Source organism: Adiantum capillus-veneris, chromosome 30 (genome assembly GCF_014529385.1).
Source record: "Adiantum capillus-veneris isolate H3 chromosome 30, ASM1452938v2, whole genome shotgun sequence".
NCBI classification, from domain to species: domain Eukaryota; kingdom Viridiplantae; phylum Streptophyta; class Polypodiopsida; order Polypodiales; family Pteridaceae; genus Adiantum; species Adiantum capillus-veneris.
This window is the reverse complement of record NC_140960.1, coordinates 2,019,504-2,091,592: the sequence shown is the minus strand read 5'-3', so window position 1 is coordinate 2,091,592 and position 72,089 is coordinate 2,019,504. Positions and strand designations below refer to the sequence as shown.

Here is a 72,089-nt window from a genome sequence, read left to right as displayed (position 1 = left end):
CCCAGACCGGGTCTTGTTGGACTCAGCACTCAGAGAGAGGGTCGAGGCTCTATGGACTGAGGGCATGGATAGCCAGGCTTCACCTGGAGATAGAGTGGCCTCAGGCCTAGCTCAGCTTAGCCACTTCTTTCTCCAGGAGTCTCTGGGTCGACGGGATGCAACGAGAGAGGAGGAGCAGCGTCTCAGACGAGGCATTGCTTCACTACGGAGGATGCAGGAGCAGCATCCAGACAGTCCATGGTTGGAGGAGCAGTTACAGCAGGCTCGACAGGAGCTTGCTTGCACAGAGGAGAGGCGCCATGAGTTTGCCTTTCACCGACAGGCATCTCAGTGGACTCAGGTGGGTGACAGAGTGACAGGTGCTTTTTTTGAGACAGTGGGACCTCGACACTCGCATGCCAAGGTCAAACAGTTGAGGAGACCCGATGGGTCAGTTGTTTGTGAGCCAGAGGATATGCGTGCAGTTGCTACTGACTTTTATCGTGAGTTACTGTCGCCTGAGCCTGAGTCAGAGAGACAGGATGCATGCAGGGAGCAGGTTTGGGCACAGACGCCTTGTCTTGTGACTGAGGAGATGCGCCAGAGGCTAGAGATACCTCTTCAACTTGAGGAGCTGCACACGGCTCTTAGGGCCCTCCCTCGTGGTAGCTGTCCAGGTGAGGATGGGCTGACTCCCAGCTTCTTCTTAGAGTACTGGGACCTGCTTGGCCCAGATCTTTGTAGTGCCTTTCAGTACATTTTGCACACAGGAGTGATGCCGGATAGCATGAGTGAGGGCCTGATTTACCTCATTCCAAAGGAGGGTGGCTCCTTGGATGAGATTCGACAATGGCGCCCCATCACCATTCTCAACTCAGCCTACAAAATTCTTGCCAAGGCTTTGAGTTTGAGGATTCAGCCACTTTTGGAGAGCCTTATACATCGAACTCAGACAGGTTTTGTCAAGGAACGCAGTATCCTTGACAACATCTTCACTTTTTGGGAGGCTTCTGCCCTTGCACGGCTCCGTGGGGAAGATCCCCGTGAAGAAATGCTGCGTTCACATCCATTTGGACAAGTTCCATGTCCTGGATAGCAACCAAGCCAAGCACGGTGCAAAGTGTAGTCATCTTGACTACTGGAGAGAAAATCTCATCAAAATCCACACCGTTTTGCTGCTTGAAACCCTTGGCAACTAGACGAGCCTTGTATCTAGGCTCGGGATCTTCCGTTGTATACTTCTTCTTGTATACCCACTTGCAAGGTAAAGCATTTTTGCCTTTTGGTAATTCAACCAAATCCCATGTCTCATTAGCCACAATCAAATTGTATTCTGATTGCATAGCCTGCTCCCACTTAACACTATCCTCCATTTGTATAGCTTCTTTATAGCAGGTTGGCTCTCCATTGTCAGTGACCAAAATGTGTTGTATACCCGGCTCAAACCGCTCGAGCGCACGTGATACTCTCTCAGAGTGTCTGAGTGCCTGACTGCTGGATTCTGCTCTCTCCGGAGCAATAGTAGTATCTTGCACTTGAGGAGTAGGTGCGACACTACTGAACTGAGTTGGTTCGGAGGCTACATCCTCAAAACGAACACGTCTGTACTCAACATCTTTGATGGGCTTCTTGTGCATTTTTGATTCATTGAAAATCACATGTGAGCTACGAATGACTTTGTTTGATTTTGGGTGCCAGAGACGATATCCCATCTCTCCGTTTGCACCATAGCCAATAAAGATGCATTTGTGTGATCTGGGATCTAACTTCCGACGAAGTTCTTTGGGCACATGTGCATATGCTTCACATCCAAATACACGTAAATGCTCATAGCTTGGCCTTTTGCCAATCCATAATTCCTCTGGAATTTTGAAATTCAAAGGAGAACTAGGTGACCTGTTGATGATGTGCACTGCTATCAGAACAGCTTCCCCCCAAAATTCGGGAGTAAGCTTTGCCATAGACATCATAGAGACAACTCGCTCTTGAATCGTACGATTCATTCTTTCAGCTATCCCATTTTGTGCAGGTGTGTATGGAGCAGTAAACTGCCGCCGAATGCCTCTTCTATTGCAAAAATCCTTGAACTCTGTGGAGACGTATTCTCCACCATTGTCCGTGCGAAAAGCTTTGAGCTTTGTTCCTGATTGGTTCTCAACCATGGCGAGGAATTTTGGGAATGTCGAAAAGACTTCTTCCTTACGCTTAAGGAGATACACCCACACCTTTCTGGTAGAATCATCTATGAATGTGAGAAAGTAGTTTTCCCCCCCTAGAGTTTTATGTGGCATTGGACCACACAAATCACTGTGCACCAAGTCTAGAGGTTCGCCTAGTTTCTTATTCAATGGCGAAGATGTCAATCTAGTCTGTTTGCCATACAAACAATGCTCACACAATGGAAAGTCCGTGTAATCTAACACAGGTAAGTAGCCAAAACGCTGAAGTGTTTTCATTCCCTTTTGGCTAATATGCCCTAGCCGGCTATGCCACAACTCAGGAGACGGCAACTCGGCAACATAGATAGAGTGTTCGTTGACACTCGAAACAAACAAAGAGTACAGGGATCCGTTTTTATTGCCTTTCATCATGATAAGGTTGTTCTTGCGGATCATCCAAGAACGATTACCAAAAACTGTAGTGTAGCCAAGATCATCCAATTGCCCTATAGAAAGCAAGCTTTTCGTAAGCTTGGGCACATGTCTGACATTCTGCAGCACAAAAGTAGTGCCATTATGCATCTGAAGTTTCACGTCACCAATGCCAATAATGTCAAGCTCATAGGAATCACCAAGCTTGACTATTCCATGCATGGATGCATAAGAGGAAAACCACTCTCTATGCGGTGTGACATGAAAACTTGCACCAGAATCAAGGATCCAATTCTGTGCATAACCCTCATCCTGTGCAACCAAAGCATCTGGGGTGAGATCTGAAGTGAAAATGAGAACATCTGAGGCATCTATTGTCACCTCGGCATGAATCTCTGTGGGCATAGTGAGCGTCACTGGAGGAGGAGCATCCTCTACTCCAGTGGTAGGCATGGGAGACTCAACAATGTTGAGCTCCTCAATCTTTACTGTACTTTTTCCTTTGCCAAAATTATCCTTTTGCATGTTTTTCTGATCTCTTAGGAAGCTGCGACAATCCTTTTTGTAATGACCCTTCTTGTGGCAATAGTAACACTCGACATTTTTGGCATTGCGATCTCTACTTTGGTTCCTGTGTCTGCTAGGACTACGAGGATTCCGATCTCTACTTTTGCTTTTGTATTTGTTCCTGTCACGGCCTCTTGGCTTTGTTGAACTGTCAGCCATATATGCATCTCCATGACTAGCATTATCGAGAGATTTACGACGAATCTCTTCAGTGAGCAATGCATCTGTGACAGCATTGAATTCTAACTTGCCATTCGGAGCCGAATTGCTAATGGCTGTGCAAAAGATATCCCATGAACTGGGTAGAGAGCATAATAAGAAGATAGACTTGAGTTCATTGTCAAACTCCTTAAAGCCCTGAGATGTCAGCTGACTGAACAAGGAGTTGAACTCATTTAAATGACTGGAAACTGTGCTACCTTCTTTCATGTTGAGCTTCATAAGCTTTTTCATGAGAAAAACTTTGTTGGATGCACTTTTGCTCTCCCATGCGGAACATAAGCTATCCCAAAGTTCCTTGGTTGTTTTCTTCCCTATGATAGTGAAGAAGACTAACTCGGCTAGATGTAGATGTATCGTAGCCATGGCTTTTGCATCCAAAATCTCCCATTGAGCTTGTGTATAATCATCATCCTCTGTGCGCTCTTTCAACAGTTCTGAGAGGCCTTTGTTTATCAAAACATCTTTCATGCGCTCTTTCCACATGGTGAAGTTGCTACCATCGAACTTCCGAATGAAATACTCCTCCTTTTTTGAAGAAGAAGCCATCGCTGATAAGAGGGTTTGAGAGGTGCTAAACTATGGCGAGACGCTGTAGAAATTTGGGCAGAGTAACCTTTGTATCGGGAGTAAAATCTCAACCGAAATAGACTCAAAAGTGCCAACTATGGAAGGCACGACTCGCGGGAAGTAAATCCGGTAGAGTCTCCTTTGTATGAGGAGTCAAAACTCAACTCAAAATGTATATAAATGTGCCAACTGCACTAACTGGGCATCTGCTGCACAAAACCACTGCTATGTGAGTGCCAACTCTGCGTCAAAAGCATAAATAACCGTCCAGATACATATCCTATGGCGAGGGTACCGTAAAGGGGAACTCCAGCTACCTGTATCACCGAAGGTGTCTCAACATTCGAGCACACCCCAGCTCAAAGAAAACCTCACGCTATCGACCCTCCAAAGGCTAATGCAGACACAAATGGACTAGCCACAGTTTCAGAAAGGGCTCTTCCGGTCCGAGTCTCAGAAACGTCCGGGAAAAACTGCCAAAATAGCCAAAACTGGCTCCACACGTAGTACAGTGGGCAGTGTCCGCAACTCAACGTACATGAGTAAAATCGCGCTCAAACATGCTCCAAGAACTGCTGCATGCAGTGAAAGTGATCCCTGCGGGGATATCTGCTCTCAAAAGAGCTCAGTGGCACTATGTGTGCTCACAACAAAATGCATCTGTCAACGCATGTGTCCGCAGAGAATCTATTGTCGAAATGACTGCCAAAGCGCTGTGTCTGGTAACCTGGAGAATCTGTGAGTGAATGGGCTGAAAAACCCCCTTGTAGCCTATAACCTGTGTGTCGGTGTCGCTATGTGCCAATTTCTGTCGCCGGGCAGAAATATGCTAGTCGAATAGCCGCCAAAGGTGTCGTATCCGTAAACTGTGTCGTACAAGGCGATCGGTGCGCTCGATGCCGATGCCGGGTGTCCCTCCTCTATGATAGAGGTACCTCACCCGCGCATGTCGCAAGCACGATCGTTGATCGCGGGAACGCTCTCGTGTGGGGAAACGCCCGGTGTCTGGGTCGGATGTCGGAGATCCGTCGCAATGAATAAGTAATGCCGAGCCGGTGCACTAGAAATGGTGTCATAAAATGATGCCAATAGCCGGTGCTCGAAGCCGTGGAGGAGAAACGCTAGGAAATCGTCGAATTAGTGTCGAAAACTGATGCCGATGTCGTCTTCTGCCGCCGGGCGGAAGTGGCTAGCCGAGTAGCCGTAAAACGCCAATGCTCGAGCGGCCAATACCGAGTCGTATCGGTATCGATCGCAGATTTGCTCGGTCTGTAAAGATTGCTCTCAAATTGTCGGACTCGGGAGTGTGGACGTCGAAGTCAAGTGACGATGTGGAAGAAGTCGATGTTGAAATCGGAGAATCGCTCATGTCGACGATGAGACTCTGGTCCCTCTTTCTCACTCGCTCACTCGCTCTGTGTGTTGCTTGGGCTCGCTCGCAAGCATGGTGTCAAGTTCGCTTTGTTAGGAACTCGGGGTTCAAAAGTGGGAACGAGATCTTGCACACATGTGGGCTTAAAGTTTAAAGAAAAACTTTTAATTACTTGCTGCACTGCCGAATGCTGCAGGAATTGACGAGATGAGGACGGGTGTGTGGGCCTACTCGGTACTACCCGGACTCGCGCTGCAAGGCTCAGTTGCACACTGTGTGTGTGTGTGTGTGTGTGTGTGTGTGTGTGTGTGACAATAAGATCTCCTGCCTTGCTTCTCAACCTGCTTCAAGCCTCGCTGCAGCCCGAATTTGCTTGGCTTAGCTCAGCTTCAATTTCCCCTTTGCTCGCAATTCCTTGCTCAGAAATCTGTGAACTGGCAGCGCTGCCTATTGCACTCAGGTCCTTGAAGCTCCAATGTTGCAGCCAATTCCTTCTTTTCATCCGATTCACTACCGCCCTTGATGCTGAGTGTGTGTGTGTGTGTGTGTGTGTGTGTGTGTGTGTGTGTGTGTGTGTGTGTGTGTGTGTGTGTGTGTGTGTGTGTGTGTGTGTGTGTGTGTGTGTGTGTGTGTGTGTGTGTGTGTGTGTGAGATCACACACATAAGCAAAAGAAAATTATTTGCGGTATTGACCTACCCGGGCTCCAAGCTCATTTGTCTGCCTGCTACCCGATGTTGCCAATTTCTCTGCACTCAACTGAGGGTACTCACTGTCGATTCCTTGCTCCTTTGCCCGATTCTGCAGAGGTTGCCGAAAGCTCTCAGGCTTCTCAAAGATTCTGTTTGATTCTCTTGAGCCTGCTCTTGATTGCTCACTTGCAAAGCCTTTGGGCTTGTGCTTTTTCTCGACCCTGGCTGCCCCGGCTTGCTCACATTCTCTCTCTTATGAGCTTCCAACTGCTTGAATCTTCAAACCTCCAAGGCTTTTCTTCATACTCTGTTTTCCACAGAGATGTCGAGTCTCACTCAAAGATTCCCCCTTCTCCAAAGGAGGGCTGCGCGCGTTGGGTAGCCGAGAATCGTTGAGATCTCCCTCCGATCTTCTCCATTCAATCCCCCAATCCGTGTCCGATCTGCTACCACCACGAAGCTCAAGCTTGAGCTCCGAGCTCCGCCATAGAAGGTGAGCTCCGTCGCTTCCGAGTCGGCGGTCGTCGAAAAGCAGTCGTGCACGCGGTTCACCACCGTAGCTCTGATACCAATTGTTGATGTGCGCGTGTGCGTGAGTAGTGTGTGCAAGAGAGGGGAAGAAGAGATATGGGGAAGGGGGAGATTCACAGGCAGCCACTGTGTGGGTTAGTGGAGAAGAAAGAGAAGAGAGGTCAACTCTTCCTCTTTCTCTCCCTATATTGAATAGGGGAAATTAAAGTGTACAAGGGTGGTTTCCCACGGCCACCTGGCCTACACTCCAACACAAGGTTCATACTATCCTTAAGCTGTACTCCTTGCATCCATCTAGCATCTTCAAAAGGATAATTTTTTAATTTAATAAGATACCGTTGGATAATCTTACCATGTCGTAGTACCTTGTCTTCATGCCGAAGGACAGCTTCGGGTTGTAGCACCTCTTCTTGGTCTTCAACTTTGGGAGGGTCTTCAATGATTGGTTCAGTTGGTGGCTCTCCTTTGTAGGGCTTAAGTAGGCTTACATGAAAGGCATTGTGTATGAGCCAATGGTTGGGCAACTTGAGTTGATAAGCCGTCTCATTGATGGGCTTCAAGATTTGGAAAGGACCATAGTATCTTTTTGCTAGTTTAGCATAATACTTTTGATGGCCCGTAGGATTTTTGCCCGTCGTTTGCCTTAATCGAGCCTTAGGAAACTTGAGTAAGACCCAATCATTTTCTTTGAACATTAAGGCTCTTCTGTGCTTATCAGTAGCAGCTTTTTGCCTTTGTTGAGAGATAGATATAGCCTCCCTAATCTTTTGAAAAGATTCTTGTAAGTCACAGCTATACTCATCGGAGGCAAAGATCTTCCCATGTACTTTGAGTAGCAAGGGACTTTTAGGTCTTCCCTCAATGATCTCGAAAGGTGCTTTTCCCGTAGAAGTATGTACAGTATTATTGTAGGCATACTCTACAAGAGGTAAATACTTTTCCCATTGTGAGCGTTGATCTACTTCGGTAACATAAGTCTTGAGTAGATCGAGTATCATAAGATTCGCTATCTCACTTTGGCCATCCGTTTGTGGGTGATAGGCCGAAGAGAAATTCAATCTTGTTCCTAGATTTTCAAAGAGACCTTTCCAGAAATTACTGGTCATTCTAGGATCTCTATCTGACACGATGGATGTGGGTAATCCATGGTGCTTGAAAATCTGAGATATGAAGAGAGTTGCCATTTGATGTGCCTTAATAGTCTTTTTTACAGGAATCAAATGTGCTTGCTTGCTAAACCTGTCGACTATTGTCCATATTCCTGTATTCCCATGGATAGACTTGGGTAATCCAAAGATGAAATCCATGGATATACTCTCCCATGGTGAATTTGGAATAGGCAATGGCTGGAGTAATCCAGGTTGCTTCCCTCTATCATACTTGGTCTTTTGGCATACTACACATTTTGAAACATACTCTTGTATGTCCACTTTCATGGTAGGCCAATAGAAGTACGTCTCTACTCCTCGGAGAGTAGGTTGAACACCTCTATGCCCCGCATATGGAGGAGCATGGGATTCATACATAACTTTCTCACGAAGGGAATGGGTAACACATAGCCTATTGCAGTGGAGAAGATAACCATCCTGCAAGGTGAATGGTTCCTCTTTCTTCCCCAAAGCAAGGGCTGACATTATGTCTCTAAAGTCGGGGTCAGTAGCATACTCATATATCATAGAGGATAGATCATTGTGAGTAGCTATAGACACCGCATTGACTTTTGGTCGTCGTGAAAGTGCATCGGCAACTTGATTGTGCTTACCAGCTATGTGAGCAATATGGAAATTAAATTGCGAAAGAAAATTTGCCCACCTCATTTGTTTGTCGAAAAGCTTGGTTTGCGTCATGAAATACTTAAGACTTTGGTGGTCGGTTTGTAGGATAAATGGAGTCCCCAATAGGTAGTGCTTCCATGTGTCTAGGGCATGTAGAACAGCTAAAAGCTCTTTCTCATAAATGCCCAAGACTCGTTCATCAATATTGAGCCTTCGGCTCTCATATGCTATGGCATGCCCTTCTTGAAGCAAAACTGCTCCAAGGCAATCACCACAAGCATCACATTGGACCTCAAATGGCTTTGAGAGATCCGGAAGTACGAGGACTGGTTGGGAAGTAAGTTTCTCTTTGAGCTTTTCAAAAGCATTTTGCTTCTTAGCAGTCCATACAAACTTAACGTTCTTCTTAGTTAAGTCATGTAGTGGTCCTGCTACTTGAGAGAATTTTGCTATGAAGCGTCTATAGTATGCGCACATACCAACAAAGCTTCTTAGCTCATGTAGATTTCTTGGGTTAGGCCATGCTTTTATTACCTCTAACTTTGATGGATCCATTTGGATACCATCTTTAGAGATAATATGACCTAGGTAGTGAATCTCTTGAAGGAAGAATTCGCTTTTCTTTTGGTTGAGATAAAGCTTGTTCTCTCTCAATGCTTGAAAAATCACTTGGAGATGTTGCTTATGTTCCTCCAAAGACTTGGAGTAGATGATGATATCATCAAAGAACACTCCAGTGAATTTACGATATGGTCTAAAAATTTTCTCCATCAAACGATTGAACGTAGCTGGTGCATTAGTCAAGCCAAAAGGCATGACTAGATATTCATAAAGACCAAACGTTGTGCAAAACGCGGTCTTTAAGATATCTTCATCCACTATCCTTATTTGATGATAGCCACTCTTAAGGTGAATCCTACTGAAGTAGGTAGAGCCTTGTAGCTTATCAAACAGATCTTCTACCCGAGGTACAGGAAATCTGTTTTTGATAGTGATATGGTTTAGTGCTCGATAGTCCACACACATACGGTATGTACCATCTTTCTTTTGCACTAAAAGGACTGGAGAACAAAAGGGAGAGGAACTAGGCCTCACCATCCCTTTGTCTACCAGCTCTTGTACTTGCCTCATGATCTCCTCTTGTTGAGCTTGTGAGACTCGATAAGGAGGCTTGTTAGGTGGTGAGCTTCCAGGAAGGAGCTCAATACGATGGTCATCATCCCCTCGTTTTGGAGGTAAGTCCATAGGGATATCATCGATGAACACATCGTGGAATCCTTTTAGAAAATTAGACAAGTCTAACTCTTCTTGATTCCCATTATTTACATTTGATGAAACATTAGTATCTTTTAGAGACTCTTTGACAAAAATCATGTACGCAGAAACTGAAATCTTCATTGACTTATCAAAAGCAAGAGGATTTACAAGTGGAATAGTGCGACCACTCTCACTAGCATCTATATACATGTTCTTTCCCCTGTAGGTGAAGTAGATTCTCCTTTCAGGGAACTTCATGTTGGCAGCCATGCGATCAAACCATGGTGCCCCTAGGATAACATCCTCATGTTGGAGAGGAGAGATGAAGAAGTCTTCTTTGTCGACATAGCTTTGGACATGAAGCCTCAACTTCCCAATCAAGGGAGTAACGGAGGCTTGTTGTCCCTTGAAAGCTGCATCAGCCACTACTATATCTCCCATCTCAAAAGCTTGAATGCCCAACTTGGTGGCCAACTCTATTGATATGAAGTTGAGAGTAGAGCTAGGGTCAAACAAGATGAAGGCATCATGTTCTCTTACCTTTCCCCAAGCATAGGAGAGTGATGATCCTTTGCAATGAGCATCCTCTTTTGGAGCTTCGATGGTGGAAGCCCTAGGAGTCTCATTGCGAGTATTCTTCTTGGGGCAAGAACGATAGCCATGTCCTTGCTCCCCACACTTGAAACACTTATGGTCCTTGCGAAAAGCTTCAAGCTCTTCAGGAGAGAGTTTGTCTTCCCTTTGTAAACTCCCTTCTCCTTGGACCGATTGTTGTTGTTGTTGTTGTTGGAAGTGACTTGGGAATTATTTTGAGCATTGGTTTTCCCCTTTGCATCATTTTTGTCTTTGTTTTCCATGGGCTTGACATTACGTCTAGCCCCTTGATGGAAATTGATGTGTGAAGCAACCATGGTGTGATGGATTACTTCGGTAATAGTAGCAGGCCGTTGAGAGTTGATGTATTCGGCCATCTCTTCAGGTAATCCCGCACAGAATTCTTGCCTTTGCTCGGCAAAGTCTATCTTTTGAAAGACAGTAGCCTTGAGATGTAAATCCCAAAACTTGTCTACATATTTGTGGATAGACTCATGGGAGAGGAGCTTTAAGCTGCACCATTCGGTAAGCACTTTGTCCTTTGCATCGCTTGCAAGGAATTGCTTCATGATGGAAACTCGTAGAGTTTTCCATGTCTTTGGGGCTTCACCATTTCCACGAAGGCTAGCCCACCATTGACGAGCTAATTTTTGGAAGTGCATATCTACATGGCGTAGCTTGGAGGACTCTGTGAAGCCCTCATCTCCAAAGGCCGCATCAAATTGCTAGATGAAGGCCAACACTTTGTCGGTAGCACCGAAGGTGCCATCATAGGTGAGAAAAGAGATACTCTTTCCTCCCTCCTTGAACTTCTTTAGCTTTTGTGACCTTCGCCATGCGGAAAATGATTTGCGATGTCCTCCCCTCTTGTATTCTCTAGGAGAATAGCCATAACTTTCGTCCGAAGAGGAGGAAGGTGAAGAAGAAGGAGAAGAGGGTGACCTCTTCCTAGCCCTTTTCTTCCTTTGTTTCCTCTCTTGCCTTTCAGAGTGATGAGGAGAAGGACTGTGTTGATCTTTTCCTCTTGGGAGGAGTAGGCGATCGTCTAGACCGCTGTCTTCGTGGAGCCACATCTTCAGAGGAACTTAAACTTTCATGGCTTTCTTGCTCTTTGGATTCCTCCTCTCGAATGGGAGAGAGTCTTCTTTTGGGGGTCTCTTCAAGAGGCCTCCTAAGCTCTCTCTTCTCTTGGAGAGGAAGGGAAATTCCATAAGCACGAAGTTGTTGAGTAACTTCGGCTTGCAAAGTAGGGTTGACCATAGCTTGCTGCAACCTAATGACGAGATAATTCACAAACATGGGAGCATCATCATTAGCACCTTCATGTGCAAAATCAAAGCTATCAATGTTCATTCTACTCTCTTGATTATTGTCAGCCATGTTAACAAAATTTATGTATGTACTTAGTGTATGCTTTGGCAATTCAAAACCTTAGTTGCCACTCCTCTTAGCCTTTGAAAATCGGCTCTTAAGTATCTACACCCACGGCTCAAAGTGGTTAATTATAGAGAGTAGAGGAGTAGGTCTAACATAGCAGAGTTGCCAAGGGCTAGCTCCTTTCGGACTTCTTATGGCTCAATTAATGGTAAAGCCATAGGCAAGTCTAAAAAGACTCCATTATTAAGTCCAAAGCTCCCGAGGTGTGCACCATCCCCCACATAGCGGGCTCAACAAAACCGATAATAGATCCCAGTTCCACTTACCCTATTATAATTAATAGCATCAACCATTTATAGGCTACTTAAGGACCTCTCGTCTTAAGCAAGAAAAGAGAAACCAAATGCTCTGATACCAATGTAATGGAATTGGCCTATTTAACTTGAGAGTAGCGGAAATTAATGAGATTACTTTTGAGAAATAACTTTGCGAGCATAATGGGTGAACATAATTGAAGATAGCAACATAATCATAGCAATTAGTTAACTTGGCATGAACAATACTTTTGCAAGAGAGAGAATTTAGAGAACATGACAACAGTTGAGGACCGGATTTGTGTGGAGCCGGTCCCCCCTCCAATAGGCATTTGTATTATGATTTCTCCCATTAAGAGAGACTTGTTACAATACAGTCTTTGTGTTCCTTGTGACCTAGGTGATGCAATGAAGATGGAAAGCTTCATGCATCACAATCATAACATAACATAAACGTGAAGAAAGCTTTAACTATACCAAGCCTCAGTCCCAAGACCTCAAACACCTTCGAAGGTTGAGAGAGCTAGCAGGGAATGAGGGTAGGGAAGAGGAAGAAGAAACATTTCGTAGGAGAAAGAATTAGTTCCTCACTTATCATACTCTTGTTGCTAGCATACATAATAGCATAGTAATGAAGAAGAAGGAGATAGCAAGCTTAAGCATTGAAGCATGGCTCTTGGTTGGATTTGCACTCCATAGCCAAGAGTGTTGGTGTTGGCTCTCGACCTCCACTTGCTTGGAGAAGGAGAGGGAGCTCTTGCACTTTGCATAGTATACAATGAGAGTGCTTGTGAGTGTGTGTGGGTGAGTATACCCCTCAAGCAAGCCCCCTCCTTGCTAGGTCAACCCCCCCTTCTAGCTCATAATTGAAGCTCATTGGCTCTTGCCAAGCCTAGCCAATCATAAGCTTGGGCCATTTCTAGCATTAGGTGTAGGCTTGGGACAAGTGTCCCCCTTCCCCCTTTGAGATAGAGAGGACTTGATAAATGCAAAAACAATTAGATAATTCAAGTAATTTATCATTGGACCCCTTTGAAGCCTAGCCAATAGGCTTCAAGCAACACATGAAGGTAACATGGGTAGGGACCTGACATGTGTCCTTGCTGCCTCTTCAGGCTGGGGCTTCCCTTGTGAGTGTGAGTGTTTGTTCTCTCTCTAATCCCTAGTAAAAGGGCTCGCCCCCCCTCTTGTAGGAATGCTTTTGACTTTAGGAGCTCAAGCACCTTAGTCATCAAGCATGACAAAGCACTTGGACTAGGGGGTATTCCCATAAGCATCTCAGGCAAGCATCTCAGGCAAGCATGTCAAGGCACCTCAAGCACCTTCATCAAGCGGGAGGTCAAGCACCTCAAGCATGACAAGCACCTCAAGCACGACAAGCACCTCGAGCAGGACAAGCACCTCGAGCTTGGGCCGGGTTCCCACCTCAAGCTCAGACCTAGCTTACCTAAGGTCAAAGGACTTTTACACACATTATTGGAGGTCTTCAATGAAGCTAACCCTAAGGTCTTATGCTCCATTGGTTAGCAATGCTCTTTGATAGACCATCTCTCATTTGGGCCCCTTTATCATTGGCCCCGTGTTGAGATAGATCTATAAGCACATATCTATATCTTAACACTTGTTCCCGTTTATTCTCCCACATTAAGTGATAAATTTAATATGAGAAAATCATTTGGGTTGGTTAGATATTAGATTTTATGACACGTAATTTGATTTTTGTTGTTGAAAGTTGGTGATGGCAGGGAGAGAGAGTGTGCCGTGCAATGTATGATTTACTTGGGGATGGCATCCTTAGCTCAAATGGAGAGACATGGAAGAAGCATAGTAAGGTGGCCAGTCTTGAGTTCTCAAATAGAAAGCTCCGAGATTTCTGCACAAATGCTTTTAGGGAAGATGCACTCCTCATCCTTCAGATTCTTGATGTAGTAGCATCCTCACAAAAAGTTGTTGATTTGCAAGTAATGGTCTTGTACCTCAATTCTTTACAGCACAAGCATGCAGATTCAACCACGCACACACTCACACATGCGCGTGCACATGCACGTACACAAATGCTTCAATAGAGGACATTGCCAGTGCTTTACAAGTGGTTGCATGCATGCATGCACAATAGCCATGATTAAGTCTTTCAAAAAACCACCAATTGGCATCTGCATAACACATGCTGGATTGGTCGTCTAGAGAATAAATCTTGTGCATAGTCTTTGTTATTGTGACAAGAAGCCTATGTTTTGTGTTGCCATTATTTTCTATTTAAAAACCTTGCAGAGTGGTTAGGATGTAAGGATGGAGAGTTTGAACAACGATCAGACCCTCTTTTGTGCATCCAAAGAGTGTCACATCAAACCAAAAATGTGACCCTCTTTTGTGCATGCAAAGAGGGATGAGGAGCCAACAAGTCTCTCAGCACTAATGACAAAACACAATTCCAAGCTTTGTATGTACCTCAAGATCTCTTCCACAAATTCTTTCGGACATCCCATTTTTCGGATCAGTACTCTGACTTCAACTTCAGTTTTCTCAAACTTTCCGCCAGATAGCTCCTAATAGCTCTCCTACAATGTTGTTGCAAAACCAAGAAGGATCAAGAATGATAGGTGCCGTGTCAGCTCTACAATTTATTTTTCGTGCCACACATGGATTAATCACACAACTTTTGGCAAGCCTTGAGTGTTCTTTTCTAACCAGGTTTGAATATATGCTAGAGCTTAGGATTCTATTTCTCATTGTTGCTTTCTAAATTATGATGAAGTAATTGCTATTGTAAGTATCACAATGTTGTGCTAGTAAGGTTTCGTTGTTTCAAGCTGCCATGGCTAAGCATTAACTTGGTGTCAAAAGTTCAAGCTTTAATACAAGCTAATGCTCATAAATCTACACTTTTGTGACAATTTGTACAATGATGCTTGATTTATGGTTAATCGGATATACTTTATTTATGCTTTGGAACATATTGTAATTTAATTAATTCATTGTTACACTTCTTTTTAAATAATATAATATTTTATTGTGATACAAGATGTTTTAAAATACTAGTGTTGCTTTCTATTTTTCTCTCTCACAAAGAAGCCTCTTATTATGGAATACCCATCAATAGCCTTACTAGACCATAGTTAATTTTCACCTTACTTAAACTTTTTGATTGAAAGTGTAAAATCATGATGATAATCTCATTGGAATTTACTTTCATGTTTAACATTGAGAGCGTGTTTGTGAACATTTCGAACTTTTTTTCTTTCTACTATATAATATGTCTGTGTCAATGCTTATCTCATAAAAAATAATAATAAAACAAAATACTAAAGGTGCTTTATGCATTTTATAACAATAAAACAAATTGTCAAGTAATTCATTTAACGAAGGATCCATTCCCTAACTAAACAAATGCACGATGGGGAGGATTTGTCTGGGAACATTTGAAAGTTTTTGGCTTTTCAATATGTACTAGTATGTGACCTACGCGTTGCTGCGTATTCTTGTAGGGCTATCTTCTTTTCCAAGTGGAACACTATCAATACTCTTTTTCTATTCTTGCATTTTTTTTAATTGATGCATGACACAACCTCTTGATATATTCTAACAAACATAAACATATGTAAGATTCAACAAACATAAATATACTGCAAAGAATTCTTTGATATCAAACTTGGAAGCTTCTGATAGACATTATTTTTCATGAGGTGCTAGCCCTTGTTCAATAAACTTAGGAGTACTCTACTTCTATTGGGAGAGAGAGAGAGAGAGAGAGAGAGAGAGAGAGAGAGAGTAGCCCTTGTTCAACAAACTTAGGAGTACTCTACTTCTATTGGGGTAGAGAGAGAGAGAGAGAGAGAGAGAGAGATTCTTGCTTTTGGTCTATCTTAATCTAGCAATGCTACCAAACTTGATTATATAGATTAGATAAGTTAGCATGGTGTGAAGTGATGAAAGCTTAGAGAAGTCAATGTAATAGTAAAGTTTTTTTTAGCCTGCAAAAAACCATAGGGGAAGGTTGAGAAAATGTGCATCTTTTGAACCGTTGATATAGAGGTTTTTGATGGTGGACAAAGTCCTTTTTGATTGAAAAGGAAGGTTACATAAATATTATCTTCCTTCTATAATGTAAATGTTCTTTTACAACTCTCATCTACTTTTGCATTACCTTTCCTTAGCAGGCCAGGCCATAGTGATTCTTCACCTTGTTTTAGATTTTGATTTGTAAAGAGTACTTTCCATTAAGGACTTCACAAAGATTCATTTCATTAAATTGTTTTAGTGATTTTTATGGTTATTAAATCTATCTTTTTTTATGAAGACATTAAAGTATTCTTTTGTTTCAGGTTTTTAATGTCTTTTTATTTTATTTTCGTTTCAAATGATAATGTGCAATGTGCACCTTTCATCTTATTATTTAAGGTGAAAGGTGCAATGTGTTCCACTTATTATTTAGGTGGAGCCTTTCTTAATACATAAAGCATTCGTGATTACGCATGTATAATGGATAATATAATGTATATATTTTTTATTTTTTTCTAAATTTTGTTTTGTTTTCAAATGATAATGTGTACCTTTCACCTTATTAATTAATTGGAACATTTTTAATATATAAACCATTTGTGATTATGTATGTATAATGGATATATAATTTTATATCAAAACACAACAGAAATTCCATCTGATTGTAGGCAATCATTTGAACTTACTCTCCATAAATCTCATCCTCCCCTTAACTTGGGAGGCCTTCGTGCCTCCTCACCTTGTTAAGATAAGTTCAAGATGATGATGAAATTTTCATGTAAGTTGAGAAGATGATCATCAATTTGCTATGGATTAAATTTTGCTATTGATGTAAGTTGAGAAGATGGTCATCAATTTGCTATGGATTAAATTTTCTATCCTCTATTTTCTCTAGAAAGAAGCATGATGGGATTTCTTTGAAAATATTATTAAGCATCCATGATGCAAAGTTTTCTTTCCCATTCTATCTCCCAATTGTTGGTATACTTGCAATGCCCACCTCTCTCAGTTTTGCCACCACAATATATGTTGCATAGTTTGTAAGGCCCCCATATGAGGAGAAGCCAATGGTGCACATATAGTTGGTGGATTCCAGCTTTGCATGCTGATGAGATCTCTATTTGTGATCGTGGATGGTATGGTGCAAATTCAGGGTTAACTTTCCCTTCATGGGAATATTCCTTTTCGTCGGAATCTCTTGGTCGGACGACAGTCGGAAGACAATCGGAAAATGGCCGTCCGGTGGCCGGTGGCCGATGATCCGTGGTCTTTGGCCGGTGGTCGGTGGCCAGTGGTCTTTGGCCGGTGGTCGGATTTCCTTGGCCGGTGGCCGATTTCTAGGAGGACTTGTCTACCCAAAAGCGGCTACACATGTGCGCATGGGAGAGTCCTACTTGGACTTGGCTATCTAAGGGCGGCTGCACATGGGCTTTTAGAGGCTCCCTTACATCTATATAAGGAGGCCTTCTCATGACTAATTCGGTAGAATGGTGTGCACACTTGACGCACACAACACATCCTTGTGTAAGGATTGTTAGTCCCTTGTATTCCTACTTGCTCTAGCTGTCTAAATCGCCATCTAAGCTATACCTTGAGAGCGCATGGGTGGATGACGCCATCACTTTGTAATAGTGTGCTAATCTACAGTTTTTGATTTGCCACTAATCTATTTTGCATCGTATCTCTCTCTACTCTCCCTGCTACTAGATCCTTATTGTATTTTGCATTTCTAACACCAATGATATCCTGGATTGAATTTCATTCAATATCATGCACATGCCATTGCATCATTATAATATTCTACTGGAAGTTTTCGTTGGTGAAAGGCTTCGTTCTCTTTATGTATTCTTATGAGTGTGAAGAACTTATACCTTTTTGGCATGCCACTTTGGGTAGGCCATAGTGTTTCTTAGCATTTTTGGCTTGAGGTATACTCCAAAAATTGAGTGCTATATCAAGAAATTCAATTTTTGTGGAGAAAACAAGTTGGCATTCATATTCACTCCTTAAAAAGTTACTAGTATGTGACCCGCGCGTTGCTCCGGCCAAGAAAAGCATGGTTATTGGATCTCTCTCTCCCTCCCTCCCTCTCTCTCTCTCTCTCTCTCTCTCTCTCTCACACACACACACACACACACACACACACACGAAATCATATATAGGTAGGTGTGTGTGTGTATCTCCGTGCCCAGGTGTGAGGAGAATGAAACTGTAGTCCTTGGAATCACTCTAGGAAGATAACAACGTCTCTCTCTCTCTCTCTCTCTCTCTCTCTCTCTCTCTCTCTCTCTCTCTCTCTCTCTCTCACACACACACACACACACACACACACACACACAAACACAAACACCAATGTCCCTTTTTGGATTGTTCCTATTTTGTTGAAAACTATGTTCTCTCTCTCTCTCTCTCTCTCTCTCTCTCTCTCTCTCTCTCTCTCTCTCTCTCTCTCTCTCTCTCGCACACGCGCAAGCGCGCACACACACACACACACTGTTAAGTATGGAGCCTGATTTACCCTTGTAATTTTTTGTGGTAAAAGCGTACATTTGTAAGGCCCCCATTATGAGGAGAAGCCATCATGCGTGAAGGTAAATCACTCACCGGAAACCAAAATTTTCACAGTCAAAAACCAGGGGCAACTTTAGGGGCCTCGGGGGCTTCCGAGACTCTTTTTTTCCTTTTCGCCGGAATATTATGGCCGGACGGCGGTCGGAAAGTAGTCGGAAAACAACCATCTGTTGGCCGGTGGCCGGTGGTCGGAAGTCAATGGCCGGTGGCCGGTGGCCGAATTCAAAAGCAGACTTGTCTTCTCAAGGGCGGCCACACATGGGCGGATTGGAGGGTCCGATTTGGACTTATTCACACAAGGACGGTTACACATGGCTGCCTCTCATAAGAGAGGGCAACCCTTTTGGCCTATAAAAGGAGGCCATTTCTACACACATTTCATAGTGTGAAGTTGATGCAACAAGGTGAGTGTGAGGTGGTGAGAGTGAAGCAAGGCGGGAGCTCCATTAAGGGTATAATCCCTTTGTAAACTACTTCTTGTTTTGAAGTACAAAGCCATTGAGTGGTTGCTTTCACGTGGACGTAGCCCACATTGGGTGAACCACGTATATCGTGTGTACTCTCTCTCTCTCTCTCTCTCTCTCTCTCTCTCTCTCTCTACTCTATAATCTTGTCTATGTAAACTTGTCTCTCTCCATTAAGTAATCTACTCAATTATCTATTAGCTACGTCTTATTTCCTAACAACTGGTATCAGAGCAAGGTTTGCTCGTAGCTAAATTATCTCAAGGAAAGGATTCCTTGAATTGAGTGGGAGTTATGGCGGAGGAAGGGAATCTCAAGATTGAGAAGTTCAACGGCAAAAACTACCAACATTGGAAGATGCAGATTGAAGACTATCTCTACCAGAAGGACCTCTATTTGCCACTAGGCGGTCTTGCAAAGAAGCCCGCAACGATGGCAGATGAAGCATGGATTTCCTTGATCGAAAGGCACTGGGAACAATCCGGTTAAGCTTAGCATCAACGGTGGCCTTCAATGTTTCAGAGATGAAGACCACGGAGGACTTGATGAAGTCACTTGACGACTTCTACGAGAAACCATCGGCATCCAATAAGGTATTTCTTATGAAGTGCTTGTTCAATCTAAAGATGGCAGAGAATGGTTCAGTTGCAGAACACCTAAATGACTTTAACACAAACATACGTCAACTTCGATCGGTGAAAATCAATTTCGATGACGAAGTGCGAGCTCTCCTTATACTATCATCTCTACCAGATAGTTGGGACAGCCTTGTGATGGCTATAAGTAATTCTATTTCTAACACAAATACTCTTAAGTTTGATGATGTTGTGGGTGTTCTCCTAAGCAAGGAAATACGAAGGAGAAGCACAAGAGAATCATCAAGTGCTGCATTGTCAGTGGAAACAAGAGGAAGGCCTAAGGAGAGGTTCAAAAACCAAAAGGGTCGTGATCGCTCAAGGCGGAGCAAGTCACGCACAAAGTCAGTTCTTGAATGCTGGAATTGCGGCAAGAAGGGCCACGTCAAGAAGGATTGCTGGTCCAAGAAGAAGAAGGAGACAGAGTCTCAAGACAACAAGCCAACATCGGAGGCCAATGTGGCAGGTAAAGTAGAGCAAGATGCTCTAATTCTCTCATTAGACAATGTGTCTAATTCCTAGATAGTAGATTCTGGGGCTTCATTCCATGCGACACCACACAAGCAACATTTCCAAGACTACACCAAAGGTAATTTTGGGTATGTATACTTGGGAGATGATGAAGCTTGTGAGATTGTCGGCAAAGGTACAGTTTCTGTCAAAACTGCTAACGGAAATGAATGGAAGCTTAAAGATGTTAGGCATGTTCCTTCTCTTCGGAAAAATTTGATCTCTACAGGACAATTGGACGATGAAGGTCACAACATTGCATTCGGAAACAAACGGTGGAAGGTCTCAAAGGGATCTTTGGTGGTTGCCAAGGGAGAAAAGGTTGGTACACTTTACTTGTGTACTATTAGCACGCAACCTTCAGCATGTGCAGCAACTACAGAAGTTGACAGTGCGGTGTGGCACTACCGGCTTGGGCATATGAGTGCCAAAGGAATGCAAATCCTTCAAACAAAGAAGGTTCTACCAGGTTTGAAAGAAGTGGACTTAGAGTTCTGTGAAGATTGTGTTTATGGTAAAAAAAAGAGGGTAAAATTTCAAAAATTAGGAAATGAAATAAAAAATAAAAAACTTGAGTTGGTTCATTCTGATGTTTGGGGTCCTGCAAGTACACCATCACTTGGTGGCTCATTGTACTATGTAACATTCATAGACGATGCGACTAGAAAAACATGGGTTTATGTCATGAAGAATAAGTCCGATGTATTTTCCATATTTCAAAGGTGGAAAGCCTTTGTGGAGAATGAAACAGGTACCAAGGTTAAATGCCTCAGATCCGACAATGGAGGTGAATATTGCAGCCAAGCTTTTGAAAGCTTTTGTGCTAGCAATGGCATTCGGAGGCAAAGGACAACCCCAAGGACACCTCAACAAAATGGTATTTCGGAAAGGATGAACAGAACAATCATGGAGCGAGCACGAAGCATGCGGCTACATGCAGGCCTACCGCTTGAGCTTTGGGTGGAAGATGTAAGTACGTCTGTGTACTTAATCAATCGGTCACCCTCAACGGCATTGGATGGGGGAGTTCCAGAAGAGGCATGGACAGGTAAACCGATGAATTATGCATTTCTCAAAGTCTTTGGGTGTGAGGCTTTCATGCACATAGATAGAAGCCTAAGATCAAAGCTAGATGCAAAGTCCACAATGTGTTTCTTCATTGGCTATGGAGAAGGTGACTTTGGGTATCGCCTATGGAATCCTGAAGATGGTAAAATCTTAAGGAGTAGGGATGTAATTTTTAACGAACAAAATATGTACAAAGATTACTTGGAAAGAAAACAAACAAAAGAAACAGGTGATGAGTACATAGAGCTTGAGGACGGTGAAGACTCAAGGACTGCAAACGGTGACAATGTGCAACAACGTCAACCAAATGAGGAGCCTCAACCTATTCCCCGAAGATCTATAAGAGCAAGTAGACCTCCATAAAGGTTTGTTCCTTCCTTCAACCATCTCTTGATCTCAGATTTTGGAGAGCCGGAATCATACGAAGAAGCTATGCAACATGAATCCAAAAAAGAATGGACGAAGAGCATGCAAGTGGAGATGGACTCACTACATCGCAACCAAACATGGGAGTTGGTTGAGCTGCCTAAAGGTAAGCGGGCACTTCAAAACAAATGGGTGTACAAGCTGAAGGAAGAAAAGGTACAAGTCTAGGCTTGTGGTAAAAGGGTTTTCTCAAAAGAAAGGTATTGACTTCAATGAAATATTTTCTCCTGTTGTAAAAATGAACTCAATTAGGCTTGTCTTAAGCCTTGTGGCTGCTCATGATCTAAATCTCGAGCAAATGGATGTAAATACGGCATTCCCTCAGGGTGACTTAGAGGAGGAAATCTACATGCTTCAACCAAAGGGGCATGAAGTAAAAGGTAAGGAGAAAATGGTTTGCAGATTAAAGAAGAGCTTGTATGGTTTAAAGCAAGCATCAAGACAATGGTACTTGAAGTTTGATCGATGGATGTTGGATCATGGATTCACAAGATGCAACTCGGATCACTGCGTCTACATGAAGAATTTGGGAGATGGGAAATTCATTATCCTAATGTTATATGTTGATGACATGTTGATTGCAAGTGCTAACATGCAGGACATCAAAGACCTAAAAGAGGAGCTGTCTAAATCTTTTTCAATGAAATATTTAGGTGCTGCAAAGAGGATACTTGGTATGAAAATATCAAGGGACAGGACGAAGAAGACAATAAAGCTATCTCAAGAAGATTACATCAAGAAGGTACTAGAAAGGTTTGCAATGCAAAATGCAAAACCAGTTTCTACACCTTTGGCTAGTCATTTTAAACTAACAAAGGATATGTGTCCAAAGACACAAGACGAGATAGCCTATATGTCTAAAGTTCCATATGCTGCAACGGTAGGTTCTCTAATGTATGCTGTGGTCTGGACAAGGCCAGACATTGCACATGCAGTGGGAGTTGTGAGTAGGTTCATGGATAACCCAGGTAAAGAGCATTGGCAAGCTGTGAAGTGGATACTTAGGTATCTAAAAGGGACAACAACAAATGCTTTGTGTTTTGGAGGAACTAATATTTTTCTAGAAGGGTATGCTGATGCAGATATGGCAGGTGACAAAGATACTCGAAGGAGCACTACTGGCTATGTGTTCACGGTTGGAGGCACAGCAGTAAGCTGGGCTTCAAAGCTGCAGAAAGTGGTTTCACTTTCTACCACGGAAGCAGAGTATGTAGCAATGACGGAGGCAAGCAAAGAAATTATGTGGCTTCACAGATTCTTAGAAGAGCTTGGATTCAAACAAGACAATTGTGTCTTGTACAGTGATAGCCAAAGCGCTATCCATCTTGCGAAGAACTCAGCCTTTCATTCAAGGACAAAGCACATTGAGGTGAGATATCACTTCATACGCACTCTTTTGGAAGAGGAACAGCTAAAGCTAGGAAAGGTGCATACAAGTGAAAATCCTGCAGACATGTTTACAAAGGTGGTCAACAAGGAGAAGTTGAGCTTTTGCTCATCTTCAATCGGCATTCAAGGATAAGAAGCCAGGATGGAAAGCAGTCACACAGGTTTGGTTTGGAGATCAGTCTCCAAGTGGGAGATTGTTAAGTATGGAGCCTGATTTACCCTTATAATTTTCTGTGGTAAAAGCGTACATTTGTAAGGCCCCCATTATGAGGAGAAGCCATCATGCGTGAAGGTAAATCACTCACAGGAAACCAAAATTTTCACAGTCAAACACCAGGGGCAACTTTAGGGGCCTCGGGGGCTTCCGAGACTTTTTTTTTCTCTTGTCGGAATATTCCTTTTCGCCGGAATATTATGGCCGGCCGGCGGCCGGAAAGTGGTCGGAAAACAACCGTCGGTTGGCCGGTGGCCTGTAGTCAATGGCCGGTGGCCGGTGGTCGGAAGTCAATGGCCGGTGGCCGAATTCAAAAGCGGACTTGTCTTCTCAAGGGCGGCCACACATGGGCGGATTGGAGGGTCCGATTTGGACTTATTCACACAAGGGCGGCTACACATGGCTGCCTCTCATAAGAGATGGCAACCCTTTTGGCCTATAAGAGGAGGCCATTTCTACACACATTTCATAGTGTGAAGTTGATGCAACAAGGTGAGTGTGAGGTGGTGAGAGTGAAGCAAGGCGGGAGCTCTATTAAGGGTATAATCCCTTTGTAAACTACTTCTTGTTTTGAAGTACAAAGCCATTGAGTGGCTGCTTTCACGTGGACGTAGCCCACATTGGGTGAACCACGTATATCGTGTGTACTCTCTCTCTCCCTCTCTCTCTACTCTATAATCTTGTCTATGTAAATTTGTCTCTCTCCATTAAGTAATCTACTCAATTATCTATTTAGCTACATCTTATTTTCTAACACACACCCACTCACCCCCCCCACACACACACATGCCTTACAATAGATGTAAAACATCTAGAGCTTATCCAAATATGTGAAGCTAACGGCAATGGCTCCTAGAAGCTAAAACACCATTCATAGCCATAGAAAAATCCCAAATGCATCCAATGCTAAGATGCTCTATATTATTACATCCCCAATTAAGGTCTTTTGTTATTCACCATTTCAAAAAAAGGACCCATTTTAACTTTTTGCTTCAACTACTACATCACCATCATAGCTTGCAGATAAATATCTCTCAATATGTTAGCCCTCAGAGTGCTCTATATATACAGGGAAGTGCCATCGCTACTTATGGGGGGAGGGGTGAGATCTCGCATGGAGAAGAATGTGTCCCCTAAGTTTGGACAATGGAATATGCTCCTACATCTCTCTCTCTCTCTCTCTCACACACACACACACACACACACACACACACACACACACACACACACACACACACACACACACACACACACACACACACACAGACTTCGAGTTCTGGCTACAACTGCTCCCACCTAAGCCATTAACTCTTTACTCTCTTGCTACCAAACCAAAATCTTAGTGGCTCAAGCAAACCTATGCACACCTATTGCCTTGAGCACCCATCTTCTACTACCAAGCATTCCCCACAAATGGACAGTGCTTGTCCCCCTGTTCGCCTCTACATGATCATTAGTAGCTATCTTGATCAAGGTTTTGGTCTTGGTCTCAATAACCACCTCACTCTTTCTCTTTCTCTATCTACTTGCTAGTAGCAGAGCAGTCTCTCTCTCTCTCTCTCTCTTTCTCTCTCTCTCTCTCTCTCTCTCTCTCTCTCTCTCTCTCTCTCTCTCTCTCTCTCACACACACACACACACACACACACACACACACACACTTTTGACTACTACAATCTGCACTTTGTTGCAAAAAGGTGATTTGCACAGTCTATGTGATCTCCCTCTCTCTCTCTCTCTCTCTCACTCACTCACACACTCACACACACACACACACACACACACACACACACACACACACACACAAGCTGACAACTGGTTGTCATGCGTACAATTTTGACTATTGCAGGTCATTGAAAAAGGATGGAATCGCATAGAATCTGAACTACTTCATTCAATTGCCAAAGGATCTTTAATGTGTCTGTGGTAAGAAGGGCCACCCGATAGCGACTCAACAACTTAATTTCGGCGTTGATCCAACACGCCATGCAAATCAACCAAAAAACAACGCGTGGCCTTCCTCTAATGTTTTAAACTCGATTATGATGAGTATAGATAATGGACTATTGAATAATAGAAAAAGTCTATTGCGTACCCCAGTGCTCAAGAAAAACATAGGTTTAGTATAGTCCCACCTACAAATTTTCTCAACTATATCTATTGCACCTTGGAGTCCCTTGCTACGTGACATAAGGAAAGGGCTTGGGGAGGGGGGAACCAAGGCAAATAAAGAAAGAGAGTGGATTGGGTGCCAGGAAAAGGGTCTCTCTCTCTCTCTCTCTCTCTCTCTCTCTCTCTCTCTCTCTAGGAAGGGCCACACACCCATAAGATTTAATTTGGATGTTAGAACACCCACAACGATTGGACGAAAAAACTTAGGTTTAGTGTAATCTCATCTAAAAAATTTGAGATTTATCTCTGATTGTGAATGGCTTTTATCAAGCAAGCTAAGATGAAGCGGCTTGCTGAGAAGAAGAACTTGATAGAAATATAGTGTACTTGCAAAAATGTTCGGGTATGTTTTGGGTCACAGTGTGCAAATGTTGTATTGGTTGGAGATCCCTCTGCAAAGGATATGCCAATGTCAGCATGTATTCTTTTTGAGTTAACTCAAATCAAGCTCTTAAGAGCAGTTAAAAAAAAAACAAAGGTTAGAGAACATAAATTAAATTAAGGTTTAGAGGATTTACAAAGTGCAGAGAAGTTTTGTGCAAAAACCTTCAATATATAGTAAATTTGCCTCTAAAATGTTTGAAAAAAGGTATGGTATAGCCAAATGCCTGAAAAATAATCAATTTAGTATAACCCCACCTGCAAAATTTGAAGTTTATCTCTAAATTATAGATTTGAAGATAAGGAAACCAATAAAGCATAGAGAAATTGAGTGTAAAAGCCTTCAAATATAATCAAGTTGCCCTAAAAATTTCTCGTATGCAAGTTTTCTAAGTTTTTAGGAGAAAGCACTATGCCTCAACTCGATTTAGTGTAAGTGTGCTGGCACAACTAAGGTCTTTCTCATCGTATACTTTTGGCAAGCCTCGTGATTTGATCTCTCAGTATCTCTTTGATTCATTGCTAAAAATTTTAAAGACTCAAATGGATATATATATATCTATATATATATATATAGAGAGAGAGAGAGAGAGAGAGAGAGAGAGAGAGAGAGAGCAATTTATACAAAATTTGCTCTTGCTTTCTTGTCAACATGAGGAGCCTAGCATGAATGTTCTATCATGGTGGAAATTATACGCACCGCTGGTGGGAAAAGCCCTAAAAGAATGCATGGCGTTTGAGAGACTGAACTTTGAAGGTGTCGCCACGTAATTCGAAGGTTGTGATAAGTCACGAATTTGAAATTGAAACAATGACAGATCTTCATAATTGACTCCAAGGAAAATGGAGCTGGCGTCTTCTAGTGGCTACTTCCTTCTTCCTTTAACAGAGAGGAAACGGAAACTGACGCGCGCGCGCGCGCACACACACACACACACACACACACACACACACACACACACAGAGAGAGAGAGAGAGAGAGAGAGAGAGAGAGAGTTTCAAACTCCCCCTAAGGTAGCCAGCCACCACAAGCGCAGATGGGGTCCCGGGCAGCTCTGCTGAACATGCAGGCCCGTGAAGCGTTTCGCAGTGGGCGCACTCGGCCCATTGAATGGCGCATGCGGCAATTGGATGCCATTGTAACCCTTTTGCGAGAGCGCGAAGATGACATCAACCAGGCTGTCTATCAAGACCTTGGAAAGTCGCACTTTGAGACCTTTGCCACTGAGGTGAACCGACTTACCTTGAGTTGAAACAGAAGTTTAATTAGCCAACCATTCAACTTATTTGTCACGGTGACATGTAAACTCTGGTTTGTCTAGTCTATCTTTTGTATTTCCATTCGTTAAAGAATTATTAGTACTATATTGTACTGCTGCAGCTAAATGAATAGATTTATTGCAACCCATCCCGTAGTTCAGCGTGATGTTTTTTTTTTGGGAGCATATTTTCAATATCTGGTTGGTCTCATGCTGTTAATTGTCATGGCTTGTTTTTGACATAATTTTCATTATTAGTGTCACAAATTTTTTCAAAGTAGACAGATGTGGAAACGTAGAGCTAGAGAGAGAGAGAGAGAGAGAGAGAGAGAGAGAGAGAGAGAGAGAGAGAGAGAGAGAGAGGAAATGATATATTAACGTCTTCAAAAGGCCAAAGTGACCTATGAGACAAGAGAGTTTGCAAATGGTGAATTTGATACAATGTCTGTGTAAAAGACTGAAAATTGAAACTGAACTGAGCTAAAGTGAAGTGAAATGAAATGGGATGAAATTAGGAATATATAGTGGTTGGCACATCACGATGCAACACAGATGATTACATATGCGTGTTACAGAACATAGAAACATACGTTCATCAATGAACACTTCCATTACAAATAACCAACAAGGCCTAGGCCATAAGATATTTAACGACTCACTCATCGCTCCTCCTGCAAAAACCTAAAAAGGTCCGGGCAATGAGATATAGAGACCTTTCACAACCAAGCACTCCCTAGACCGCAACTTGCATCGCTTGGAGGTTTCAAGAGTAAACGTTTCTCAGACCACATCCAATTTTTCTTTCAATACTCCTCCCGGGAAAGCCCAAGTGTCACAAACTGATGACATGGCATGACCAGCTGGAAGAGAAATGGCTGAGTGGACAAGAGAAACTGAGCCGACCAACATAAAGAACTTATGGAGCACTGGCCGAGGGGCCAAACCCTAAAAATCCCAAAGCTTGAAGTCTGAGGCTGATTTCCATAAAACATGTTGACATGCTGACATGGCAGTCCATACGGACAATGATGTGGCACAATTGTACAATTTTTTTGTGAAATGCGTTGGTTCTGCCACTTGGCAGGCTGTAAGGATCAAGGTGGAAAGGTACGTAAGGTACGGTACGTGTTCGGTACGTACTGTACGTATTACCGAATGGATTGAGTGGTAAGGTACGTAAAATTCGTAAGGTTTTTTTTGAAAACGTCAAAAATCTACAATACGGTCCGTACTTGATAATAAATTCATAAGTATCACTTCTAGGATATTAGCTCACTATTCTACTATCCAAGGCTGTCATAAATAGACAATCCAAGGCGAGTCATGACCACTTTCTCGACATTCAATATTCACAAACAAATACAATTCAAAGCTTCAGTTCTCTCTCAAATATACTTCAACAAACTTCAAACTTCAAACTACAGAGAACTTCATATTCATCATGATCCTGCAAGGCATCTTGTGTTGCCTGATTTGCTTTCTTACCCTTGGACGAGGGAAGACCCCCTCCCGGGAAGTGCTCCAACCTCAAAGCATCCTTTATCGCTGGCGGAATAAGCTTGCACCCTCCGCACTCGCCAGTAGTGCCGATGCCAGTAAGGTGCCTCAACACACGCGTCACCGTACTTGTCTTCTGTTTTCCACAATATTTGCAGGTCCAAGTACGTGTTCCTGATCCTGCTTGCCCTCCTGTATTTACCACCGCAATGACAGTGGTGTGTGCACTCCAGACTGGGTTGGGTTTGCGAGTCATGGTGTACCTACAGATTGGTGAACAAAAACATTGATGCTATCGCGAGAAACACACAAGGTATGCGCGAGGGAGACGGGAGAGACTCGCGAGGACAAGCACTTACCTTTACCGCGCACAAGGTTGCTCTGCAGGTGAGTTTGCAGAGCTCTGTCTGCAATAAACAGGCGCCCAAACTCTCTCTGTAGTACTCTGTAGTTAATAGTTTGCAATAAACAGGCGTCCAAACTCACTCTGTCTCAATAACCAGGCGGCCAAACCCCCAAAACAGAGGCGAAATTAAATCCGAAAACGCGAAGGGGAAATTCTTTTTTTTTTTTGTGGGTGGTACAGTACGGATCCGTACGGTACCGTACCGTACTGTACGGACGTACGGTACCGTACGGATCCTACCTTGGTAAGGATTTTTGCAAATTACGTTGGCTGCTTTTGGAGATCCCAACGCTAGCTTTTGAGAGTAGATGCTTTTGGGAAGAAGTGCTTTTGAATTTGAGGCTTTTGGGGTTGTGCTTTTGGGCATCCCTTGTAAGTTTAAAAGGACCTTGGGGACACATTACTATACACATTATCCACTAGAGATTCACTTAACTTCAAAACAAGTACCAACCTTCAAGAAACAATATACATTGAACAACGTAAAAACATTTCTACCTGCTCAGTGCTGACAAGAGAACTCAGAACAATGACAAACCTTCAAGCATGAAGCTTCAAGCAATTGAACAAAAGGTAAGTTGCTGACAATAAACTCAGAACTGTACAAACATTGCTTCAAGACTCAAGTAGCCCACATGGCACAAACTGCTAATAAGGATGGAACCAAAATAATGACAAATGTCAAGCCAAAATGGCTCCTGCTAGAGCGTACATAAAAAACATCATCCTATTGAAATATGTGAAAATGTGACTCTAAACTAGTAACTAGTCACTAGTGCCTAGTGAAACTCATCGTCAGAAGAAGAAGAAGAAGATGATGCTGAAAAGAGCATGTCGCCATCTGCCACGACATTGCCCTCGTCATCAAACTCTGGCTCTATCACCATAGCATATGTGGCCTCGTCTGCACCAACTGGGTCTGGATCACTATCCTCCTCTCCCTCTGGAGTGTGAATGAGACGGACTGTCTCATTCGCACGCTGCCGAGGAGTACGTATGGGTAGCTTGCCTTTGCGAATGCTCTTCCGTCGTGCACTCCCCTCACCTGTATCCTCGAGGCGTAATGGAATGTTGTAAGCACGTGCACGAGATCTTGTCACACGTCGATCGACATCCTCTAGCTCTCTATGAAGCATGCGTACTATCTCCTCCTGCTCATCTCTGATATGTTGGTCCGCCTCCTCCATAGTAGGATCAACTACCAGCGTGATACGTGAGGAATCAACCTGTTGTACAATGTACATTTTGTTAACAATAGTGTAAATAAGAAACATATACATAGGATGTCATACTACATCGTCATACTACCTGCTTGGGTGTCCCCAAAGCGTGGTAAGAGCGCACAAGCCTCATGTTGGCCCTGCAATACACTAGCTTCTCCAACTGAGAAGTGCTAAGGCGATTCCGGATCTTGGTATGGATCAAAGAGTAAGCGCTCCAGTTGCGCTCACAAGCACCCGCTGAGCAATCCTGCATTAAAGCAATTGCCGGTGTCGTTGCCAGGATTTATTATTTAAACGCATTGTGCAAGACCCAAGATACAGAAATAAAGTGAGATTTAAAAGATACCTGTGAGAGAAAACGTAGAGCCATAGTAGTCAGGCATGGGATCCTGGTGAGTGGCTATGGAGGGACCCCTTCTCTTCTGTAGACCGCCCAGGAGTCCCTTTCTTTCAGTACACTGTTCGGCTTGGACGTCATATACTTGCCGCACAGAGAGGCCCGCCCCGCTGCAGCACGTCATTGGCAGGAGGAGGGCCTCACAGTCGATTTCTTGGCAGCCTTTTGGCAAAGGCTGTGGGACTCCAGACAGCGGAGGCGCGTCACTTTGTTTCAGTGGCTGGTTGCACACAGAGCCACAGCAGTAGGGAGCTGGCTTGTACATAGTGGTCTCTCGGCCACATGTGCAGCTTGTGACCAATTGGTGGAGAGTCAGCGTCACTGTCCCTCGGCCCAGCAGGTGTGGCTACGAGTTCTTCGGCTGATGCCTGCCCTCTCCACGGCTCGATAGTACACTTGGGGGGCAGCGTCTTGGTCCACCCTCACGGGCCCGGCACTCCAGTTTGAGCTATCTTCCACCAGCAGGATGATAGCGATGCAGGGGGGGCGACCTACACTCCAGCCTGCTACAGAGCTTACTCCACAGGAGTGGTGCAGTGAGAGAGATGAGTGTTGGGAGCTCATCAGTGGACTGACTCTTTGGTTCATCTGGTGGGCCCGCTGTTTTCGCATCTTTGAGGCTCGCTTTGTACCACCAGGAGAGACTGTTCGTGACTTTTGGCTAGAGCTGATCCATACTCTCAGAGGACAGGTTGAGGGACTACAAGGTAGCTCCGATCGCATGCGAGAGCGCCGCGAGGCTTTCCTTGGACTCTGGCGCCCTGGGCCTTTCTTCACCATAGCCCAGGGGGTGCTCAGATGGCACTACTGTCCACCTGTGTGGCTCTTCCCTCCTCCCATTTCTTGATTTAGCCTCATTGTACATATGCTGCTTTTTTTCACTGGGAGAGTCTCCCCATCATTCTTGTTGTAGCCCTCTCTTGGAGAGGTGGATGTAGCCCTACGGGCAGTTCTCATTAACTAATAGAAGGATCTTTTTCTCGGAAAAAAAAAATTTCCGACAAGTTTTTGTTCCTCTACACCTTGAGGAAGGTAGATTGGGATCGGTTTGCCCGATAGGAGCTCGGCAAGTCACGGATTATGTGAATAGGTATTGGTTCACTCTTTCAAACATGGCTCCACTCTTGAACCCTCTCTGAGAAAGAAAAAATGAAGAAATTCAACGAAGGACTTATACTGAACTTCGTAGACGCATCTGCAAGATACTTTGCAGTGGATGGAGGAATCAACAATACAAGCTGGGAGTGTACACCGCAGTGTACATAGAATCTAGCCCCCTCAGTGGGACAGGAACCATTGAACTCAGAAACATCGAATTTTTGTTACCTCTCCTCGAAGGATACGTTGTTATCCAGAGAAAGTTTTGTAGTGCAGAAATTCAAACTAACTCTTGAGATTTTGAACCAAAGACCCTCAAACTTTAAGTGAGCGGGCAAGTCTCTGATCAAAGTTACATCTTTGAGGAAATCATAAAGTGCGTTCTCTTTTTCGCACAAGGTATGCATATGTCTAACCAGGACGATCACTCTCGAGTGTTTATGAGAGTAGCATCAAGTTGGAACATTGTTCTATGAGATGAACTACTTTGCTAAACCATCCGGAAGGTCAATAATTGATCTGGTATCTGGTAGTTCTCCCACAGATTACGTGCAACTGCGGGTAGGACATAACGGAGAAACCATTCCGAGCTTTCACTAAGCCTGAATTGTCACGAGGACGTGGCAATTGCTAATTACTGTTGTGAGGACATGGCAACTACTAACCTTAGTTATTGGTTTCTTTTTTATGATTTTTATTTAATTTTTGGGACCCTCTTTTTGAAATTGCAAATGGCTGGACATTGTATGGCCAGTGTGAAATGGCCGACGGCCAAGAGTTTCAACCACAGACGGGAAGGCCTTGTCGCCACGAGTTGGTTGGGCCGACCGGCACTGGAATCTGAGCAGTAAGAGTATGTCTAGGCTCAGTTCAAAGTTATTTAGGCATAGTGTACACTTGGCAGCACCACAAGAAGTTCAAACACTGCCACATCAGCTGGAAATTGGTGCAAAATTCAGCTGGAGGCTGCCTCTCTCTCTCTCTCACTCTGACTTACAGTGTGTGTGTGTGTGTGTGTGTGTGTGTGTGTGTGTGTGTGAGTAGTTGGTGCAGGTGTTGAAGCTTTAATGGAAAGCTTGCCTTGTCGCTTGCATTATGTAGCACGATGATTTTGCTCTCGCACACCTCTCTTCCCTTTTGAATACAGAAACGTGATGCCCCATCGAGGGCTTTTCATCTGAATGTACAGTTGTGTGGGTTCATGCGCAATTGTCGAGGCAAGAGCCTCTTGCATAGGTACTGGATTAGCTAGTTGCTAATCCCCCGCAGGTACATGTGAATTTGGAGAGATTTTACGCGAGAAATCTCGTCCGATTCAAAGGGCAAGTAGCCCTATAGGTGCGGGAGCTCGAGGACTTGCTACGGATGCGACTGGCTTGCGAAATGGAGCCCAAAACAGGAAAATACAGCCTGCTGTGTATTTTTGCTGGTTTAGGGTTTCGGCCCTAAACAGTTCCTAATACCCCCAGGAGGTAAGGGGAGGCGAGGGGACCACTGTGCGGGTGATTTGGCGCATTTTCAGGGCGGAAAACAGAGAATTCAGCGTGCTGCAGATTCTCGCCAGGTTTTGCAAAGTGTCCGTATGCGTCGGGAAAGTCACTTATTGCGCGGGGATACTGTCTGTGAAGTGATCTAGTACAATTATACTGCCGAAATTGGGCCAAAACATGTCATTTTCAGCCCGGATTATGTGGGACAGCTCGTAGGAAATCACAGGTTTTATTCCCTCTTTGAATACAATAAAGAAATACCGAAAGGGGCGCCAATCTTTGGGGCCAACAGGTGTCGACGTCTGCTTGGTAGCGCCCTAGCTTCCAAGCCGTGTGTTTGAAGTGTCAATTCCCGTTAGAGATTTTTAATTGCAAAGCTTCTCTGTGTCCTAAAGTCTAAAGTAAACTTTCGGGTGAAAGCCAAAGTCTATCGCCCTACGGGACGGTTTCATGGTTCCGTCGCCGGAACAGAATCACTTTTGCCTCAAGAAGTGAGCCTTGGTCGGTTTGCGGCGAAGACAGAGTACAGGAATACGGGATTACACTATAGCCGACAAAGGGAAAGGCATCATGAAAGAGGGTTCCTCTTCACAGGATAGGCAGGCAATTCCTACAGCGTTTTGAGGTTGGCAAGAGTTCACGGCCATGTCCGTCTGTACCTCTTGTTGATATGAATGCTCCACCAATGTAGGGCTTTATGATTGGGCAACTTGAAGATGATGCCTTCAAGACTCAGTTGGTTGCCGCCGTGAATGTGTTTTCTCGACTAGTACAGAACCCAAGGTTTATGGAGTTTTTGCAAGCGTCACCAGTGCCACAATAGACAAGGCAACTCACACAGCCAGTAGAGCCCGATGAGGTTGAAGCCCAGGTACTTCATGCGTCCCAGCAGGGTAGGGAGCACTCGCACGTTGCGGAGTCAGGGGCTCCAAGATAGGTTCCTTCCGTCCATGAACAGGTGGTTAGGATGCCAATTCCACAAGTTTTGCCAGTTCAGTCCGCCACCTTTCAGAGTCCTCTTGTTGCATTAAATGGACAGGGAACCTGTTTCCAGGTAGTGCATCAGGTTTTTCCACCACCCACGGTACATTCTGGGATTTCAGGGGTGGATGTGTGTTCCAAAGTATGGCTTGTGTTTTTTTTTCCGAGAAAAAGATCCTTCGATTAGTTAATGAAACTGCCCATAGGGCTACAACCTCCTCTACAAGAGAGGACTACAACAATCATGATGGGGAGACTCCCAGTGAAAAAAACAACATATGTACAATGAGGCTAGATCAAGAGATGGGAGGAGGGAAAAGCCACACAGGTGGACGATAGTGCCATCTGAGCACACCTTGGATCATGGTGAAAAAAGGCCCAGGACGCCAGAGTCGAAGGAAAGCCTCTCTATGCTCCCGCATGCGGTCGGAATTACCCTGGAGTCCCTCGAACTTTCCTCTGAGAGTATGGATCAGCTCAAGCCAAAGATCTCGAACAGTCTCTGCTGGTGGTACAGGGCGAGCCTCGAAGATGCGGAAGCAACGGGCCCGCCAGATGAACTAGAGTGTCAGGCCACTGATGAGCTCCCAACACTCCTCTCTCTCACTGCACCACTCCTGTGGAGTAAGCTCTGTAGCAGGCTGGAGTGTAGGTCGATCCCCCTACATCACTATCATCCTGCTAGTGGAAGATGGCTCAAACTGAAGTGCCGGGCCCGTGAGAGTGGACCAAGCAGCTGCACCCCAAGTGTACTGCCGAGCAGTGGAAAGAGCTGGCATCAGCCGAAGGACACGAAGCCACACTTGCTGTGCCAAAGGACAGTCCCAAAGACAGTGACGCTGACTCTCCACGAGATGGTCACAAGCTGCACATGCACCGAGAGACCACTATGTACAAGCCAACTTCCAACTGTTGTAGCTCTGTGTGCAACCAGCCACTGGAACAAAGTTACTTGTCTCGGCTGTCTAGAGTCCCACAACCTCTCCCAAAAAGCTGTCAAGAACTCATCTGTGAGACCTTCCTCCTGTCAATGAGGTGCTGCAGCATGACAAGCCTCTCTGTGCTACCAGTATCTGACGTCCCAGTCGAACAGTGTACTGAAAGAAAGGGACACCTGGATGGTCTATAGAGGAGAAAGGGTCCCTCCACAGCCACTCTCCAGGATCCCACTGTACTCGTGCCAGTGGACAGCTCTCCCAAGCCCACAGTCTCTAGTGGCCAGTCGCAAGAGCTGCTGGGTCGGGATCTATGACACAAGTCCTCCCATAGATGCCCACCACGTGAATCCTCTGAAAACAACACTCTGCCACCTGCGGGGCCTCTACTGCAACTCGGTGTAAGCGTCCCTCACTCTGTAGCTCGAAAAAGAGGGATGGTGTAGTCTCTAAGCAAGCCCGAACTGAGATGAGAACCTCCTGTTGCATGTAGTCTCCTATCCATCTGGGCGCTGGTGACCCGAGAGGTGTGAGCCACTCAGTTGGTACTGCCTCTGAGATGTCCTGACACATGCTCTACACCCCTCTCATGCCCTATAGCCGAATGCCCTGAAGCTCCTCTGACAAGCTTGAAAACTGTAACTAGTCACCTAGAGAGTCACCTAGAGAGCGTGCTGGACCCTCTGCCATGGGACCCCAGCAAACATGAGGCCGACTACCAACCAAGTGGCCTCTCTGAGTGCTAACCATGGCGTTCCAAACAAGGGGCTGTCTCAGGCGCTCCTCCGTGTAAGTAGGCTGACGCTGCTCCAGGCCCCGCCGCAGTTGCTCCTAGGAAGGGAGTAGACTCTCAGCGAAGCGGTCCTCTAGTCTCCTGCTCAAGCCAACTCTACGCATCTCTATGAAAATCCATCGAGTCGAGGGTCGCCATGGGCCTCCAGCCTGAGGCACCCTAGCCCTAAGCCGCTGAAGCAGGAACTCTTTCCAAGGCTCCTCACCTGGAAGAAGTCCTCTGACGATGAACTTCCGAAGAAGGGCTCTGCTCTGCTGTGCTGGGTCTATGATCCCCAACCCTCCCTGAGAACTAGGAAGAGTGATGACCTGCCATGCCACATTGGCCCAGGCTATCTGAGTGTCATGCCCTGACCAAAGGAAGTTCCTGATCAGCCTCTCTACTTGGCTCATGCCACAAGAACTCGAGAAGATCCAACAAGAAGTGATGTACCACATAGTAGCCAGCAACACCTGGTTGGCCACTACAACTCTGCCTGCCAAAGAAAGTCGTGCGGAGCTCCAATGTAACAACTTCCTCCTGATGGACAGGAGGAGGGGAGCAATCTGCAGCTCGGGAGACAAGTCCAAACTAACCTGACAGCCCAAGTACCGAACTGCTGCAGTCCCTTGGGGAATCCACCTAAAACCCTCACCTGGCATCCAATCTGGCGTAGGAGCACTACCAACTGAGAAAGCCACAGTCTTTCTCTAGTTGATCAGTGCGCCAGATGCACAATAGAAAGTCTCAAGAGCCTGCTCACACCTGAGTAGGCTGGCCTCATGGCCATCCAAGTACAAGGCTGAGTCGTCCGCAAACTCAGCGTCCAGTAGCTCATCTCCCCGAATAGGGAGCGCTAAGCCACGTAAACCAACTTGCTGTGAAACCAAAAACATGCTCATCGCCTCAACATAGAACAGAAAGAGGAAGGGGGCAAGAGGGCAGCCCTGTTTGACCAACCGTGTGAGCATGAAACGATCACCTCTACCTCCTGCTAAAAGCACGTGATTGTGTGCCCATCTGTACAAAGCTGACACCCCTCTGATCCAAGCATCTGAGAAGCCCATCTTGCGTAGAGTGCCCTCCAAAAAATCCCAGTCAACTCTGTCGTAGGCCTTCTGAAAATCGAGAAGAAGAATCACCAAATCCTTACCACGGAGCCACGCGAGGGCCGAAGCCTCCCAAAAAGTAAAGATTTTGTCAAGGATACTACGCTCCTTGACAAACCCTGTCTGAGTCCCATGTATAAGGCTCTCTAGAAGTGTCTGAATCCTCAAACTCAGAGCCTTAGCAAGAATTTTGTAGGCTGAGTTGAGGATGGTGATGGGACGCCACTGTCGAATCTCATCCAAGGAGCCACCCTCCTTGGGAATGAGGTAAATCAGGCCCTCACTTGTGCTGTCAGGCATCTCACCTGTGTGCAAAATGTACCGAAAAGCATACAAAGATCTGAGCCAAGCAAGTCCCTATACTCCAAGAAAAAGCTCGGGGTCAAGCCATCCTCACCTGGACAGCTACCACGGGGGAGTGCACTAAGAGCTGTGTGCAGCTCCTCTAGCTGAAGAGGCAGCTCTAGCCTCTGACGCATCTCCTCAGTCACAAGACAAGGCATCTGTGCCCACACCTGCTCTCTGCATGCATCCTGACGCACTAACTGGGGCTTTGCAAACAGTAAATCACGGTAAAAGTTAGTAGCAATTGCACACATGTCCTCTGGCTCTGAAGCAACTGACCCGTCGGGCCTCCTCAACTGACTGACCTTGGCATGCGCATGCCAAGGTCCCATTGCCTCAAAGAAAGCGCCTGTCACTCTGTCACCCACCTGGGTCCACTGAGATGCCTGACGATGGAAAGCAAACTCATGGCGTCTCTCCTCTGTGCTGACGAGCTCCTAGCGAGCCAATTGTAACTGCTCCTCCAACCAAGGACTGTCTGGATGCTGCTCTTGCATCCTCTGCAAGGAAGCAACGCTCATCAGAGGCACTGCTCCTCCTCTCTCGCTGCAGCTAGGCGAGCCGAAGACTCCTGAAGAAAGAGCCGACTAAGTTGAGCAAGTCCTGAGGCCACTCTGTCAGCAGGAGAGTCGTGTACGTCTAAGATCTTTGTCCAGAGAGCCTCCACTCGCTCTTTGAGTGTAGAGTCCAGCAAGACCCTCTCTGGGATGCGTAGCATTGTGCTCCCCCTCCTCTGCCTATCAGTCACTGCGAGGATCACTGGTGCATGGCCGAAAAGGAAGTCCCAGCCAAAATGCCAACAGTCCGTCCCAAGTCACAGAAGTGATCACTAGTGTAGAAGCGATCTATCCGAGATAGATTCACTTCTCCCACTCGACGGTCCGAATGAGAGAAGGCTAGGCTGTCAGGTGGCCTCACAAAGCTAGAATGCTGCGACACATCTAAAACCCGGAGTCATACATAACCTCTCCCAAGCTGCCAACTCATCTCCATGCACAGTAGTATGGCTACCTCCAACCCTGTCAGTTGGGTCCTCCAACATGTTGAAGTCTCCCCCAATGCACCATTGCTCTGCCTGTAGCAGAGACTCTGCAATGTGAGCCCAAAACTCTACACGTGCCTCGCCACATTGGGCGCGTAAATGTTCAGGAACCCCATCAGGCAACCCTGAACCTACATAGTAATCCACTGAGCCCTGCTTGGCACAATAATCCCCCTGCCCACAATGGCCTGTTGCAAAGAGTCTACAATCGTTATACATACCCCACCCTGGATGCCTCCAGGTCCAAAAGCAGCTGACCAAAAAGTCTCATAGCGACCACGCAAAATCTGACCACAACGCCGAATACGGCTCTCACAAAGATGATGCTCCTGTAGCATAAGAATGTCAATCTCACCACCCACAAGGCATCTCTGCAGCTCCTGACGAAGCCGACCCCTCTTACGTTAAAACTAGGGCCCTCCTAATCCGTGCACATTCCATGAGATGATTCTCATGGAGTCAGTGAGAGAAAAGAGATGCTGCAACAGCAGCCAACCTCGCTATCTTTGAGGCTGGTTTGGACGGGGAGTAATCCGCATCCGAATGACCTCTAGACAAGCGCGCAAGAAGTGACAGTCCTGCCCAGGCCCAAGTTGAGCGTGCAACCCGAAGGGCTACATCCTCTGTCCAAGAATCCTCATGCACAAAAACATAACATGGCGGACACTGAGTGTCAGCAAACAAGTGCACCACAATGTGCCTGCAACCCACTGCATCTGGAGGTGTCACGCTGAACTTGGCTAGAGGCCAAAGTGTCTGCACCAGATTTGTCATTGCTAAGTCCCCTGTGTGGTGTGAGAACTCAGTAGCCTGGGTCTGGAGCCAGTCCAGGACTGTGTGCTGGGTCCACTCTGTGATATCCCTACCAACGGAAAGGAGAAACCCACTGCTGTGTCCAAGGCCTCATTGCCTCTAGCTGCAAGAAAGAGGACGTGGACTCGAAAGCTGGCCTCCTCCAAGTCGGGAGAGGAATCACCCAGAAACCGAGTGAAGCTGTAGTCGAAGAAATCCCAGCGTCTGTGAATGTCGAAGCTGGTCAGACCTCTAGGGACCGCTGCAAAGGGAGAAGTGAGCACCAAAAAAGGAGTCCTCAGGTGGGGCTGTCCCTCACGAGCCACACGGCTCATAGCGAAAGCACTACCAAGAGAATGCCTCGCGACAGAAGCGTGGCCAGTACCCTGCGTCTTAGGAGGAGTGGTGGAAGGGTCGGGAGACGAGGCTGTGGGCCCCATCAGGGAGAGAGGAGGGGCGGGGGGGGCGAAGGTGGAGGTGGGGGGAGGAGCCGGGGCGGCAACAGCTGAGGGAGGAGAAGGCGGTGGTGGAGGAGCAGAAGTGAACAGGGCCTCCTCAGGCAGGTCCTGCTAAAGGGGGCCAAAACGGTTCCCATTCGGAACCCAGTGCTGCTGAGTTGCAACAGGTCAGCCACCAGGAGGAGCAGTGGGGTGAGCTCTCCCCTGACGTCGGCGACCAAGCACTTGCTGCCAACCATCAGTTGGCTGGTCATTTGTCTTTGTCAAAGTACCAGCCTGTGCATCTTGTCTACCTGGCTGCTTGGCATGCTCAGCCTTGGGAGGCTACGCATGCGTTGTGGGTCAAGGTCTCCTGCGAGGACAGGCCTTTTCCATATGGCCCATCTGTCTGCAAATGAAACATTGGTTCGGGAGACCCGAATACTCCACACTCTGTCTGATCCATCCCCCACTCACCCTAGGCAGCAGTACCACCTTGGGGAGGGAGTGTGTGTCACGAACGAGAACCCGCACAGTAGGTAGACCTGCGGCCTTGGCCACAATTGAAGCTACCGTGCGTGGAGACTCCATAACTGTCCTGAACATGGAACCAATCCTGGGTAGGAGGGGATGGTACTCTCGCCTCAGGCCTGGGAAACTGACCGAAATGGGCAAGTCTGCCTCCTCCTTGAGCACATCTGTAGTAGGGTCAAAACCGTGATGCCAACGTCGGAAGTAAGCTCGAGTTGCTCTGATGCCGAGTGGGCTCATCGAAATCACCTTGGTCGTCATGTTTGCAGTCTCGAACTCTGACCTGGTAGTACCCTCTCCCGAGGATCTGGACATCGGTGATCTTGTCCACGACGGGCCTGTGGTAAATCCCGAACCTCGCTTCGGCTGGGCCGAGTGCCAATAATCTTACAGATAATCGAAGTGGCTTGCAAGCACTCCACTTCGGCCATCAAGCTCGCTTGCTCTTTTGGCGAAAGAGCAAGTCGAAGGGCCGGCTTTGCAGTGTCGGGCGAGGGGGCTTCTGTGGAGTCCCTTTGAGGTGGAGTAGAGGCCGCCATTCTGTGTCTGCTGCTGAAAAGATAGGGGCGTTGGTGTCGAGGCGTATACCAGCAAGCTTAAAAAACAGCCTACAGGCAGGCGGAAGGCGAAAAGAGAACAAGAGCCGGGGGGGTGAGCCGGAGGGCTGAGGCCAAGGGGCGGGCAGGTGCAACGATGGCGAAAGGGGCATGAGGGCAGGCAAATGAGGGGGGAGCGGGCTGGGGTAGCACGGGTGTGCGTGAGCAGGGGCAGTGGGCAGCGCGCGGGGGGCGGGCAGGTGCAGCGAGCATGAGCAAGGGGGGTGTGGGCGAGCTGGGGTAGCACGTGTGTGCGTGAGCAGGGGCAGTGGGCAGCGCGCGGGGGGTGGAGCATGGCCTCGCGAGCTAAAGGGGGGAGAGAGGATGCGATGGCGGGGGAGGGGGGGGGGGGTTTGAGCGCAAGCAACAGCGAGCTCGTTACTAAGGCAATGACTTTATTTCAAGTATGGTTGGTTATGCGCCTGGAAACCAACAGTATATGCCAAGAACAGTGTTTGGGGGTATGCAAGGCATGATGCCAAACCCCCTATATCGGCATGCAGCAAGGCTTTGAGAGCAATCAGGGCCAGTTTGGGGTGCCACATGGCAGTTTTGGCATGGTTGGTTGTTCTGGATAGCAGCCAAATATGGCACTTACGATGCAAAATGTCAATGGCCAAGGAATGCCGATGATCCCTACTACATTGCCCATGTTGCAGACAATTCCTTATGACAATTTTGGGGCATTGGAAAAGCCAAAAGCTTACAAAGAAGGTGGTGCAACTGTGAAGTTTAGCACTTTCAGCGGCTTTGAGGATAAGGCAAAGGCTCGTACTTTCCTCCAACAGTTTGATACAACTTATGCAGGAGGGAATCTTATAGAGGCCTGTAAAGTCAGGAAAGCTGCCACTTTCTTGAAAGACAATGTGCTTACATGGTGGACGACATTGTTGATGCAAGGACAGGCACCGGCCACATGGGTATACTTCAAGCAAATGTTTGCATCTACATGGTGGATGTCATGACGGATTGGCACCAACTCACTGCGGCTACTTGCAAGATCCTACAAAGGTACAATCGGAGGTTTTGCAAAGCGTTGCTCTCAGTAACCTCCTACAGGTTTGTGCCACTGATAGAACAGATTGAAAAGTATTGTTGTGGGCTGCCTATAGGGCTTCGAGATTACTGTACAACGAACAGAATGGCTACCCTCATCCAGCGTATGGAAGTTGCCAACACTGGTCTTGCCTTGTTGGAGGGAGAGGACAGTGGGTTTCCGGGCAACGTGAAATGGGGGCAGCAAAAGAAAAATTCAGCAAAGAAGCCCTTTGTGAAAACGGCTCCTGAAGCATCACAGAGGTCAGAAAAGGTCAACAAGGATAAGGACTCAGCCGAGACTTCTGGAATCTGGAGCGCAAACAAAGAAACAAAAAAGGAAGCCTTTTGTGTGTAAGTCGCTTGAGGAAAAGGTCTTGATGGCTGAGAATAAATGCTTTATATGCGAGCAGCCTGGTCACTTTGCTACAGATTATCCACAAAGGAAAAGACCAGCTAACTCAGATGATAAAGAGGACAAGAAAGGAAAGAGCCCAATCCCATGACAGGTTTAGTGCCAGACATGGTGGGTTACAAGCCAAGCATGGATGCCAACGAGTTATGCAAAGCATGGGGTAAAATCAGGATCCAGACGGCACTTATTTTCTTTGATCCAGGTGCCACAGCGAACTTTATCTCACCAAAGTTAGCTATGAAGCTGGGCATCAGCGCTGAAGAGATGGGGTACAGGGCAGAGGTAGGGTTGGCATGTCCTGGCCACTGAGAGTGTTTTACTCCCATCATTGGAAAGCTGCGTCTGCATATGTAGAAGGGTGCGATGCGTTGCTGGGAATCGTGTGGATGTTCCGTATACATGGAGTGTTGGATGTCTTCAACAAAAAGATCACCCATCAGCATAGGGACAAAACTCATGTTTTGGTTGTAAAGCTCAAAGGGGAGTGTGCCCCTATTGTATCTGCTTCCGCTATCACTTCTGTAATTAAGAATCATCTTTCTGTGTACTTGATTTTTGCACGTATGTTTCAGATAATTGTCAGTCAAATTTATCTGTGTTAGATAAAGAAAGGTCAACATTTTTGCGAGAGTTTAATGACTGTTTTTCTGATTCATTACCGTCACAATTGCCGCCGGAGAGACCTGAGGACCATACGATAGATTTAGTATCAAGGTATAGCCCACCAAACAGACCTCCCTACAGGGTTAGTGCGGCTCAGCAGAAAGAGATTATGGGCCAGGTTGAGGAGCTTTTAAAGAAGGGGCTGATTCAGCCTAGTTATTCACCTGTTTGCTCGCTAGTGCTCCTAGTGTAGAAGAAGGATGGCTCTTGGTGCATGTGTATTAACTACCATGCGTTGAATAAGAATACCATCAAGAACAGGTTTCCTACCCCAAGGATTGATGATATTCTTGACCGTTTAGAGGGTGCTGCAATTTTCACGAGGATAGACCTTAAGAGTGGATACCATCAGATTCGTATAAGGGTAGAGGATGTGTACAAGAGTGTGTTTAGGACGACATTTGGTCTCTATGAGTTTTAGTGATGCCATTTGGCCTTACCAATGCTCCTGCTACTTTCAATAGGATGATGGACCGGATTTTCCGCTCGCATCAAAAGTTTGTTGGCACATTCTTTGATGACATGATAGTCTATTTGAAGAATGAAGAGGAGCATAGGCGTCACTTGACCATTGTGTTCGAAGAGTTACACTATCACAGGTTACTTGTCAATCCTAAGAAAAGCGAATTCTTCTTCAAAGAGATCCACTTTCTTGGCCACATAGTGTCAAAGGATGGCGTCGAATGGGATCCCGCAAAGGTTGAAGCTATTAAAATACATGGCCATACTTAAAGATTGTGCACGATGTTCGAAGCTTGTTGGGATTATGCTCATACTAGAGAAGGTTTATCAAGAACTTTGCAGAGATAGCTTCACCTCTTCACGCTTTGCCAAAGAAAGAGGTCACTTTCAGATGGATCCAAAGAGAGATTTCAGCTTTGAGTCTCTGAAAGGAAAAGTTGACTTCAGATCCCGTGATTGATTTACCAGATCTCTGGAAGTCATTTGTGGTCCAGTGTGACGCGTGTGGCAATAGCATCGGAGCAATACCAATGCAAGATGGTTGGGTAGTAGCTTACAAGAGCAGAATCTTGCAAGGGCCAGAAAAGACTATGCTAATCTATGAGAAAGAGCTATTGGCCGTCATTCATGCGCTCTATAGCTGGAAGCACTACCTGTTAGGTGCTGATTTTGTTGTCCAGACATATCATTAGACCTTGCGATGCTTCTTGACACAGTCAAAGTTATCCGAAAAGCATATGCAATGGGCAAACATTCTTTCTATGTTCCACTTTGAGATTATGCATGTGGAAGGCAAGAAGAATGTGGTGGCTAATGAGTTATCAAGAAAGCCACAAATTTAAGCTGTGTTAATTCCTTATCAGCTTGATGGCATGAAGGAACAATATGCTATTGATGAAGATCTTGCAAGGATCTTTGAACAGTTGCAAGATGGGCAACGCCATGAGCACTACCTCCTCAAGGATGGTTTTATGATGATGCATGGTAAACTATGTGTCACTAGGCCATTGCAACATAAGGTTATGGTAGAAAGTCATGTCCCACCATATGTAGGACATTGTTGAATTGATGCGATAGTGAAAGTGGTAGAGACATTTTTTTATTGGCCTACTTTGAGGAGAGATGTGGATGCCTTTGTCCGAGCATGCATGATTTGCCAAAAGGTCAAGTTTGACAGGCAAAAGGCACCAGGGTTCTTACAGCCATTGCCAATTCCGGATAAGCCATGGGAAAGCATTGCTATGGATTTTATCTTTGATCTTCTAAGAACGCCGATAGGGAATGATGGTATATGGACGATTATTTGCAGGTTGAGCAAGCAAGCCCATTTTGTTCTTGTCAAGAAGAAGATAAAATCTGACCAGATGGCATGATTGTTTATGTACAATGTGTTGAAGTACCATGGTATGCCATAGTTGATTATCCGTGATCGTGATCCTCGCATGACGAGTTTGTTTAGAAGAGGATTGTTTGAAAACATGGGCACCACGCTCAAGTTTTCATCCTCATTTCATCCACAAACTGATGGACAGTCGGAAGAGGCTAACTCTACTATCTTGGATTTGTTAAAGTGTTATGTGTCAGATAATAAGGGCAAGTGGGAACAGTATTTGCCTATGCTTGAGTATGCGTACAATAATACGGTGCATTCGTCCACAGGCAAGGCACCTTTTGAGATTATTGAAGGTGGGAAAAAGGTTTCTTCCATTTTGTATACTAAGGACAAGATCTTTGAGGCAGAGCGATATGTTGAGAACATGGATGATTTGTATAAGAAGATTAAGCTTGCCTTGGAGAAGACCCAAGCAAAGCAAAAAAGGGCTGCCGATCGTCATCATCGTGAATTACTGTTTTCACCTGGTGATTGGGTACTTTTCTTGTTCGAAAAGGCAAGGTTAAACAAGATGAAGGGCAAGGAAAGGTTGTTTCCGAAGCTCAGTATGCATTACTATGGGCCTTTTTAAGTGCTTGATAAGATCAACAATGTTGCTTATAGGCTGAAATTGCCTGACACCACTAGATGTACTACAAGCAATTAAGTATATTGTTTTCTTAACTTTGTAAGGACACCCATGCCATCAAGTATGTGTAGTTTCGGTGCTAGCAAGATGATCGTAATTTCTTCTCTCCTTGATCAATTATTAATTTTCTTGCCTTCTGAAATGTCTTGTCAAGCCCATCGAGCGTGTCCAGTTACCTTCTCATCGATACCATCACTGAAGTCCGCCATGGTCTAAGGTGGTTGTATCAAGCAAAAGTGCGGGAAGGAGCTTTATGTAAAAAATCTCTCTCTCTCTCTCTCTCTCTCTCTCTCTCTCTCTCTCTCTCTCTCTCTCTCTCTCTGTAATGGCGGCTCCCTGTAGCACCGACCTCCTCCCTACTACCTGCGCGCCCTGCTGCCCTCGCGCGCCTTGCTGATGCCTGCACGCTCTGCTGCCCTCGCGCGCTCTGCTGCTGCCTGCGTGCTGTTACACGCAGCCCCCTCAGCACCGCTCTGCCGCCTCGCACCCCTTGCCCTTGCGCACCCGCACCCCCTGCCTCGCGCGCTGCCCCTTGCTCCCCCTCTCTATCGCGATAGGCCCCCCGCCCCCCCTCTCTCTATCGCGCTGCCCCACTCATCTAAAACCTTTACCTTTTTTACATTTTCTTACATCTTAACTCTATCGCCCCCTTTTTAACTCTATCGCCTGAACCCTTTACTCTTGCATTTTCGGCATTATAACTCTATCGCCTATCGCCCCCCCCCCCCCCTCCCTCTTCAGTGGTGCTTCTCTCTCTCTCTCTCTCTCTCTCTCTCTCTCTCTCTCTCTCTCTCTCTCTCTCTCTCTCTCTCTCTCTCTCTCTCTCTCTCTGTGCATTGGCTACCAGCACACCATGGCCACATGAATGACATTGTGAACCTGCGAATTTCCAGAAGCGGCCTCTCTGTCAGGTCCTCACCTACACGCACCATGGGACCCAAACCAATACAACAAACAACCCCCCCGAAACCGGACATCATGGAAGGGAATACGCCACCATGCTCATTACGAGACATATGGGGACTCATCTCCTCGATGCACACCACCATCAGGAAGCAAAGTGATGAAATCAAAGACCTAGCTCTAAAAAACCAAGAATTGGAACACAAGCTCCAAATGCAAGACCTACGAGTCCGTCACCAAGAGGAGAAGATGCAGGAGCTCCAGGGTGCTCTTCATAAGCACACAACTACAATGCAAGACACGCTAGCCACTCACGATGAAAATATTGCGCAAATGAATGTATCTGAAAATGTGGGCTCTTGGAAAGATGCACTGACAAACACACCAATGCCTCAGACTTCTTCAATGAACAGAGACATGTATGCTAATGAGGATGACAAAGAATACACCGAACAAGAGAAAAGAAAAATGAACATCGTGATACGGGGTATCCCCGAATCCGACAACGAGAAGGTCATCACCTTGAACACAGACATCACGGAAATGATCTCCACTAACTTCGGAATGCACGATGTGGTGGTATATGGTGCACATCGAGTAGGCAAGAAGAAACCAGAAGCAAATCGGGCAATCGTATGCACACTTCTGGATGCCCGCAAGAGGGCTATTATCCTCGAAAACGCCCGCATCTACTTAAAGGATAGCGCACTATACATCAGTGAAGATAGAACGCCGAACCAACAAAAGACCAGACGTGAAGCATACGAAGCTCGCATGAACAAAAAAACAGCCTAAGCGGACACGAAAGGGGAAGCAAAAGAGGAAACAAAATGACAATGCGAGACCCATGGGTTCACGGAATTACACGTAACAAGTTGGAATTGCAGAGGCTTCCCGTGGCATAAAGGAGAAGGATTAACGAAAGTCCTACCACAAGCCAACATTCTCTTTTTATTGGAAACATGGGAACACGATGCATGTAGAATACCACACATTGAAGGATATGTCACACACTCCCTACAGATGCCATGTACAAAAATGAGGGGACAAGGAGTCGTCGTAGTGATATACCGAGAGGAACTCAGAAAAATGATCACAATTTGCAAGACAGAGGCCCATAACCGGTACATATGGATCAAGTTTGACACAAAACCTAAACCTGTGTTCATTGCCAGGTGCTATATCCCCCATAGAGAGTCACCATTCTATGGTGCCTTCAATGTAGAGAAGAATTACCGTTTCGAGGATCTGTATGCCGATATCCATGCCTATGCACAAAAAGGGATGATTATGCTTATTGGGGACATGCATGCTCGCATAGCACATGCGCAAATGCAAATGGTGGATCTCATGACACCTCCAATGCTCGAACATAATGAGATACTAGATCCCACATGGGAGAGATGTTCGAAAGATCTCATTACAAACCCGCAAGGTATTGCATTGCTCAGTATGATGACATCCCTACAACTAATCGCCGTCAATGGAACAAGTAAGTTTGAAAAATCGGGAGAATGCACATGCTACACAGCCAATAAAGGCATGAGTGTTATTGATTATGTATTGATTGCATATGAGGCATCCCATATTGTAAGTAATTTTACAATTGGGAAGAGGTCGCCCAATTCGGACCACACCCCAATCCATGTAAGGCTACAAGTTCCCACTCAAAAAGCACAAAAACAGCCCCATGCCCGATCATGGACATACAAAATGCAAGTGGACAAGAAAAGAATGTATGCAGAACATCTAGACAATGCACTTGCTCATGTACCCATACCATCACACATCGCACAAACATGGCCAATTTTCAAACAAGCTCTCTGTGACGCCGTGGAACAAACAATGGGAAAAACGCATCGGCGAGGAAATCATGTTAAAGGGCTATTGCATAACCCATGGTTTGATGAAGAGTGCAAGTATGTCAAAAAACAATTGCGGGCACTGTCAACGACGAACACGGAATGGGAAACTCTATCAAAAGACTACACAAATCTCAAGAGGCGGAAAAGAAGAAACTATGAGCTACGCACGGAGACACAAGCCATAGCCAACTTCAAGAAAAATCCCAAAAAGGAATGGCTGAAAATAAAAGGACGGAGACATGACATTATGGGGGACATAAGCTCAGATGACATGTACATGTATGTGGAACAACTATATGTGCATAATAATGCGGAAGAAATGCCACACATGCAAACCGATCTCCATGCCCAAGACCACTTTGATCCCGAAACGGTTAAAAAAGGCAAACAGAAACTTGCAAATGGGAAAGCTCTGGACATACTACACTTGAACTCAAAAATGCTTAAATGGTCAGGTATGAGAGCCAGAGAGTGGATACATAGAATGCTAAGCCAAGCCATTGTTCAAGGGCTACCCGAGGATTGGCAAAAGAACTAGATCAAAGCACTTTACAATAAAGGGGATGTAAATCAGCCTACCAACTACCGTACCATTATGGTTGGATCTTGCATGGCAAAGCTTTTGGGAAGCATCTTAGAACAAAGCATAAGCACATGGGCAGAGACAAATGGAAAACGAGCAAAAGAACAAGCAGGTTTTCGACCAAAACATAGCACCATTGATCACCTTGTTTCACTCAGGGTATTAATGGAAGAGAGTCGGCTAAAGGGAAAAACATTATACTGTTGCTTTGTAGATTTCACCAAAGCCTTTGACACGGTCCCGAGAATGGGTATATGGAAAAGGATGGAATGCATAAAAGTACCGATGCATCTCAGGAGTGCGGTAGCACGTCTCTATGACAGAGTCCTATGTCAACTAAAAACGCACGAAGGGCTGTCCAAAGCTTTCTCGAGCAACATGGGGGTCAAACAAGGATGCCCTCTCTCCCCTACTCTTATTGGATTGTGCATTGATCAAATAGAAAGCTTTCTCCCTCATTTAGAAGGGATGAACCAGCCATCGGGATGTTTACACTTCTCATGCTCATCTATGCAGACGATGTGGCTCTTTTCGCCCATGACATTATAGCTCTACAGAAATTGGTCAATGCGTTACATGCTTTTTGTGAAAATGTGGGTCTATCAATCAATGTAGATAAAACAAAGTTCATGATTGTAAAGACTCGTAAGATGGATATCCACGTCCCCCTCATGTACGAAGGGAAATAAATTGAGAAAGTCGACAGTTTCAAGTACTTGGGGATTGACATCCCGTGCAACTATGCTTGGGGACAATGCGCACATAATAGAATTGACATCGGCCATGCCAAGTACTATCAATTTGAAAACATGTGCACACAAAGGAGCATAAAAATATGGGAGATAAGACATGCGTAGTGCAAGCCATCCTCTACGGAGTGGAAATATGGGGAGCAAGCATTTCAGCCCACACATGGAATGAAATTGAAAAAATTCAGAAAAAATTTCTATGTCGACACATGGGGGTCAAAAAGACGACACCATACTTTGTGCTACTCTTGGAGACAGGCAAGAGACCACTAGAAATGAAAGCATTGCAAAAAATGTACACGTATATCATGAAGGTCAAAGCGATGCCTACTACTCGAATCCCCCGCATTGCATGGGAAACGGGACGTGTGCCGCAAAAGACAAAAAAAAACAAATTTCTGTCATCGAGCCTCATACAGGACATTAAGAAATGGTTCGCTAAATGGAATGTAGAGGCATAAGTGGACATGCTTATTGAGGAGGGCAAGGAGGGAGAACACATGCTGAATTTTGAAATTGCATTACTAAATAGCCTCCACACCAAGTGGAAGACAACGCAACACCGCTCGAAATTTGAATACTATTGCAAGCATGTCAACACAAAGTATTGGGAAGGCTATAGCACAAACCCAATGGAAGCTCAGGCCCACATACGAACACCCATGCCCCACATGGCACGAAGAGCCATCTCTTTGATGCGCACAAGGTCACATATGCTCAAAATAGAAACAGAGGGCTGGCTGAAAATTGATGCTTCTAAACGGATATGCACATCATGTACAATGCAAGCTCCCGAAGATGAAGCACATGTGACATTGGAATGCCCAGAATACGCTCACATCCGGGCTAACTTTCAACCACTTCTAAGCGGTTGCTCTACCTTTGCGGACCTATTATCCAAGACAGACCCCTCCCCTACAGCTCTCGGCACATACCTCACCCGCATACTTGAGCATAAAAAGACACTCATAGGAACACAAAAAGAGATTAACACACACACACACCACACCATACACCCCCGTGAGGGGAGACTATGTATCACTTTGAGGTCCCATGGGTCATTTTTGGCCCCCCGCGGACGTTAATACCAAATCAAATCAAGTCAAATCTCTCTCTCTCTCTCTCTCCCCCCACAATGCATGCCCAATAAATGGTTTAACAAAAGCATGTCGTTAAAATTTTCATAATGAAAATATCATACCATGATAAATCAACTAGTTTCACCGCATTGTAAATGAGGAAAAAGGGACAAGTTGCAAGACGTATTTGGTGATTTTCAAGAACTATCCACCTATGTATGCAAAGTGGATGGAAGAGTCTGAACTGCTAGTCACCAAATGTATTGCAGCTTTACCTTGAGGCCTTTGGGTTACAGCCTACATATGTCCCAACTCAACGTGTTCAGAGGAGGGGTAATGATGGAGCTAGCACATCAAATGTACATACGGATTCATTGCAATAGAAGTGTGCATTGCTCTTCAAGTGTTAAATGTATTATGCTCACTTGTAGAATAGATGGAAATGACAAAAGTATGAAGGTCTCATTAAGTCATTTGTATCTATGTGTTATGACCTTTCTTGCAGGTACATGCGATGATAAAAGCGTGCTAACAACACAAGATCATCAATGGCATGTATATGTGGCATACAATCGAGGACGTTTGCAATTTCAAGAGGGGGGTATTTCAGGAGGACGTGGCAACTGCTAATTACTGTCACGAGGACATGGTAACTGCTAACCTTAGTTGTTAGTTTCTTTTCGATGATCTTTATTTAATTTTTGGGACCCTCTTTTTGAAGTTGCAAATGGCCAGACATTGTATGGCCAATGTGAAACGGCCAACGGCCAAGAGTTTCACCCACAGACGGGAAGGCCTTGTCGCCACGAGTTGGTCGGGCCAATCGGCACTGGAATCTGAGCAATAAAAGTATGTCTAGGCTCAGTTCAAAGTCATTTAGGCCCCCTCGTTACACTTATAAGTCGGTGGGTACTAGGAAATTAACTCAAAAGAGGCATAGTGTACACTTGGCAACACCACTAGAAGGTCAAACATTGCCACATCAGGTGGAAATTGGCGCAAAATTCAGCTAGAGGCTGCCTCTCTCTCTCACTGTGACTTACAGTGTGTGTGAGTAGTTGGTGCAGGTGTTGAAGCTTTAATGGAAAGCTTGCCTTCTCCCTTGCACTATAGCACAATGACTCTGCTCTCACACACCTCTCTTCCCTTTTGAATACAGAAACATGATGCCCTGCTCGAGGGCTTTTCATCTGTATGTACAGTTGTGCGGGTTCATGCGCGATTGTCGAGGCAAGAGCCTCTTGCACATGTACTGGATTAGCTAGTTGCTAATCCCCCACAGGTACAGGTGAATTCAGAGAGTTCACGCAAGCAATCTTGTCCGATTTAGAGGGCAAGTAGCCCTGCAGGTGCAGGAGCTCGAGGACTTGCTACGGATGCGACCGGCTTGCGAAACAGAGCCCAAAACAGGGAAATACAGCCTGCGGTGTATTTTTGCAGGTTTAGGGTTTCGGCCCTAAACGGTTCCTAATACCCCCAAGAGGTCTGGGGACGCGAGGGGACCGCTGTGCCGGTGATTTGACGCATTTTTAGGGGGGAAAATAGAGAATTCATCGTGCTGCAAATTCTCACCAGGTTTTGGAAAGTGTCCGTATGCGTCGGGAAAGTCACTTATTGCGTGGGGATACTGTCTGTGAAACGTCCTAGTACAATTATGCTACCGAAATCGGGCCAAAACAAGTCATTTTCAGTCCGGATTATGCGGGACAGTTGGTAGGAAATTATAGGTTTTATTCCCTCTTTGAATACAATAAAGAAATACCGAAAGGGGCGCCAGTGTTTGGGGCCAATAGGTGTCGGTGTGTGCTTGGTAGCGCCTAGCTTCCAAGCCGTGTGTGTTTGAAATGTCAATTCCCGTTAGAGGTTTTTAGTTGCAAAGTTTCTCTGTGTCCTAAAGTCTAAAGTAAACTTTCGGGTAAAAGCCAAAGTCTACCGCCCTATGGGCCGGTTTCATGGTTTTGTCGCCCGGACAAAATCACTTTTGCTTCAAGAAGTGAGCCTCGGTTGGTTTGCGGCGAAGACACAGAGTACAGAAACGGGGAATTACACTATGGCCGACAAAGGGAAAGGCATCATGGAAGAGGGTTCCTCTTCACAGGACAGGCATGCAATTCCTACTGTGTTTGAGGTTGGCGAGAGTTCACGGCCACGTCCGTCTGTACCTCTTATTGATGTGAATGCTCCACCAATGCAGGGCTTTATGACTGAGCAACTTGAAGATGATTCGTTCAGGACTTAGTTGGTTGCCGTTGCGAATGTGTTTTCTCGATTGGTACAAAACCCAAGGTTTATGGAGTTTTTGCACGCATCACCAGTGCCACAGCAGACAAGGCAACTCACTCAGCCAATAGAGCCCGATGAGGCTCAAGCCCAGGTACTTCATGCGTCCTAGCAGGATAGGGAGTACTCGCACGTTGCAAAGTGAGGGGCTCCAAGATAGGTTCCTTCTGTCCATGAACAGGTGGTTTGGATGCCAATTCCACACGTTTTGTCAGTTCAGCCCGCCACCTTTCAGAGTGCACATGTTGCATTAAATGGACAGGGAACCAGTTTCCAGGTAGTGCATCAAGTTTTTCCACCACCCACGGTACATCGTGGGTATTTCGGAGGTGGATCTGTGTTCCAAAATATGACTGGTTATGCGCCTGGAGACCAGTAGTGTATGCGAGGAACAATGTTTGGGGGTATGCAAGGCATGATGCCAAACCCCCTATATCAGCATGCAGCAAGGCTTTGAGAGCAATCAGGGCCAGTTTGGGGTGCCACATGGCAATTTTGGCATGGTTGGTTTTCCTGGACAACAACAAAATATGGCACTTCCGACGTAAAATGTCAATTGCCAAGGAATGCCGATGATCCCTACTACAATGCCCATGTTGCAGACAATTCCTTATGACAATTTGGGGGCACTGGAAAAGCCAAAAGCTTACAAAGAAGGTGAAGCAGCTGTAAAGTTTAGCACTTTCAGCGGCTTTGAGGATAAGGCAAAGGCTCTTACTTTCCTCGAGCAGTTTAATACTGCTTATGCAGGAGGGAATTTTATAGAGTCCTCTGAAGACAAGAAAGCTGCCACTTTCTTGAAAGACAATGCGCTTACATGGTGGACGACATTGTTGATGCAAGGACAGGCACCCGCCACATGGGTATAGTTCAAGAAAATGTTTGCATCTACGTGGTTGTCAAATGAATTTGAAGCCGATGTCATGACGGATTGGCACCAACAGTACTCACTGCGGCTACTTGCAAGAGCCTACAGGAGTACAATCGGAAAAGCGTTGCTCTCAGTAACCTCCTACAGGTTTGTGCCACTAATAGAGAAGATTGAAAAGTGTTGTTGTGAGCTGCCTAAAGGGCTTCGAGATTACTGTATAAAGAACAGAATGTCTATCCTCACTCAGCTTATGGAAGTTGCCAATAGTGGTCTTGTCTTGTTGAAGGGAGAGGACAGTGGGTTTCAGGGCAATGTGAAATGGGGGCAGCAAAAGAAAACCTCAGCAAAGAAGCCCTTTGTGAAAACGGCTCGTGAAGCATCACAGGTGTCAGAAAAGGTCAACAAGTATAAGAACTCAGCCGAGACTTCTGGAGCGTAAACAAAGAAACTAAAAAGGAAGCCTTTTGTGCGTAAGTCGCTCGAGGAAAAGGTCTTGATGGCTGAGAATAAATTCTTTATATGCGAGCAGCCTGGTCACTTTGCTACAGATTGTCCACAAAGGAAAAGACTTATTTTCTTTGATCCAGGTGCCAAAGCGAATTTTATCTCACCAGAGCTAGCTATGAAGCTGGGCATCAGAGCTGAAGAGATGGGGTACACTGCAGAGGTAAGGTTGGCATGTCTTGGCCACTCAGAGTGTATTACTCCCATCATTGGAAAGTTGCGTCTGCATATTTAGTCGTATGTGGACACAAAAGAGTTCTATATCATGCCATTAGAAGGGTGCGATGCGCTGTTGGGAATCCTGTGGATGTTATGTATACATGGAGTGATGGATGTCTTCAACCAAAAGATCACCCATCAACATAGGGGCAAAACTCATGTTTTGGATGTAAAGCTCAAAGGGGAGTGTGTCCCTATTGTATCTGCTTCGGCTATCACTTCTGTAATTAAGAATCATATTTCTGTGTACTTGATTTCTGCATGTGATGTTTCAAATAATTGTTAGTCAAATTTATCTATGTTAGATAAAGAAAGGTCAACATTTTTGCGAGAGATTAATGACTGTTTTTCTGATTCATTACCGTCACAATTGCTGCCGGAGAGGCCTGAGGACCGTACGATAGATTTGGTGTCAGGGTATAGCCCACCAAACAGACCTCCCTACAGGGTTAGTGTGGCTCATCAAAAAGAGATTATGGGCCATATCAAGGAGCTTTTAGAGAAGGGGCTGGTTCAGCCTGGTTCTTCACCTTTTTGCTCCCCAGTGCATCTAGTGTAGAAGAAGGAGGGCTTTTGGCGCATGTGTATTGACTACCGTGTGTTGAATAAGAATACCATTAAGAACAAGTTTCCTACCCCAAGGATTGATGATATTCTTGACCGTTTAGAGGGTGCTGCAATTTTCAGCACTATAGACCTTAATAGAGGGTACCATCAAATTCGTATAAGGCCAAAGGATGTGTACAAGAGTGCGTTTAGGACGACATTTGGTCTCTAAGTTTTTAGTGATGCCATTTGGCCTTACCAATGCTCCTGCTACTTTCAATAGGATGATGGATCAGATTTTTCGCTCGCATCAAAAGTTTGTTGGCACATTCTTTGATGACATGATAGTCTATTCGAAGAATGAAGAGGAGCATAGGCGTCACTTGACCATTGTGTTCAAAGAGTTACACTGTCACCAGGTTACTTGTCAATCCTAAGAAAAGTGAATTCTTCTTGGAAGAGATCCACTTTCTTAGCCACATAGTGTCAAAGGATGGCGTCCGAATGGGATCCCGCAAATGTTGAAGCTATTAAAAGACATGGCCAGACTTAAAGATTGCGCACGATGTTTGAAGCTTCTTGGGATTATGCTCATACTAGAGAAGGTTTATTAAGAACTTTGCAGAGATAGCTTCACCTCTTCACGCTTTGCAAAAGAAAGAGGTCACTTTCAGATGGATCCAAAGAGAGATTTCAACTTTCAGTCTCTTAAAGGAAAAGTTGACTTCAGATCCCGTGATTGTTTTACCAGACCTCAGGAAGTCATTTGTGGTCCAGTGTGACACGTGTGGCAATAGCATCGGAGCAGTGCTAATGCAAGATGGTTAGGTAGTAGCTTACAAGAGCAGAATCTTGCAAGGGCCAGAAAAGACTATGCAAATCTATGAGAAAGAGCTACTGGCCGTCATTCATGCGCTCTGTAGCTGGAAGCACTACCTGTTAGGTGCTGATTTTGTTGTCCAGACGTATCATCAGAACTTGTGATACTTCTTGACACAGTCAAAGTTATCCGAAAAGCATATGCAATGGGCAAACATTCTTTCTATGTTCCACTTCGAAATTATGTATGTGGAAGGCAAGAAGAATGTGGTGGCTGATGCTTTATCAAGAACCATCTATTTGTTGTTGTTGTTGCTTTTCTGCTTACCCTTTTGCCTCTAGTTGTCATCGTTGGAAGACAAGCCAAGGCTTTGGAGCCTAGCTTCTTCCACGCATTGAACTGATCTTCCTGGTCCAATACGATTTACACTATCTCGCCCCATGTGACAGTAGTCAATCAACTCGTAACCAACGAAGAATAGAAGTTGGAATAGCAGGGAGGTAACTGAGCCAAAAACTGAATGGTCATGTCCTCCAAACTAACCCCCTTGTCCATATGAAGTATCGCCTATTGGAGTTCTTGCCTTTTGTTGATATGGTCCCTCGTGGAAGTCTGCTTGGCATCCAGGGTCTGCAATTGCGCCTCAATGCAATCCCGCTTCATCGAAGAAAGTCATATAATGAGGCAAGTTGATCCCAAATGATCTTCACACCCTTTATCATTTGAATGTGATCGATGAGAGATGGTGTACAGAGGATCATAAATGATCGAATCCGAGCCATCATGTCGCTCTCCAAATGGCTCGAATCCGAGCTTCATCGAAGAAACTCAATCATATAATGAGGCAAGTCGAATCCCAAATCATCTTTGTGCCCTTCATCAATCGAATGTGATCGATGACAGATGGTGTACAATTGAGGATAATAAATGATTGAATCTGAGCATTGACACTGTAAGGTGCAGTGGAAGTGAATGTTGAACTTTGCTCAAGATGAGTGCTTCAAACTGTGCTCAAGGTTTCCTTTTACTTACGGAAGGGAGAGTCTTCCGTTCCTTTAGTGAGAGAGTGTAAATGATCACAAACAAAGTGGTAAACACTGTGAATGAAGGTGCTAAGACCGAGAGATAGAGAGAGAAGAATACGACACCAGAATGTTGTCAAACCCTCTTCCAAGGCCCCACTCTCTATGGCGAGAGTGGTCTACTATTGATTGCACAAATCTCTAGAATGCAATGGACTTGCCGGCGATGAGGATGGCGACGAGACGGGCTGAAAAGTGAAAACGCTAAGGGCTGAAATCTGCAAATCTTGTATCTGCTGAATTGTGACTCTATGTCGGTGACGACGGCGATGACGACGATGTGACAACGACGCGCTGAAAACGCAGATGCTGAAATCTGCGAATAGCGGGCTGAATCTGCAAACGCTGGCTGATCTGACCGTGCAGTGAGGATCTGTTGCGGGAAGGTGAGATCTGTGAGGTTTGGGGGTTGCGGTACGGAATCTAAATGCTGAAAACTGAAAACGCTGATGCAATCATGGGTTCTGTCGCTGAGAATCTGCAAATGCTAGAGGTAGTTTGTAATTGCAAAAGCGTTGGGCTGATCTGTTGTTTGATGCAAAAACGATAGGGAGTCTGCTATGATCAGTTGTCGCCAGGTATCATCTGCAACTGCAAAACGCTGGGCTGATCTGCAAATGCTGAAAACGCTGGCTGGTCTTTGGTGGCTGAAAACGCTAGGTTGCCTGCCGGGGGGTCTTGCTGAGAAGGTGCACTGTCGAATACTTTGTCCCTGCTGCCTCTTCTGCCAGATACTGCTAGCGCTCCTCTTCTGCCAGATATTGCTAGCGCTAGCTTTTCTTATCTATTGTGTGAGTCAAATTGCCCTACCCAGTTTCCCAACAAAGTCACTGATTAATAATAAGTGAAAAATTGCTAAAATAGGTCTGTGCACTGTAAAAATTCTCCTGATGGGTTCTGATGGTAATCTAATGATCATGATGTGTGCAACCAGAGGATATGCATCTACTCTAAGTGCCTTGACATGCACGGCTTGCGAACAGACTCACAAAGGTGCCAGAACACTTCCTAAGCTAACTGAACCCTTGTCATGAAGTAGCTTGTCCACATGCACATAGGGTTAGATGTGCACGTGACAGACACGCTCCAAAAGCTTTGCTCCCGCTGATTCCTTTGGCTTTTGAAAGTTACTACAGGCAAAACCTCCAAGCTTATATGAGTCAAAGACAGTCATCATGTTGCTCTCCAAATGGCATAGTTGTCATTCAATTGGCATTCAATAGGAAAGGTGAGAGGGTGGGGATCTTGATTGGTTGATCACCTACACCGAAGTAGAACTTGACCAATCTCCCCACTCCTTGCTCCATCATTGGCAACCTCTTCTCGTACTTCATCATCTTGGATCGAGTTCAAATGAGAATCATCACCCCTATCCATTGTCGAGGAAAACTTGGGCATGTGACGGGGCTAGGATGGGTTGGGATGAAGAGGGTTCTTCAAATCAGCCCCAAAAAGCTCCGAATCAGCCCTAAGAGGGTGAAAATAGCAGCGACCTCCTTCTTGTCGTGAAAATCCATAACCAGAAACTTGCCCAGATCACCGGTCCGACTTGAGAGCACGCCTTGGCTTTGATACCATATCAAAGGTGCAACGGAGAAGTTGAATCGGACGACAATCAAGTCTGCAACCACGAGAAAACCTCCTCTCGATCACGGGCATCCACCAGATTTTGAATCTACCGTGACAGAACTCCACCGAATCAGCCTCCGAACAAGGCAGCCCACCTCACGGGCAAGGGGGAGCACAAATTGCACAAAAGCTACCTACAGCCGGAGGCCAGAGAGGGAGAGTGAGATCGCAATGTGTAGAGAGAGAGAACACTGCAGAGGGGAAAACACTAGAGAGAGGGAGAACCCCTGCAATGTGAAAACATTAGAGAGAGGTAGAGAGAGAAAATGCTGGTAGACCACAGAAGGGTGGCGGCATGAATGAAATACAAGGGCCAAGGGGCTCCCCTCTATCACAAAAGTGATGATGTGGCAGGAGGACCTGCTTGCTTAGGCTGTACAGAGAAAGGGAAAGTGACCGTCAAGTGACGACGTGGCAATTTGTACGCATGCTGACGTTGCACAATGTAATTTGCGACGTGCTGATTGGCAGATTGGGTCAGATGTTTTTAGTAGTAGGAACACGAGAAGTTGGGCGTCCTATTTTTGAGCAGTTGCTTTTGGGTTTTGCGCCAGCCTTTTGTATCAGTTGCTTTTAGGCTTGGAGCTGCCTTGGGGGTTGGTTTTGTGATGACGTGGCAGCAGGAACTGCTGGCTAGACTGTACAGAGAAAGGGAAAATGACGGTCAAGTGACGACTTGGCAATTCGTACGCATGTTGACGTTGCACAATGTAATTTGTGACGTGCTGATTGGCAGATTGGGTCGGATGTTTTTTGTAGGAACACGAGAAGTTGGGTGCCGTATTTTGGAGCAGTTGCTTTTGGGTTCTGCGCCAACTTTTTGTATCAGTTGCTTTAGGCCTGGAGCCTTTAAATATATGCCTTGGGGGTTAGCTCTGCAGATTTAGTATGTGGTCACACATAGCAGAGCGCTCCCGCTCCCCGAGAGTTGTACTTTGCTCTTATCAATATAAAAAGGAGTATCGAAAGGGCCGCCAGAGTTTGGAGCTGGTGCATCTAGAAGCGGAATTCTGGCGCTTTGTGTTCTGGAAGTGTGTTAAAGTTTCTGTTTTGCTCGTGTGCTGCTGAGGATTTGCCCTCTTGTCAGTGCCAAGCGGATTATAGTGGTATCAGAGCTTCAGTTGAATCTTCTTCTATGGAGGATCCGGTCCGATTTTTGTAGCACGTGCTATGGACTTTGACAGAAACTCAGATCAGGAACGGGAACATGTCCCGCCGAAAGGTTTGTGGGAGGGTGATTCCAATGGGAATGACCATTGACGATTCCAACAAAAACAAATGAATTGAGTTGTCCAATGAATCACTCGACGACTCCCTCAACGACGATTGGGAGTTTACAGATCTTCACCGACAATTGCAAGTGAGCACCTGTACAAAGAGGTTGATGAAGTTTTCACAGGATCCAACCTATGAATACTATCTGAAGAACCAACAGATCCCAGAATTCTGTGAAGAAGGCTGCCAAACCTCCTCTAAAAGCGGCAATGAAAATCAAAGCAAAGCTAAAGTCAAATAAGAAGCGCTCTCTTCTGATTAAAGAGGATGTTGAACGTGCAATGGAACGGAAAATCAATGAGTTGATGAAGCATTGGAAACACTCAAGAAAGGGATGAAAGTCTGAGTCTTTCCCCGGTTCTTTGGGCAGACAATCTACATTCAAAAGAACTTGCAAAGAAGGGATGTAAGAAGTGACACCGCTCTTTGAAGATGACACTAGCCCTTCTTCTTCCTCTTCCCCCTCTTCAGCGAGGAAGATTGACGGGAGTTGAGGAAGCAGAAATATCATAAGAACATATCCGGACGAGGCAGAAAGAGCTACCGACGCGTAGACATTGACACAATCTCTTATGACGATTCTGATTTCTATACTTATGGTAATGTCTTTTACAAGAAAAGGGATCACATTAATTTGGAACCTAAGTATGATAATTCTGAATGGAGAAGGGGAATTTTCTTAAATTTGTTGTTCTAAATTCCACAAGGGCTATGCCATGTAGTATTTGTTTAATGACACTATCATTTATTGTTGTCGGCTGTTGTATTGCTGTTGCTTGCAGGTTTCAGGTGTCTTCAATTCATGTGACTTGATGAGGAACAACCTGAAGAAGTGGATGAGACCACAGAAGGTGATATACTTATCTGGACAGTGAGAGAGGTTACGAGGATGGTTCTTGGCACCTTCTTTCCTCCTTTTTGCCCTCTCTTCCTTATTTGTGCACAATTTCTGTAGCTCATGCTGCCATATGGTATGCAGGTGTCTACACCACTTGTAGTACGACCTGCATCTGGTTCAATAGTTGCAGAGCCCCTTGGAGTAGTGCTGATATTTTCAACCTGGAATTATCCAATTTGTAAGTTCACATAACTTTGGCAGATGGGTGGCATAAGATGAAACACATGTGGATAGCTCCTTTTTCTTGTCAATTCGTATAGAGGTGTTTGATGGTTCAAGAAATGTGTGGAAATAGGAGGCATTTGGGTAACCTTTGCTAGACACAACTATCGGAATTTATGTGATACTAGTATCTGACCCATTGTATTTCGTGTGAATGTTGGGTGATGTTTGGATCAGTATCACAGATGTTTTTCTCAGCATGTTGAGAGAATGTGTTAGCTTGAAGTGTCTAAAAATCAACAGGCTCGAACATAGCAAGCAACATTACAATTGTAAAAATGGTAAAAGAAATAGGTACAACCAGCTGTGACACCTGTAGTTGTGAATGCCATGTGTGATCTCAGTATCTACGAGTGCGATTTCCATCATATAACACGTTTACCACTTGGAATGACTTAGAGTCCGTACTTCATAGTACTCCCCTTACTGGTCTTGTAGCATTTTCATATTTTACAAGGATTGCCTGATTATTCCGGGCAAAATAGGCAGCAGTTTTCTATGAATTTTTCTGTGGAGAATGTTTTCGACAGTCTCTAGTCATTGTGTCAGTCCATGTTTGGTGCTGTAAGGAAAAGCAAAAAATGTTTTTGTCTCGTCTTATCACCGAAGGCTGGTGGCATTTTGAATTTGAGTTATGGTGCAGTGCTGGCGTTGGATCCACTTATTGGAGCAATAGGAGCAGGGAATGCTGCAGTGTTAAAACTCTCAGAAGTCGCGCCCACCGTGTCATCTTTATTTGCTAAAGTGATTCCATCATATTTGGATGGGGATGCGATTAAAGTGGTAGAAGGTGGCATTGCAGAGAGTGAGGATCTGTTGGCACAACGGTGGGATAAAATTTTCTATACAGGTTGGCATATCTGATGGTAACTTTTTGTGATATGTCCATGCTGCTAGTGGCAACAAATCATGGTAGCAAGCTGTTTTCTTTGTGCAATGCTGATTGTGAGTCTCATTTACACAGGGAGTCCTCAGGTAGGAAAAATCATAATGGCAGCTGCAGCAAAGCATCTTACACCTGTCACATTGGAACTTGGTGGAAAAAGTCCAACAATAATAGATTCTTCAACTGATTTTGAGGTAAAGTTTTGAAGTCAATGCATGATATGTGTGTGCTAGATCCTTAGCTTGGAGCTTCCGTTTCAACTCGTCATTTTCTTGCCTAAGCCGTGCCGCTTCTTGTTGCTCCATTGTGAGGGCTTGGGTGGTGGCAGTGAGTTGCTTGTGTAGAGCCATTACTTCACTCGGAGGGACCGCTTGTATAGTAGCTTGTGGCAGGGTTATGTCCCTCCAGCTTCGGGTAGCCATAGCTTTGAGGAGAGCTTCTTGCGCGAGGAGACCAATTGTGTTTGCAGTAGAGTGTTGCCTGCCTCTGCTATCTCTTTGGCCTCAAGGGCTGCAGCTAGTTGCTCTTTTAAACTCTTTCTTTCTCTAGTGGCTTCCTTGAATGCACATGATTTTATTACTACCCCTTAATGCACATATTATAGTAATTTTACTTAGAGTGAATGCCCCAAGATTGCGCTAACGCTTCTGATCCTGGTGATCATGGTTAGGTTGCAGCTAGACGAATTGCGTCTGGTAAATGGGGAATCAACCTTGGCCAGACATGCCTTGCTCCTGACTACATCCTTGTAGAGAAAAACTCGGCACAGAAGCTGGTAAGTTCTCAGTATGGCAAACTCGGGGTGTGTTCATCGAGGTTATGCTACAAGATTTTGAAGCCCTGGATGAATACTAACTGTTTAATATACCAATGCTCTCAGATTTTCTCAAAGATTATTAGTAAATGGGTTAATGAACTTATCATTTGGCTCAGAATGAGAGCTCGGAAATCAAAATAGAAGACGTATGCAAAATAGATTAAGAGAATTCCATTAGTGCATAAATAATATGAAATTAGATAGACTTTGCTAAAATACTCTATGAGCTTCACTAATGCGTAGTTAGCACAACAAAAGCTATAATGTATAAAATTTTAATTTAACACCTTTGCTATATAATGACTTGTCTTGGTTTCCTTTTCACTTAAGCTGGATACATTGGTGACAACACTAAAGGAGTTTTTTGGCACAAATCCTGAAAACTCTGATCTTACAAGAGTCGTGAATACACGCCATTTTTCACGTCTTAAAGCCTACCTTGAAGATCCAAATACTGCTAAAACGGTGGCTCATGGTGGTCAATGGAATGAGGCATCACTGTAAGATTCTTCAATTGATTCTTCTTTTCTCTCGATGAGTAAGGGCAGCTGCTTTTTTCCTGCTCATTTGTCTGATTTTGCAGTTTCATCGAGCCAACCATACTGCTTGATCCCCCGTTGGATGCAGCGGTTATGACCGAAGAGATTTTTGGCCCGATTCTTCCGATAGTGACGGTCTCTCTCTCTCTCTCTCTCTCTCTCTCTCTCACACACACACACACACACACACACACACACACACACACACACACATTTTGTGTTTGGTAAATCTTGGATTAATTTACAGATGGGAAACCTCAACGTGAGGAAAATCCATCAGAAAGATCTTTTAATGCCTTCCCCTTTCAAAACACAGAGGTGTTTTGAAAGGCGAAGGCATTAAAAGCACACATAGTAGAGCTGTAGGATATCCAAGGATATGTCCCCAATATCAAGGGCAAAATGTAAGGATTGCGCAAGTGAAATCCGGAACAGAGGAAAGGGATCCCATCTTGCTGATGGAATAGGCGAAAGTTGCGCTGGCGCCATGAGGACCATAGCGACCAAACCTGACCCAGGTGAAGAAGGCTGCTCCAAAGAGCCAAAAACGTCTGTGGAAAACTGCCGATGGAAAACGGAGACGCATATAGGCGGATATGCGGTCCAGGAAGGCCCTGGTAAAGCAACAATCCCAAAGCAGGTGTTTGATTGTCTCATCAGAGACTGAACATCTGGCACAGCAAGAAGAGCTGATGTGATGCGCACTAAGGAAGGTGCCAACAGGGAGCACTCCCAACAAGCAGCGCGATAAAAACAGAGAGGCAAATGACTCTTCCAAATTGTAGTAAGAGCATTCCTCCACCATCAATCTGATTTGTGCAAAGACCATAATGCATTACAGTGGTCAGCCAGCCAAGACCGAGGCAAGAGAGAAGCATAAACCTTGCAGGTAGAAATGTCAACAAAAGGTGTGTCCCATAAAGTCCAATCCAACATGCAGCATCCAGCTGCCAATGGTGGAATGGGCGGAAGTCAGCCAACATGCGCTCAAGCTCACCCCAGAACTGACGATAATGCATGCCCAAACCAAAGTGTATAGCCACCTGAGGATAACAAATCAAATTGCCATACATGTCAACCACATCATCCACCGTGTGAATACTTTCCAGGCGCAACGAATTCCCATCTTGTGGTTGTTTGCCATTCCATGAAAGATGAGCCGTAACGGCCTCCCAAGCATCATGTAAAGCAGAGGTAAGCGAACAACCAGGAATATGACCGATCATCTTGCCAAGCACAGTCTTCTAGAGTGATGTTTGTCAGTGACCAGAGGCGGAAGTGGTAACATGCTGACACGGTGAGGCTATCATGAGAGTCCAAGGTTGGGATTGTTGCACAAGGGTAGGCAATAACATGGCCTTCCTCGCAAATGATGGCGGCGAAGGTCCAAAATATTTAATCCTCCAAAACGCTTTGGAGTGCAAAGCTTCTCCATTGAAAGTAAACGGAGCCCTTTCTTGTGGGAATTAATACGCCTCAAATGAGATAAAATATTAGACATCATCAATGAGAGGCAATGACAAGGCCAATGCAACAACGGCAAGTAAAACTAAACATAGGCCATCATGATGCTCTGAACTATTCGGAGACGAACATGCAACAACCATGTGGACAGTTTCCAATATTGCAATTTGACGTTGAGGTGTTGTATAACCCAATCCGCTTGCTAGTTTGCAGTGACCTTCCATCCAATAGGGTACCCCAAGTGGTGGACAATGACATTCGGATCAAGAATATCCCCGGGCCATAGAAGATGCCATTCCTGTACATTGGGAGACAAGAGTTTGGATTTCCAGAAATTAACCCTTAAGGCCTGCCGCAAGCCCAAATGTATCCATTGCATTCATGATCACGCGCATGTCACCTTGATGATTGCGGGGCATGAATAACGAGTCATCAGCATAAGCCTGCCCAATAAAGTCATTCGCAAAGGGTAGTTGCAATCGGTGAAGATGACCCAGCTAAACCAAATGATCCAAATACATCAACAAGGGGTGGGTGGCAATGGCATACAGTAAGGCACTAAGGGGGCAACCTTGGCTGACCAAACACCCAAGTGGCGAAGGGTCGGTCAACTCCCCATCAAGAAGTCCTGAAGACATACTATGGGCATATAAGAAATAGACCACATCAGATAACTTATGACTGAATCCGAGGACCCACATTGTGTCAGCTCTAAAATCCCGTTGTACTGTATCAAAGGCATTTTTAATGTCGACCTGCTTCACGAGTACATCTTGCTAGGTGTATTTAGCATATTCCATGCCAATCAAACATTAGCCAAATTGTCTGTGATTTGAGGACGGGGGATAAAACCGTATTGAGCCGAAGGAATACCTACAAGAAGAGGCTCCTTGATGCGAAATGCAAGCATAGGGAGAAAGTGTCGCCATGTTCGCGGGAAGTCAACTATCTCCACCCAAACTGGACACCTGCTGACGGATGAGGCTTTGATAGTCTTTAGTGAGGGCCCATGGTAGTACGTATGTCATCTGTGTTCCAAATTACAAGGGAGATGATTCCAGTAACATGTTGCGGGCGTCAGTGTCTGCAAACAAAACCTCATAGAAGCCTCTGGCACCAAAATACACTCCTCGGACTGCGTGACGTTTCAGAAGGAAATCGACCCATTGGCCCACATCTTGCGCAGTGGGCATCTTGCCCAGAAAAAACAAAATGACCGCATTGAGAGCATACTGGGCCACTGGGTCCATGAGGGCTTGAACTGGAATAAGCACCTCCGTGGGGAAGCATTCCTGGCATCCTCAAAATCCTTGAGCAAGCAAGCTTGGATTTCGCCCATTTTCAAGGACTGCAACAATTTTCCTGTGCTTGTAAGAGCAAAGGGCAGGCGATACAGAATCTGTCATACAACTTATCGGGAGCGCTGAAATTCTGGAGAGATGGAGAGAAGCCTACTGAAGCGAACAAAGACCTTACACCATACCTAGCTTTCAAACTCTGTACAATTGCAAAGCTGTTAAATCCTTGCTTCTGATGGTCTGTTGTTACAAAGATTTAATGACACAAAGCTACACACACGCACACACACCCACGCAAACAGGCTGACAACTGATGCTGACAAACTGGCTGACAACTGCCCGCTGCTGTGGCTCCCATCAGCTCTGATGGGCGGCGTGCAGACGAGGGCAATCCACAGCTCTGGCGTGCTGCACAGAGGACGTGCAGGGCAGAACTGCGCGACAGCAGACTGCAGAAGGGTTCGCGACAGTGGGGTGCAGTAGGGTTCGTGACAGAGGGCTTCCACACTCTCACACACACACACACCCCACACACACACTCACACGCACCTCTCTCTCTCTCTCTCTCTCACACACACACACACACACACACTCACACACTAATATACATACATATTCATATATATATGTATATTTATATCTACACACATATACATATATTAATGTATATGTACCAATATATGTATATGTATATATGTGTGTGTGAGTGCGCGGGCATTTGCACGTGCACACACACACACATGTTTGTGTGTACTTATTATATATATACATATATAACTAACTGTATATGTTCAATAGGTACACACACATGCACACACGCTGTGTGCTATGTGGGTGTGAGCATATTTGAACCGTGCATGGACAATCTTGCTATCCATTTACTTTTGCCATTGTGTCTGTGGTTGAACAGCTTCGGACCATAAGCGATGCTATAGAGTTTGTGAACTCAAGGGAGAAACCGTTAGCTTTATACTTGTTTTCAGACAATGAGGATTTAAAGAACAGATTCATCAACGAAACTTCCGCTGGAGGAGTGCTTGTGAATGATGCTGTCATTCATGTAAGTTGGTAGTGATATGGTTGGTTCTGAATCTTTCCTTGCTCTTACAGCTCTTTCTGATGGTAGGAGATATGTAAGGTTTAATAGAGGTAAACTATTCTAACACAAGCAAAAAATGTAGATTTAAACGCGATTAGAGAAATGGTTAGAATTTAGAACCTTATTTACGAGATTTTTAGCAGCTTGATGGAAAAAATGGCAGACTACTTAGAAAAGGCTGTTTGTTCTGCAGTTTGGAGTAAGTGCATTACCTTTTGGAGGAGTCGGAAAGAGTGGAATGGGCGTGTATCATGGAAAACACAGCTTTGATACCTTTAGCCACATGAAGCCTGTGTTGGTAAGAGGCATTCGCGGAGATGCTGCAATTCGTTACCCCCCTTACACACCTGCAAAGCAAAGTATCTTAAGGCGCATTTGCCGCTTTCAGTATTTGGACTTGCTTCTTCATCTGCTAGGCCTCAGAAAATGAGCTATCCCTTAACACATGCTTGAGAAGAGAAACCAACTGTGTACATATCTCAAATAAACCAAGTGCTTATGAGATGTTATACGCCAGTTTTTTGGCTTGTACTTTTCTTTGCCGCTAATGGGGCACAGGAATTGCAATGTTGTGTCATATATGATTTTATAAAAAAAGCTCAGATCGATAGTCTTTGAAGTTATTTATGGTCCTCCATGAAGCGATAAAATTCAGTCAGGTTAGTCATGCATCATGCACCCATTCATGAATTCTCTTTGCCAAAGAATACTGTCTACAGGAAAGGTTTTTTGACAATAAAATTTGTTTGCAACTTCTGCATGGTAAACCCAGGCCCTGGGTCTAATACTTCAAGAATGCCATGGATGAAGATACATGAAGATACTTGGAGTCTAATACTTAAAGAATGCCATGGATGCCTTAAAACAAAGATCCAATCTGTGGGCCAAGTTGATAACATGCCTGCAAAAGGGCACTTTGAAGTGAAAATTAGGTATATATCTTTGTGATCCACTCACCTCTCTAGCGTCGACGTAGCCAGTGCGAAAATGACCCTCTAGAAATTTACTCCTTAATGAGCTACCTTTTCTTGTTTGGCTAGAGATCTGTATTTTTTGTTCTAAAGTTGTGAGTTTGTCTATTGGAGTAAAGGATGAACAGTAATCCAATTGGCAGAGCAATGTGGAAGATGCCTTTGCCAACGATGCTTCAAAGCCAATTTGGAATGATATTATGCATTTGTGTAGAAACTTTATACTCCAAATCTATGGGCTCAGCTCGTTCCCTTTGAAAACCATATATTATCATAAAATTATCTGATTTATAAAGTATCATAATTGGAATCAAAAGAACATCAGCATGGCTGCAATTGTACCTGCCTTGCAATAGAACTCTTGCTCATCCTTTGGGGCAACTACATTTTAAAGTGCATCAATCTATCAAAGCTTTGTCTTACATGCACATTTGATAACATCATTCACTGTTGCCTCCAAACATATTGGTGCAAACACTATTTCAAATTGAGCACCGAACAAATAATGTCGCCATGTTTTCAACACACAGACGATCGCATAGAGCTCTCATTCAGAAGCAAAATTTTATTGTGCAGAATTGAGTTTCTTGCTTTCAAAGGCAATTGGTCTCTTTTCTTGGAGAAGAAATGCCCCAATAGCTTGATTGCTAGCATTTGTTTTGAGCATAAAAGATCTCATAGAATCCACAATATCTAAAATGGGTACAATAGTTAAGAGCGACCTTAACTACATCAAAACTAGGTTGTTGAGCTTCTCCCCAATGAAATGCTTTGCCCTTGGCTTTCACTTGGTTCGTCATCGGAACAAAAATTTGGACATAGTGTTTAGCGAACCTTTGATAAAAACGTGCAAATCCCAAGAAAATATGGAGCTCTTTCTAATTTTTTAGAGAAGGTTAATTTTTGATGGCAAACACTTTGGATTGATCCATGTGTAGTATGGTTGTAGAGATTACATGTTCCAAGTAGTGAATTTCTTGTTTCAAGAAATCACACGATTTCCTTGGTATATAATTTGTGTTGCCACAACACATCAAATATTGGCTTCAAATATAGTAAGTGCTCTTTTTCAAATGCATTGTACACTAAAAAATCAAGAAAAATCATGACAAAAGATATGGTTTGAAAACACTATCCATGAGTGTCATGAAAGTATTTGGTGTATTGGTTTAACCAAAACGCATAACCAAAAACTTATAATGGCCAAACCTTGTTCGAAAAGCAGTTTTGGATACATACTAGCAAGCCAAATTTGCACTTGGTGATACCTTGATCTCAAATCTATCTTGGTAAAAATAAGAGCATGGGTGAGCTTGTCAAACAACTCATCAACTTGCGGTAACGGATACTTATTCTTAATGGTAATCGTATTCAACTCACGGTAAGCGTGCACATTCGCATGCTACCGTCTTTTTTCTCCACTTGGAGAATGGGAGATGCCTATGGTGAAGAGCTAGGTTGAATAAACCCTCTAGTGAGGTAGTCAGAAAACCAAAATTCCATCTAAATATCCTCAGAGTGACTCATTCTATGGGGCAGGTTATTAATGGGTTTACTACTTGCAACCACATCTATGCCATGTTTCATATGACCATCACTCTTGCTAGGTAGACCATGCATATCTTTCTCCTTGCCCTGGGTAGTCAAATTCCCCTTGGGACAATCTTTTTCGCCATGTCCACTTTTCAAGTACTTAAAATAGTATAATTTATCCTTCTTTGCTTTTTCAAATGTCTCACTTAACAGATGGCCTCAAGGACCATTCAACTTTTTGGATGCATGAGATGAGCTTCCAAAAATTTTCTCTTGTTATGACTATGAGATACACATGCATTTGAAGTGTCAAACATGTGTGCTCTGCAATGGTTTTTCATATGGATCATCATGGATATGAGCCTATACTATAGCTTCCTCAAGAATTTTGGGATCTTGGGTTTTAACATGCTTCTTAAGCTCAAGATTTAACCCATGGATGAACCCTCTCACCTATTGGAAGGCGTCTAGACCCTCCAGCTTGAGGATAACATCTATATGATGCAAGATATATTCAAGCACTCTCTTATGTTGATGCCTAGAACATTTATTCCATGTAGTTTAGTTTTTTCCCTTCTCATTTGTGGGAATTTTTATTATTATAAACACGTCCTCAAATGCAGCGCGTGAACATGACACGATGCCCTTCTCCTTGAATGACATCCATCATTATAGGCTTTACCTTTTGGTGACAAACTAGTTTGCAATTCCTTGAATACATCCGGAGTTTGACGCAGATCATGGATACTATCCCATTTACTTAGGAAGATATTCACTGCATACTTGTTGCATTCTTTCTCCTCCCTACAAAAGATCAGTGGTTTTGTGTCTTTCAATAGCTCATCCACCTTTTATTAGGTGAGAATGGGCAATGAATCGGGATTTGAGCCTCACTCCGGCAATATTTGCAGACGTAGTATTTGACAAAATCCGAGGTTGCTCACTTGTAGTCCCTTGGCCTCTGATGCATAAATTGCACTATTAAATCAAACAGTTTAGTTACATTTTCATTCAAACATGAAAATTTTGTTTCAATGGCAGACATGTGTGATTGTAATGCCCTAAATTCTTGCAAATCAAGCAACTTGATACTATCTTCCGTGCTTGCTCCCTTGCGGGCACTCTCCATGAGAGTAGTTGGTGGCGAGGCAACATCAGGTGCAAGTGTGTGTAGGATGCTCAAAGTCAAATTATTGATGCATATCAGTGTCTAAATCCATAGTGCAATGTAGTGTTGGCAAGAAAGAAATGAATACCTTGAATCAAAAGTGTCGTGGAAAAGTTGTTTCCAAATGGATGGAGTGAGCGTCAATGAGCAATCCACAAATATAAAATCAAGTGGCCGTGCGCCAAATCAATCTACAAAGGTGAAATGACTTGTTGAAAGCAATTCAATATAGATGTTGACTCCAGAAGTCCTTCAAATTACCTTGTCAACGAGCACTTAAAAGCCGTAGTAGCTTTGATTGGCCAAACTTGTTGGTCGAGTTTGAATCTTCGTTAAAAGGGCTTTCCAAACATCTTGCAAACATTGCTATCTGGGCAAGCATGGAAAATTGAACTTACTTGAAGTTGTCCTTATGGCCAAAAATACATTAAGAACATATGTTTTGCTGCAACTTTTTCATTTGCAATGGGAAAAAAATGGTGTAAAGGGCCATGCTGTTGCGGGTTTGTTGGAGCTTTGAAACTATATTGAGAGTATATCCCCTTGTTGCAAATGGGGGTAGTGTGAAAACAACTCCTTCTACAATTGCCCCCCCCCCCCCCCCCCCCCCCCCCCCCCTCCCGTCGCAAAAAATAAACTAATAATTAGGACTTGGTGGCCCTTGAGTGTAAACTCAAGGCCACCCAAGCTAAGCGATGTTGGTCGAGCAGAGTGGCATGAGGAACTTAGAGGAGCAGAGAAAGGCCGCACTGTTAGATTTGTGGTCTTTGGCCTAACACCAACAACTGGTGTGAGAACCATCTCTTATATAGTAAGCATGTGAGGGTACATGGCTTAGCACATGTGGAAGATTAGTTGCATAAGAGTCCACATTCCATCTCAATCAGCATGGCTTTTCCACATTTTATGGAGCCACTCTTAACCTTTGGAGAGTTGCCTCTGACCCTTGGGAAAAAAGTTACATGTGACCCTTGAGAGGTGCATCTAGCCACTAGCAGCTACTATATAAGTAGCTAATTTTTTGTACACACTTTGAACCTAACCTCAACCCCAATCCATCATTGTATACACATTTATCAGTAATCGAGGTATGTTTTGAGTCTACACGCTCTCCCCCCCCCCCCCCCCCCCCCCCTCTCTCTCTCTCTCTCTCTCTACTTACTAGTGTAGTTATCAATGCTACAACCATGAATTCTAGTCTCGTCGATCCACCCTAGTCCAACATGCATGTTGCTTGGTGGCCCTCACTGAAGGACAAAAATTGGCCATGTTGTCAACAGGAACCCGACGGCGAGGTTTTAAGCGTATGATGAAGATTGGCAATCATGCCCTGAGTGTGTAAGTGACAATCCGTAAAGTTTTTTCTCGATTCAATTTTAGGGTACCCTTTTGTATGTGAAAATGTGAGAAAAATGAAATTTAACAAGCCCTTCTACTGCACTCATGTGATAGTCACATAATTATTAAGCGACCCCCCCCCCCCCCCCCGAGTAGCCACCATAGACCCTTTTTGCATGGAGAGTGCAATTAGAGACAGGATGACTAAAGGATATCCAACATTAGCGATGCTAGAGTGTTGCTCCAGAACCACACTTCATGGTGAACACATATTGAGAGACCA

At 44.9% G+C, this 72,089-nt stretch overlaps 2 protein-coding genes across 2 annotated transcripts; one reads left to right on the top strand and one right to left on the bottom strand.

The window, feature by feature from the left end:
* The first annotated feature begins 26,496 nt into the window (after positions 1–26,496).
* On the top strand, positions 26,497–67,419 carry LOC147417435 (aldehyde dehydrogenase family 3 member H1-like). Its single transcript, XM_086506725.1, has 10 exons — positions 26,497–26,891; positions 60,356–60,424; positions 60,553–60,649; positions 61,337–61,543; positions 61,658–61,773; positions 62,250–62,354; positions 62,727–62,896; positions 62,980–63,070; positions 66,608–66,757; positions 66,990–67,419. The coding sequence occupies exons 1-10, from the start codon at positions 26,700–26,702 to the stop codon at positions 67,224–67,226; spliced, it is 1,434 nt and encodes a 477-aa protein (XP_086362851.1). The 5' UTR covers positions 26,497–26,699; the 3' UTR covers positions 67,227–67,419.
* Positions 29,345–30,291, bottom strand: LOC147417436 (uncharacterized). Its single transcript, XM_086506726.1, has 2 exons — positions 30,133–30,291; positions 29,345–30,050 (listed from the first exon to the last, which is right to left on the bottom strand). Exons 1-2 carry the CDS (start codon positions 30,175–30,177, stop codon positions 29,604–29,606), a joined length of 492 nt encoding a protein of 163 aa, XP_086362852.1. The 5' UTR covers positions 30,178–30,291; the 3' UTR covers positions 29,345–29,603.
* Positions 67,420–72,089: the final 4,670 nt, after the last annotated feature.

Coding starts and splice junctions, on each gene's coding strand:
- LOC147417435 (XM_086506725.1), top strand. CDS start 26,700: ATGGGGTCCCGGGCAGCTCTGCTGAACATGCAGGCCCGTGAAGCGTTT. Junction 60,650..61,336: donor AACCTGGAATTATCCAATTT/GTAAGTTCACAT, acceptor GTTATGGTGCAG/TGCTGGCGTTGGATCCACTT. Junction 62,897..62,979: donor CAATGGAATGAGGCATCACT/GTAAGATTCTTC, acceptor CTGATTTTGCAG/TTTCATCGAGCCAACCATAC.
- LOC147417436 (XM_086506726.1), bottom strand. CDS start 30,177: ATGAGGCTTGTGCGCTCTTACCACGCTTTGGGGACACCCAAGCAG. Junction 30,051..30,132: donor CTTTGGGGACACCCAAGCAG/GTAGTATGACGA, acceptor ATTGTACAACAG/GTTGATTCCTCACGTATCAC.